This window comes from Colias philodice, chromosome 20, assembly GCF_061535455.1.
Source record: "Colias philodice isolate Cphi_HAF_F1 chromosome 20, ilColPhil1 Martin Lab GWU primary, whole genome shotgun sequence".
In the NCBI taxonomy this organism is placed as follows: Eukaryota; Metazoa; Arthropoda; class Insecta; order Lepidoptera; family Pieridae; genus Colias; species Colias philodice.
This window is the reverse complement of record NC_143105.1, coordinates 9,603,174-9,675,262: the sequence shown is the minus strand read 5'-3', so window position 1 is coordinate 9,675,262 and position 72,089 is coordinate 9,603,174. Positions and strand designations below refer to the sequence as shown.

The 72,089-nt window shown below is 32.7% G+C and overlaps 1 protein-coding gene across 1 annotated transcript; it reads left to right on the top strand.

Annotated features, from left to right (window-relative positions):
* The first annotated feature begins 22,400 nt into the window (after positions 1–22,400).
* On the top strand, positions 22,401–66,977 carry HGTX (HGTX homeodomain transcription factor). Its single transcript, XM_089708115.1, has 3 exons — positions 22,401–22,707; positions 39,222–39,418; positions 66,135–66,977. The coding sequence occupies exons 1-3, from the start codon at positions 22,401–22,403 to the stop codon at positions 66,318–66,320; spliced, it is 690 nt and encodes a 229-aa protein (XP_089564241.1). The 3' UTR covers positions 66,321–66,977.
* Positions 66,978–72,089: the final 5,112 nt, after the last annotated feature.

Genomic DNA, 72,089 nt, shown 5'->3' with positions numbered 1-72,089 from the left:
TTGCTCCCGTTTGAACCAAAATATTGGCAAAAACCGCTCGTTCTATGAGAAAGTCGTATAATAAAGTTGTAGTGCATTTAATTTTCTTTCATTAGAGCATAGAACAAAGTCTGTGAGACAAATAGTTCACTCACAATATCTGAAAAACAAAAAGAAGGTAGAAATAGATTTTTAAAGAATTGAAACTGAGGGCATATAAAATCATAAAAAGGATAATACTTTTTCATTTGCAGGATAGGTAATTAACAAAATTAAATTTTCTACAACTTTATTTTATGACCTTCTCATAGAACGAGCGGTTTTGCCAATATTTTGGTTCAAACGGGAGCAAAACTAAAAATTTGAAAATTTCGGGAAAAACTGACTATCTTTGAAAGGCCACAGCTTAGTTGTTATAAGGTTTAGAGAGCTGCGGTTAGGCTTAAATTGTTGCAAATTTAATTATCTTTGTAATTTTGTTAATTACCTATCCTGCAAATGAAAAAGTATTATCGTTTTTATGATTTTATATGCCCTCAGTTTCAATTCTTTAAAAATCTATTTCTACCTTCTTTTTGTTTTTCAGATATTGTGAGTGAACTATTTGTCTCACAGACTTTGTTCTATGCTCTAATGAAAGAAAATTAAATGCACTACAACTTTATTATACGACTTTCTCATAGAACGAGCGGTTTTTGCCAATATTTTGGTTCAAACGGGAGCAAAACTAAAAATTTCAATATTTCCGGAAAAATGAACCATCTTCGAATGGCCATAGTTTAGTCGTTATAAGGTTTAGAGAGCTGCGGTTAGGCTTAAATTGTTGCAAATTTAATAACCTTAATTTATGTACTGAATCATACTTGTCGGAAACGCATAGTTTATGACTTTTAGAGCAAAAAGTGAAAAAAGTCCAAAATTTTCGCAGTTTATCACGTGGTGCGCAGCGAGCACAACTTTTTCGAAGTTGCAAATTGGGATTTACATCACCCTAACTGATCCAAACAACATACCAAAAATTCAAATCTACATCGTGCTTTGCGAATTTAGGGTTTTTAGTGTCGATTTCTACTGGCCTAGTAGCAATTGTTAAACTTAAGTAGTACAACCTAACCTATTACAGGCGTAAAATATTCTATTTTAATTTTATATCTAAATCAAATAACACCACAACTGAATGTCTCGTTGAATGAATATTTAAACTATTATAATATGATAACTAAACAAGATGAAACATAATATTATTGTTACAATGGCCATTGTCCACCCTTCATGTCGTAATAAAGGAGCGCGCCAAAAACTATAGGGCAGGATATCGCAAAACCAGCGTCAGATAAATAAATATAAAAACAATAAAACTCTTGTCTATGGGCGGGAAAATGGCTGCGCTGTGCTGGGGCTAGATAGGGCGACCATACTTTACGAATAATATAAAATATAGTTTTAAGCATTATTTCAACTTTTCAAGTACGTGTATTAATTATTTTTTTAACTATTAGTTTTCAGTTAGGTCACAGAATACATAATAGTAACTAACGTTAGGTGGAAAATGGAATGCCTAAAAATAATGAGTAAGAGTAAACATCTGTAAAATATAAATTTATTTAAATCGCTAATTTAATATAAAAAAAAAACTATGAAATTAAACACAGTAAATTAATTTAAACAGGTTGCCACACGTTGCTGTCAAAATCCTATTCTACTTGAGAAAACAAAGTATGTAATCAAAATTAAATTTGTAATAATCATTTAAAAACACACAAAGTCTACATTAAAATCAATTCAAATCCGATCCAATCAATTCCGTATGTAGTGATTCAACTCTTTAATTTTGAACTTTAGACCAATGAAAAAAAAAGCATGGCCACCATAGTTGGCCAGTGTAGGTGGTCGAGGGGGGAGGGGGGGGGGGGTGTTTTCAAATTCAATTGCGCTGTCCCGCGGCGATCTTTCCGAGCGCGTTCGAATTTCCAATTGAATATCAATCCAACGATTGGCCGATATGTGGATATGACTTGTCATTTTTGCGACGAATAATTGAATTTTTTTTAACGTGTTTATGCAATTTTTGTGAGAGATGTTTCGTTTATATTATTAGGTGTAATTTGTTTACGTTGCTAGTGTAGGTATTCGATTATAATTTTTAACAATGCAGATTGTAGCCTAGAGGTTTGATTTTAACCAGTTTCCTCTAAATAAAAAAAAAACAGAAGGAAAGTAAACTCGGGAACAATTGAATTAATATGTAGAGACTAGCGGGAACAAAACAATTTTATCTGTGCTTGATGGAATTAAAACGTACCTAATAAATTTAAATAATTAGCTATAAAAAAATATATTTTAATTTATAAAAACAATGTACCTACTGTGTACCTACACTCTTACTTTAGTTTAGTTCTAAGTTCGAGTTCAGAGCCTTATAAAACCAAGCATTTTATTTATAAAAGTCCAATAACATAGCGAATACAAAACGTTCGTAACCCCATCCACTACAAAGTTATTTTTAAAGTTCAGATCAAAGCAAATAATATGTGAGGAAGAAGTGTTGAACTTTAACCAGTTTGCGTAGAAATTGTTACGCGTCTCGCGGGAATGTGCTCGATATTCTAAACGCTTTCAGCTTTGGGGTTTTGTTTGTTACATGACTAGGTTGTAGCCCGCGGTTTTGCATGCATCATCTATACTAATATTATTAAGCTGAAGAGTTTGTTTGTTTGAACGCGCTCATATCAGGAACTACTGGTACGATTTGAAAAATTCTTTCAGTGATAAATAGCCCATTTATCGAGGAAGGCTATAGGCACAATAATATTGTAATACTGTGCTATAGGTATATCATTACGCAGACCAACAAGAGCGGAGCCTGCGTGCCTACATGCGTGTAGAATGTAGATTTTACTTCATGTTATGGCCGAAAGACCGAAAATATGTATTTCTGTTTAGGAGGACGGATTGAAAGAAGTTTCATTAGTTTTCCATACATGTTATAACGCTTGATTGAATCTGGAAGAAAATTGCATACATTATAATATTCTGGATTAGCTACTTTTATACGCATTTAAACCAGAGAAAAGACTATGATTTGTATCTTTTTCACCTTCTTGTATCTCGATGCCTTCTTGAGGGTTTGATGCTCGATAAATTACGGTGCGATAATATTTGGTGAGAAATTTTATTACTTAATGTGATTATTTATTGTTAGATTTTGTTGCTGATAATCGTGTGTTTTACATTGCTAAGCCAATAAAGAACTATATATCATTAGCTCATGACACTGCAAACATACCTAATAACAACATTTAGAGGGCAAACCTAAATGTTGTTATTATATTTGCAGTGGGTACACTTAATAGACGAGCGGTCTCACACTTTTCGATAACTCGATAACGAGGCATTAATTTGTGGACATCGATCAAAAGTAATCCTCCGCATATTGCGACTGGTCGCGCGACAGTCGCGTGCGAGTCGCGTGTGAGTCGCGTGCGGGTCGCGTGCGCGGTTAATAAAGGGTTAAATTACATGTTTACGTTGCTAATGCCTGTGTTTACATGGAATTACACAGTTTTCGATTTAGATTGTGGGTGTAAACGGTAGGGGTAAGAGGGAGTGTAATTCGATTTTATTAATTGTATTTTGTTTGTTATAATGTCGTTTATCTTTTGTACAACTACAATGGATTGTCTGTTGTATTATCCATACAAATATTATTAGACCGGGAGATACTGACACAAAATTTCGAGTCATTTGTAACAGGATGGCGGTTCTACAGGGGTCTTAGTACGCAATGACAAAAAGAAAAATGATGGTGTGAACGCTGGTACCGGTGGGTTAGTCGCGTGGGCGTTAGTCGAACTCGTCGGAAAAATAGCGAAAGTCAAACGATTTGTAACACAAAAATTTTAGAATTTACCGATAGCCCATAAAAAAGAAGTAGGCGGTAGTGTCATGCCATACTTTTCCGGTATGACTTACAGCCCGCCATACCGACGCGAATGTGTTGATTTAAAAAAAACAATTATTCAACCATTTGTACCAAGCTAACTTTTGCACAGGTAACCATCGTCGTGCAGCCATTTACGAAAATCGCCATGCCATACTTTTCGGACGATTCCAAATGGTCGCCATACCGCCGAAAATCTGCAAAATTTTTTTATTTCGCCTATCTTTTTGTACCAGTATTGCATTTGGCTTTTTGGAGAGTATTTGATAAAATGTGACCATTATTATATTTGCCATACTTCTAGTAGGGGGAAAAAGTGCTGTCATTCTTGAAAAATAAATTTATTATTAATTTATATAAGTGAAGATTTCCAACACCTAGATCTTTGAAATTTTGTATTTATATTCGTTGATCCTCAAACTTACAGGAAAAATAAGTGCCATACTGTTACAAATCGTTTGACTTTCGCTATTTTCCGATGAGTTCGACTAACGCCCACGCGACTAAGCCGCCGGTACCAGCGTTCACACCATCATTTTTCTTTTTGTCATTGCGTACTAAGAACCCTGTAGAACCGCCATCCTGTTACAAATGACTCGAAATTTTGTGTCAGTATCTCCCGGTCTATATAGTCTATAGACCATATTATCTTTCGATAGGAGTTAGGACGTTAATCTATACAATCAATATACAATATTATAAAGCTGAAGAGTATGTTTGTTTGAACGCGCTAATCTCGGGAACTACTGGTCCGATTTGAAAAATTATTTCAGGGTTAGATAGCCCATTTATCGAAGAAGGCTATAGGCTCTATCTCATCACGCTTAGACCAACAGGAGCGGAGCAATGCTGGTGAAACCGCGGGAAACAGCTAGTATTAAATACCTAATATGTGAATGCGTAAGTTTGAACGTGTTCGCAATGGACACGTCATAATAAAACACCCTGCTGACTGCATATATGTATTGTCTTTCTAATTCATCTGGTGCGACCTGATTGAGGAAGTACCTAAACAAATCGTTAAGATTTTCTTCAGATTTACAATGCATGATATGTCTGGATATGAACACACTACCTAAATGATTAACATAATTGCGTGCGCATATATATTCCATAGTAGATACAAATTATTGATCATCTAAATCTTAAGCAAACTTAAGAGGCAAGTTGATGCCATAAAACACTCACTTGTTATAACTAAACTAAGTAATTTTGTGCGAGCTTATTAGTTTTAAAGGCCTCTAAGTATTACACATCGTTATTCTCTTGTTTGTATCAAAATACAGTTGCGACGAAAATTTGTAAGAAAATTTATCATAATTATTTCACTACTAGGTATATTTTACTAATCTTGATGAGCAAAATGAATGTTTCTATTCGTTTTGCTCATCAAGTTAAGCTGCAATTCAAAAACAGGTACAGATAATCAGCCTGAATTTAAAATCTGTTTAATTGTAAGTATGTACTAGGTGTAGAGTGTAGACTAGTTACATTACTGACAAATTAACTTTACTCTATTGAGTTTCTTGCCCATCGGTGATTGTAGTCCGGGATACATCGCCCATTTTTGCAAGTGATTACTATCAAGCTAATTTTTCGTGAGTAGCTTTATTTTGATGAGATGCCCAATAATTTCATGTACAAAACTATCGATTGTGGTAGCTACCAGAGGAAACAAGGATAAAATATTTTGATTTGATGGTTCTCAAATATTAATTACTAACTGAATGTTTTTTTTTGTTCAATCTCAAGATAATTATCTAAATTATTCGAAAAAATACTTGTCCTACAAAATCTATGGTTTGATCAAAGAGTCCCCCTTTCCAATGTGTATCGATAACGAAGTCATCATAAATGATTACTAACCAGCTGATTTTTTTATTTTCACTTATTTAATACTTATATAATTCAACAGACATATTGTCCTACAAATTGCGTGATAAATATTTGAGAACCGTCAAATCAAAAATTTTTATCCTTATTACCTCTGTAAGCTACCACAATCGAGAGTTTCGTACATGAAATTATTGGGCATCTCATCAAAATAAAGCTACTCACGAAAAATTAGCTTGATAGTAGGTAATCACTTGCAAAAATGGGCGATGTATCCCGATTCCCGGACTATTGACTATTTAATCTATCTTTCTTATATATAAAAATGAATCGCAAAATGTGTTGGTAAGCGCATAACTCGAGAACGGCTGAACCGATTTCGATAATTCTTTTTTTATTATATTCCTTGAAGTACGAGGGTGGTTTTTATGTAGAGAAAACGTAAATATGTACCACGGGCGAAGCCGGGGCGGACCGCTAGTAATACCTATAAAAATGAATCCCAAAATGTGCTGGTAAGCGTATAACTTGAGAACGGCTGAACCGATTTCGACAATTCTTTTTTTATTATATTCCTTGAAGTACGAGGATGGTTCTTATGTAGAGAAAACGTAAATATGTACCACGGGCGAAGCCGGGGCGGACCGCTAGTAGAAGATAAAAATATAGACAAAAATACCTAATATTGGAATTATGACATTTCAATGTTGCTAGGAAATCCTTCACATTACCCTTAGGTACCTCCATGTACCTAACAGAAACCTGAAAAAGTAGTTAATAATAGCGAAAACTAAATAAATTATTAAAATAAGCGCCTGACTGTACACAAATATTAAGATTCCACACAATAGTGAGGGTGTGCGTCTCGAAAAGTTGACAACTAACAACTTGCAACAACTTTGAGAGCATTACATATCACGCTTGTCTTAAATTTATGGTTACATACATATCTATTTTACATATATCTCTCTCTCTATTTTACATAAATATATATTTTATACGGCTGTGATTAGGTTGTTTTTGTTTAAAGCTAGGTAGAGCAATTAATGGGTAAACAGAACTCTCTACCTAAATAAACAATTTAAATTTTTAAACGTAATACAATATATATGCAATACATAATATTATAGCTCTGTCAATTTTTCTCTCTGGAATTAACACTGCTTTAATACATCATGGTAGTCTCCTAGATAGTGACCATTATTACATTGTATTCTTACAATACCAGGGCTACCTATAACTGTAGTTAAATGAATACATACAATATAATACCGCCACAGTTCTACATAATGTCAACTCGTAGGTAGTAATAAAGATGACTTGCTTGGACAATGACAGAAACAAACACTGTAAATGTTCAAAAGCTTCTAAAAGCCTAGTGTTATAAAATATAAATAAATGAGTTTCTTACACCGCAACAATGTTAAAATAGCGTCTAATAGTAATGTAGCAATACACAAAAAGGGCAGGCGATGGCGCGGGATGTTGTCGAAATAAAATCGAGCACAAATAAGCTCAGGTGCAGAATTAACCCCGTTGCGGGTTACGATTAAACGTTACCTTTGTGTTATGGTTTGTATTATAACTCTTGCCACGGATGTATAGGATGCTGGAAGCGGCATTGAATACGTATACTGTGATTTGTGTGGCAACTTATTACCCGCTAAATAGTTATTAGGTAATACGTGTCATTTCATGTGGTAAATGGAGCTTTTAGCTAAAGCTCTGTGAAGTCGTCATCAATGAATATTGTTCTGTCTCTGCGTGATGCATGTACGAATATCCTGACAGACAGGCAGATAATCTGATATCTCAAAGATGATATTATAATATGAACATCAATTTTTTTTGAATTTGTAATTAAATAGGCTATTTTAAATTTTAAATTCCCCTTTTGCTATTTGTAAATCCCTGTTAAATCGACCAAATAAAAAAAATATTTTTATAATAGTTTGCTGATATAGGTAAGTACTTACAACAAAAGATAAAGTTCACTACTTTACATAAATGTCTAGAAAAGGGTTTACAGATTATTTTGTGATAAAAATAATCTGCTAAGTACATGGATTACAGCAGCAATAGGTGAAAATCAATTATTCACCGGTTGCCGCTTCCACGTTCTCTATCACAAGCTAAAGGTTATAAGTTAGAGAGGTCTGATATTTATTCGTTCGGTTGGATTGTAGTTTTATGGTTGGCCGTAAATGCTCTGTTATTGGTCCACATTTGAATAATACGAGCCCGCCGAATGTTTGTAACGCGCAAAAATATTTACCTTAACATGCATATACTGAGCAATTACGTGTTCTGTAAAGCCGCGTTTCTGAACGCTACAGATAAAAAAACACAATAAGGTCTGACAGCAGACAGTTTGGAGGGAAACTTGTGTTTTTAATTATGGAAAAATAATGAGAGGGTTTGTATCAAGTTTGTATAATTATTATTGTCATAATTGTAAGGAGCTAAAGGAACTATTTTTATGTTGTTGTTTGAGTAAGCAAAATAAGTAGGTACCTAGGTGTGTTCAGTGTTCCTAACTAAACTGCCTAATTATAAAACTAGAGTTTTGTAAATTGCAAAGCAGTTTATTTGCTTTTTACATAATATTACCTACAATGAATTTATGTACAGTTGATGAATTTATTTATTTATATAAATTACCTACCCCGCCTATAGATTAATTTTTATACATAAAATAGCAATACAATAAAACAATACTACCTACTGATCTACAGCTTTTTATATTTTGATTGCTCCATAAAAATAGATTATTCAATATTCAATTTTATTTCTATTTATTTTTATATTATCCTATTCTTTTATAGCGTACGCCGATGTTGCCATATTTAAATTTTATATGCCTTAATGTCGCCACACACACGACGGTTGCAATATCATACCTATAATGATACCAGCATAGAAAATAATTTCTCCCCACCTTAGCGCAAAGAGAGTTGCTATTTCGAAAAATGTGTGTTTTTATAAATTTGTGTTTCATATAATGTTGGATAAATACAACTATTTGGAAGCAATGTTTTTATTTAGAAGCGATTCAGAACAAGGGTATTTGATGTCACCTGTGTTTTTATACGATTACGCCGATCTGAGGATTATAAGAAAGTTATTTTAAGCGATTTAGAAATCAAAGGAATGGAGATGTTCATGAATTATTGATGAGGCTTTGATCTGAGATTATATTTAATGAAATTAGAGTGGATATTGCTTTTCTTTCTTTGTTTTATTGGTTTAGTTTTGATTAATGTTAACATGGGGTGGGCCGTGGGGTACAACATAACATATTGACTAACTTTTTCTTATTGATATCATTGTAAAATTCAATCCATTTTTTATACAGTTGCGAAGAGGATCATTAATAATTATCAATCTATTCAAAGATTCACTTTGGTCTTCGGTAATACCTAATATTAGATACCTACGAAACAAAAGAAGCTTTAAATTATAAGGAACTCGTATGTAGGTAAGTACCTATAATTAGGGTAAGGTTGCTCAAGTCGTACCACGGCGTTAGTCGTACCCCACCAATATCTCGTCTGATACCATTGAATTGGGCCATCTAGTGTTGTTAACGTGAACTATTTAGTCGCGCGAGCAAGCGTAAACAAGTGGTCAGGCGTTCGGCTTCGTGCAGCGAAAATAATTCAAAAATTAAGTTTTTTATCACTTTTCATGTAAAATTAACGACTCATTCATAAGCTTTTTACGGCAGGAATGTTATCTTTATATTTTGTCTTTGTTTACAACGATTTTTAATGCTTATCTGTCAATTGTTTGGGCATACTCAAACAGGAGAAAATTTTTAGGTTGTGTTAGTAATTTTATTTTTCAACCTCAAAGATAAGTATGCTTAAGTCGTACCTGTTAAAAATTCTTTAGTCGTACTTCTATTTAGGTCTAAGATTTTGTTATTCACTAAAATAATTACCAAATAATATGCTTAAGTTAATCTCAGACTGAATTATTTGTAATTTTAACTTACTTAAAATTGATCTCTTATTATTAAGAATTTTTCTATATAGTTTATTATATCTTCACTAAAGTAAAAAGTTCTAAGTAAAGTTCTAAGTACGACTTAGGCTGTATGTGGTACGAATTAGGCAACTAGGCGCCTTAATCGTACCGAAGGTATGTTTTTGAAAAACGTTAAAATATATATTTTAATATTAACATTGTAAGTTTCTGTGATTTTTTAATAATAGACAACTAAATAAAGATTCAGTAAATGTGGATTATTTTGTATTATTTCAATTGTCGTGAATATTATAGCATAATTTCCTTAGGGGGTACGACTTGAGCAACCTTACCCTACATATATATTTTACACTGAAAGCAAACATAGCCAACAAAAGAAAATGTTTGACACCCCATCAAAGAATAATGAATGCGTTTAATTCGAGTATAAAATATATAACCTTCGTACCTCCATTTTAATAAAGGAAAGAAATCCACATCGTTCGCAAGTTGCGACATCTCAAAAGGTGTAGTGAAAATTTTTCTCAAGTCTAATTAGGCGCCGCGTGCGGATGGCGGCAAGGCGTAAATCATCCTCTTATTAAAACAAACGTTACGAATCGAAATCTTTAAGAAACATACTTCTTTTTTCTTAATCCAAACAGAAATCAACCCTAAAACAATCTAGTAGAGCTCACTTTAGTTCTACGGGTCCAGTTTTAACTGTTTGTAGCCAAAGGTTATACGATGTAATATAAATGTGAATGATTTTTCGCTAATGCACCTAAATTGTTCGCTTTATTGATCAGACGGTTTTTAATAAATTATTGGAATGGCTGAATGTTGTGATGGAGATTTTAATTTTTAAATAAGGGATGAATGGTGATGGCAGGCCTTGTTATGTTGGATTTAGAAAATGATGAAGTTTGAAGACAGATGATTCAGATGAATGTCGGTTCAGATGTATGATTGTCCTGACAAAATTTAACAGCTCTGTGATGGTGTCCTATATTTTTGTATTTTATGAATATTGCTCCTTGGAAAATCAACAGTCTGATATTCATCAGTTAAAATCCCTTGAAATTATTTCAGAAGAGCATGACAGGAGTTTAACTACATTGTCATTACGTATGTATCTAGGCATTATTAACGTATCTTCGATGTGTGACTACCTACTGGTTTTAGCATCACTAATGATTTAACACTCATCCTTACTTCAATTTAATGTAACTAAAGTCCTCGTATATCACAACGAATTAGCCTCAAATCTCAATCGCGATCCGTAAGATCGAAAGAATCTAATAATACGAGAGTGCTACCTAATTGAACAGCGTGATTGCATTACACTTGTTACGAGGGGGTGCAAGGGGGTGGGGGGAGGGGTAAGGGGACATTATTAGCCCCGCTGATCCTGTATAAATTACACCCTGATCGGAAATGATTGTGTGTGTACAGGGTGCTCTTTTGCATGCAGTTTAATTGAGAAAATTTTAAATGAGATTTTTATTATTATTACAGGTTCTTTAACTGTAAGAGGTAGGTAACCTATATATTATTATAACAGTGGAATGATAAAAAATCACTTCAAGATAACACCACACAAACATCTTATTTGATGTATCTCTACTATTTAAATAAAGTAAAGTAAAGAAGCATACAACAGTACTCTAACTATACTCGGATTTTTAATTAGATAAAGTAAACTGACGTTTTCTGTGTTGTCAGTTTTTGATGAAATAAAAATAGCGTTGTCACAAAGTGAATGATTGAAAATCGGGAATGAATGAAATTGAATCGATCGTCTAGTGAATATTTAGTTTGTAACAATATAACATCAAATAAACACAACAATGACAACAAACACAACGTAATTAGTTACAATTAACGAAAAAATTACAAAAACAATAACGTAAACAGCGTAACAATAAAAATAAAAAAATGATTATAATTACACTCTACTAGTAACTTATATCTTATGTAGCTTTATATATTATAATTAGAAATAATTTGGAAAATCCAAAAGTGCACGCCTCATAATTTTTTTTAATAAATATTTATTAATTATTATTTTTGTTTATTTAATAACAATTAAACCACATCGAATCAGACCCTGAAAAATGAAAGGGTTCTATTCCTGAGCATACTCAAGCGTAAGAGAAAAAAAAAGACTCGATTAGTAAAGTATTTCGGTCGCTATCGTGTTAACAAGAAAAAGGATCCGCACATACAGACACACGGACGTCCAAGACAGAACTTTTTTAAACTGTTTTTTAACTAGTTTAAATAACAAAAATGACATCAAAAATATCATGAACGTTAAAAATAGTGTTTTTTCTTAATATGTGTGTATATGTATTATCTTACAAGTGCAATGTATGATACATAAAGACATTTTAAGTTTGAAAAATCAGATGTTTTGCGCGAAGTGACAGTAGTACCCACCTCAACGCTTCGCTTATGAGGCGTGCAATAATGTTATTTTATAGTTTGAAATGATGAACTATTCACAGTCATTGTTCATTCATCTGATTGAATGAGAACTGAATTCCTCACTATTACTTTAAATGTGGCAACATTATTTTACAAAGTGACATTAGCTGCTGTCAGTTTACTTTATCTAATTAAAAATCCGAGTATACATTAATGTACTTTAACGGATGACAGAGATTTCTATAAGGTATTTGTTGATTAAAAAGTTCAGTCTAAATATAGCTAGTAAAGTATTTCATTTGTTAGAACTCGCATAGCTTTTAAACATGTTACACCAAAAGCTTCAAAAAGCTTGAACCTAAATTTTTAAACTAAACAATAATTGGAATATATTATAGGTGTTTATACAATATTATACATATATAGAATTAGATATGTATCATGACTATCATGAAATAAATGCAGACGATAAAACATTTGGACAGTTACAGCAGCCTGTACGCGATCGCCTCTCGGCCCCTTTCATTCAAGCATATTTTCATAAATGCAAACATTCACAAAGAATTTCCTTCGAAAGCTCATAAATATTTTCCATTCTACGTTTTTACGAATGAATTTCTTATTTTTATTGCACTAGAGTTGAAATTAAAGATTAATCCAGTGTTCAATAAATATTGGGATTCGAAATGAATTCGGATCGGAATCGGAGTAAGAATTGTAACTTATTCGGCATCCATTTTGTAGATGAAGTGTGTTGGCCGTGAGTTATGGCGGGAGTCGGGTAAAAAACTAGCTTTTACGGTTAATTGCGTGGAGCAATTAGGAATTGGGCTTTAATTTTGTTAATGTTCGACGTTTTGAAAGAGGTTGAATTGTGAGCTCATTTGCAAGTTTTAGCACAGGTTTTCGTGCCAATGCATGATATATTTATATGTATGTAACTTAGGTAATGTTGTTTTATGGTCTGGTTTAATCATATGGATACATTTGTTTAATTTCAATGTACATAAGCTACACAAAATTATATTATGAACTCTTATCTGCACAATTACAAACTGCACAATTATGAATCTGAAAAGGAAAATTGCATCTTTTTATGTAGCAATGTATAGATACTACCTACCTAGATAATGTGTATACCTATGTATTTGCTTACTGAACAAATTATACCACAGAATTATACATTAAAAGGTGTAGCAATAACTAATAAGTAATTTCTTTTACATAGGTTGATATTTATTCCTATGTATTTTGTTCTGGCACATTTTATAACTTAACTAGCTTTCCGCCCGCGGCTTCGCCCGCTTTGTCTAAAACATAATAAATTTTATACTAAACCTTCCTCTTGAATCACTCTATCTATTAAAAAAAACCGCATCAAAATCCGTTACGTAGTTTTAAAGATTTAAGCATAGGTACATAGGGTTACTTAATGATCTAAGACATAGGGACATAGGGACAGAGAAAGCGACTTTGTTTTATACTATGTAGTGATAATAGCATTAAGTTAAAACTGAAAAACTGTAACTAAAAAAAACTTAATCCAGCCAATATCTGTATAAGGTTAGAACACTTGCACGTAAACAAACGATATGTCAAAATAACTAATAACGAATATGCGGTGTGTTCCATTTTGTTAATCTGTTTAGAGCGAGTGGTATTCGACAAGGAAAGCTCTGAAACCGCTAATTAAGAAATATTTCGCCTGCGAGGAGTTAAAAAGTCACTTAACAGTGGAATGGAAGCCTTCCAAGGGAACCACTTAGAGGAGCCACTAAGTTAGAGGTTTGTACGCTTTGCGGAAATATAAATATAAGTGCTATAGACAGATCAGATGGGTCGACACCTCATCATCGATCTTTTGACTACAGTCTAGGCACAGGTAATATCTATAAAGTTGAAGAGTATGTTGGTTTGTTTATATGAACGCGCTAATCTCAGGAACTACTGGTCCGATTTGAAAAATTCTTTCGGTGTTAGATAGCCCATTTATAGAGGAAGGCTTTAGGCTATATATCATCAACTAAGACTATATAATATCATCGCTAAGACCAACAGGAGCGGAACAATGCGGGTGCAACCGCGGGACACAGCTATTAATAATTAATAATACTGTCAAGATGTTCACTACTAGTGCATCAGTTATACATTGATAAATATTTTATTTTGTAAGTTTACGATTGACTAATGACTTGGTTAGTTGTACCTAAGTTTGAAATTAGGTTACTAATATTTTGATGGGTTCTCTTCGAGGGACTCTCTTAAACCATGCAAATTAAAATTTATAAGTTCGTTTTCTTTATATGTGAGAATAAAAGTATAATAATTTATTTATTATAACAGTACATAGTACACAACATATAGTTGCATATCTAATGGCCCACAAGACATATGCTTATTATGCCGTGCGACAAAACCGCTGGCGCCGACCGGTCGCGCGACCGGACGCACCGTAAATCGTCATTTGTACAAAAAGCCTAACGTCGAACATCTTTCGGTGTGATTTTAGCATGTGAGGAAATACCTATATATTATAAAAGAGGAAATGGCTTTAGAACTCGATTATATAATGTTAGGAAAATTGGTATTTTTTAACCCGCCTTGTAACTTGTATGCTAGCTGAGGAAATAGAAAAAGCAGTAGGTACCTAAGCACTAAGCAGTAAGTAGGTAATAAGAAAATGTATGAAAGCTTAGCATAAATAGTGCTTTACGTAGGTAAATGCTTCATTACCAATTATTATGACTCAATCAATTTCAAACTCAAACTCAAACATTATTTATTTATTCAATTATATTTCTTCTAGAAGCACTTTTGAATCGACACAACATTTTTTAACATTTACCTACCACCTTACATTTTATTACATTTATGTTTGCAAGTTGCAACATACATAATCGACATTTGTAGAGTTGGTAAAATTATATTATGTAAATATTTGGCTACTACGATAAGAACATGTAAAAAAATCTATCTAATTGTAACTTACTTTTGGAAAAGCTAACCATTCTTCTACTGTTTTCTTTTTATCATATGAATTGGCATTTTTATCGGATATTTCTATTGTACTTTAACTCTGGCATACAAACCTACAATATGCGTCTATCCACTATCATACATTTAGTAGAGTGCTAATAATTCTCCGCTTTTTAACCTTTATCTACAACCGCGAGTGAGATGTGGTTCAAGTGCCAGCTTTTAAACGTAACGTATGAAATATGGAAGTAAAATGGTTTAATATGTTTTAATGCAATAATTTTATTTATTTCGTACCATTAAATGAAGCCTAAGGGCCATGACTGCTTCCGTATTAACTGCTAGCATATTAGTTACATCATATTATTTCATCCTTGTAATGTTGTAATGTTACTCTTAGTTGCTTTCAATAAATAAATATTTTATTAACAATACGCTAGGAAAAAGTGTTAGAAATTATAAGATTATTATACCTTAAAAAATAGCTACTGTACTATTATTTTTTTAATTTTTTTTAACACAGATTACTAAATAGTTACTTGCTTTTACCACAGATTACATAATATTTACTTTATAAGGAATAGGTACATCTTGAATAAATAAAGTCACAGGGATCACAGTAATCGTATGAAAATCACAAACCCTTCATCACAAAATTATCTCATGACTCAAGTGGACAAACCGTTTGAACATCGATTACCGGCAAGTTGCGAGCCGGGCGCTAATGCTTGTTTTGTTGTTTTGTTTATGGAGCCACGAGTAATCACTGGGTAATTAGGCTAGATATGCTTGTAAATTGTAATGCTAGTAATTTCAGAACTATGGAAATTGTGGGTACATTTGTATGACATTTTTTTAAATGGTATTTTAATTTATTATTTGAATCGATTTGTTTAAGAATTATAATGCTATAGCTTGGACCCGTGGTTTTACTTGAGTGTTCAAATGAATTTGAAACAGGAGATCAAACAGAATGTAAGTGAGTTTTCATGCATGTCATATTTTTAAAATAGCACCATCATAATAATCCTCTCAAGGGGATGAAATATTTTTCCAGAGTAAAATAAAGACTACACAGATATTTTCAAGCACCACCTATCGCCGGATACAAGAAAAATATACCATAAAATCGCTCTTTCGTAAAAGACAAACAAACAAACACACGCATTTACTAATTAGGCAATGCCTTTTTTTCAGAGTGTCGCTTATCAATGTAAACTCTACCATCACTCTTAAAAAATGATCAAATACAAGATAAAGAAAGCATTATTGAAATAAAACTACGAAATAATAATATGAGTAGGCTCAGCTAGAGCTGACCAGCCAAGCTCGATCCGCTGAATTTCAGTGTTACGCTGGCTCTGGCCGCTTTGCTTGTATTATTTATTTAATAAGTTTTTCTTTTCACAATATAAAGCATTATCCGATTAGTCGTAATTTCGAAGTTATTTGATTTATGAATCTTCTTAAATTCAACGCTTTACGACGTTATTAGTCAATAAATAATAAACAGTTAAAGTTTTTTAATCGCAACTCGAGGGGAGGGAATTTATTGTTTTTAATTCGCCGATACCGATACCTGGCTGCGATCATTCGATACTATGATATAAATATTGTTCGCTTTCAACGCTCTAGGGATGTGCCTACAGCGTGTTATCGATAAAATTATATTTTTTGAAGCTGTGTTTATGTACTTATTATAAACACAAAAGATTTGAAATCTCCTTTAAAAATGTTGGTAGGTATTTAAAATAATATAAGATATTATAAGAAGAGAATTTATCTCGAGGGTTTTCGGGACAGCTAAACGTCCAAACATTTGCTTCAAACTGCCTACCTATTCGTACCTATTATACGTACTAGAAAAGCAATGAATTTTTATATCGACAAGTTGTGAATTATATGTAAGTTTCTATATGCAGTGTGTTGTGTATTATTTGCATGCATGTACAACAACAACGAAAAATTGCATATAGGTAAGTATGTTTTCAGTTGCATAGTTTCACAATAACGCGGTTAATAATGATAAGTTTAGATGATTTTGTGTGAGGTACCTACACAGGATCTCTTATTGTAACCTTATTCATTTAACACAAGAAAACAACATTCAATTAATGATAACATCAACATTGAATAACAAATTTCTTCAATTGTTTACCACACATGACATAACATCCAATCATGATTTCAATCCTAAATATTTATAATTAAAACAAATCCATCAATTCAAGGTACGTAGCATATAATCGTATCCGGAATAGTTTTTGGAATAGGAAAATGAGAGGTTATAAATCCATATTATATTATATGCTACGTATTAGGTAGTACCTATAAATTAAAAAAAATAACAATTTATCGATATCAGCACATCCCTCAACAAGTTTCACAGCACCTGCGACCGCCCTGTTTATTGTACGGCGGTTCCGGACCACCTCCTTCATTCCGCTCAACTAATATTGTTGCTGTTCGCTAATTATCCCAACGATTTATTTCATTAAACAACTTATTGAATGAGAAGTGTGGTAGGAAAACAATTTTTTATTTGTTTTCTTAATTTTGTTATTTTTTTGGTTTTGTATGTTGTAGGTATGTTAATAGGATAGGTGTGGAATGTGGATAAACACAATTTGAAGGGATATCATTTAGCACAAATACCTACTGTAAAATTAATATTTCATTACCTATAGAAAAAATATTGAAAAGATTGTGAAAAAACAATTTATAGACAAATATTTAGCGACATGTCTAAGAACATATCTAATAATTAATAATCATATCATTTTCTATCATTTTAATATTTATTACAATAGAACGCCAGAACGCGTCAAACGTCTCTCCTAAATCTATACTAATATAATAAAGCTGAAGCATTTGTTTGTTTGAACGCGCTAATCTCGGGAACTACGGGTCCGATTTGAAAAATTCTTTCGGTGTTAGATAGCCCATTTATCGAGGCAGGCTTTAGGTTATATATTATCATCACGTTGACCAACAGGAGCGGAGCCACGCGTGTGAAACCGCGCGGCACAGCTAGTGCAAAATATGCAGCAAGCTTTTTATTGTACGTTATAGGTACAACCGGAAATGAATTGCAATTGTTATATGTTCTTATAATAATATGTAGGGTATAAAGTATGTACTTAATTGAAAAATAATTCGTTAAACTCAAATGTTTATGTAATCTTATTTTCGACACAATCTCGCTTCTTTAATTTAGTAAATTAAAAAAGAGCTCTATTATCACCCGTTGATCCCAGTATATTATTGAATGTACAAACAAACAAAAATCTATTATATTTATCTGTTCGTCCATTAAAATAATGTTAATGTTAAATCGAGTGTAACAATTAAATTTAACGATAAACTTAATAAACACGACGGAACCCCAAATAATGTGATTACAGAACCCTTCTGAGGGTCACGCTCACTTTGCTCAAATGTTACTGATTCTATGATTTAGTGATCATTTTGCGTGATTAGAATGGGGTGTTTCATGTTTACAGTTTAAAAGTATCATCATTCGATTTATAAGACTTTCTTAAAAATAGTTATGTGAAAATTAGATAAGAAAATGTCTTAGAATTATTAAGATAAGAAACTATTTACTAAAATATTAATGTCAATATTCCTAAAATGGTAAATAAAAGTACGTAGGTACATGTAAAAAGTCGCAGCTTTGTTTGTTCGATTCACAAAAAATAAAGTTTTGTGTATTAACTACCTTAGTTTAGTAGTTTTAAAATGTGTTTATGTGAGTTTTTGTTATGATTATTAAGATATTCTATGTATTTCCTAGATATGAATGAATTTATTATGTATCTACCTTACTAACAATAACAATAAAGAAATAAACTAATATAATCCTTCATATCATAGATACTATTTATCGAAAAATAAGAATAAAATCGCGCATTCAGTAGCGTAAATTCATGAACTTTTATCAATTCAGCTACACCGCCACTCGGCTTCATGTCTGAAAATAGTCTGACTGCAACAAAAAGTTTCACTGCATGAAGTGGGAGGGGCCTACACCCAACAGCCAATCAGATCGCAAGGATCTATCGCTGTCTCACTTGCTCGATGAATTCTCACTCCAACAAGTGCGATCGTCGATTCTTCATATCGAGATTGTGATTTTTTTATTGTCTTCAAAGTGGCTGTAGCTCGAACGAATAATATTAAAATATATTTGAGATCTTTCTGAGTGTTCTATTAACTTTTTAAATTGTTCGTTTGAAATAAAATTATATTGGATCTTACTATGAGTACACTTTTAAGTAATCTATATGAATATGTTTTTTTTTAATGTTGTGATGGTTTTTACTTTAAGTACCTACCTATATTTTTTAAATGATTGAAAGTTAATGTGATAAAAATGGAATTAAATAATAATTCAATATTATAAAACGGTTACTGTAATATTGTTATAGAATTATAATTGATATTAACCGCTTAAAGCACGTATCAAAGGGCTAAAGTACAAAAGTGTCGTACTAATTGATTTTAATGAATGGCCGACCCCTGCGGTGACGGAGCGTGGCGGCAGTGACAGCGGCTTGAAGAAAATAAAAATCGCTATTTGTGAAATTCATAAAATTGAAAACTTTACTCTTTGTCTTGTGGTAGATATTGAGTTATGATAAAAAAAAAATCTTGTGGTGACTACGCATTAAATTTTTATAAACGCCTAACTAATATGATGAAATAATAATTAAATAATATTTAAAATGTCAATGGTTATTAAAGTTTACTGAATATTCCTAGATTAATCCAATAAATATATGTCATTAGATCTATGACTTAACTACTTATATTTCTACCTCTAAGAAGGTACCTACCTAATTTTATAAGTAATTTTATTTAATCGTCCAACATAATAATGCATTTATGGTAATTAATAATTATCATTTTTAATAACCATGTGATCAATAAACAGTAGGTAGATATGTAGGATATCAATCAAAACCACTAGAGTATGAAATTAATTAAATTTTAATCAGTTACAAACCCTGTTACATAAATATTACCATATTTACTGATTTTAATATGATCAAACCGGTGAAATAAATTCAAATTTTCTGAGTTTCATTCCTCCTTTAATTTTAATGTGTAATGATCGCATCTCTTGTATTTCCTCATGGTTGATTTTACGCGAGTAGGTATTACCATGATCATTCCATTCAAATTCAATAAATCGCTTTTCTGTCTTTAATTTCTAGATAACATATTATCAATTTTAATGTTAATATTGAGCATTAAATTTTGTTTGTTACAATTTTTTAGCTTTTTAGCACAATAAGTAAGCGATTTTAATTTATTTCCCGCTATAACTATCACCACACTGATATTTGCGCGTCCGGTCCGCCGACAATGCGCTCCCTTTGTTATCTCTACCAATACTATTTTATACTTTGACTTCGCCATAGATCCGATTATAAAGGAAGCGAGATTTCCTGTGCTTTTATTTGCGTTCTGTTAATAGTCTAAATATTAACAATACACTGCGTTGTGGAATGGTTTAATAATTTTCTAGAAACAGGAATGTATGTGGTATTTTTAAGTGTGTGGTATTCTTGCTCTATATTTTTTTATACCTACAGTGAAAAAAAAAAATATATTATGATGCAATTTTTATCTCTATTCTCTACCCACATGCAATCGATGAAATAACTAGAACAGCTGATGTGAGCTTTTACGCTTGAAAACTGGAAGGTAAAATAAATCATATCTGTCTTGTTAATTCCAAGTACCTACATCGTCATACTATTATGTGTACCTTCCTACTACGTTAGAGAAATAAACTCAAATTTCAGATTTGTAAATTATACACGTAGGTACCTAGGTAAGGAAGCTGCTGGAGCTTTTGAACATTACATTAGAATGCCTAGCATTTTCTATAGCTATAATTCAATAACAATAAGTATTACCTGCTCTAAAACATTATAAAGTTAATAATTAGGTAAACTTCTTACTACAATAACAACATACCTACCTACGACAGAATTGCATACACTAATGATCCAATAGGTAATGGACAAATGACCCCAACCATACACTATTAAAACTCATAAAAAACTAAATATCCTACTAATAGGTACCACCTTCCAATTAAAATCTATAACTATATCCGGCCAATCCACCAATGAGTTAAAAGGTAACAACCACAAGCGTCCAGAAGGCTACTACGTAATTTTTTCACCCCTCATAATCCGACATGGCGGCATTGAGCACATTAAAAGCTCTCCCTACGTTTGTAGCTCGATATCATTATAGGAATAAACTATTTATTAATTTATTTTGATATCTTTTGTGTTGTAAATAAGCTATATTATTGGTAAGTATCTAAATAGTAAGAATTTATCTTGAAAACTTATACCTATGTTAATTGAAAACTTAATTTTGTAATATTTTTAGGTTAAATTGTTATTAAAATGATGTAATTTTCTGTTTCTCGTGTTTACAGTATTCAATATACCAACAATATATGTAGGTGTTGCATTTAAAACATTAAATATTTATTTCTCATACAGGTAGAGTACCTAGGTACCTACTTAGCTGTAAAAATACTTTGGGATAATAAATGTCCTTCTTTTTCGTAACCTACTTAGAACATCGTGCTTAAGTTACTTTAAAATTTAAATATACCTGTATATTATACCGTGAAACAGTTTAAAACTACATTCAACGAGATTCGACCAACAAAGGGTAAGCAGATGCGAGTTAATTCTCTGGGTGTTTTATTTCCACACATCGAGTGGCTGTCAATTAATAAAATATTTGTCACATAAATTATCCAACGACATCCTTCCGGTGTTTAGAGGGCATCATAAAACTATTCAGTCGCCCGTATTATTGGGCACAATAGAGCGCCGCGCGGGAGAGCGGGCGCACCGCAAAAACTGCACCCGACTTAATTATAAAGAGACAAGAAGCGCCATTAAATAGCGATTCGTTAAATCTACGCTCTCGTGTTAACACTGGCATGCTCTATCCCTCTCACCCTCCAAGCGAAGTAAGAGAGACGACGATAGAAGCAGAGCTACGCCGCCGAATGGGCGGCAACTCGGATATAAGGTTTAGATTGACTGGGCGTTCTCTATTCACCTTTTTTTGTTTGCTTCGCGCGACGGTGAGCTTTTCATTTGGTGTCGGACTCCGCGCGAGTGCGCTCGGTGACACGTGTGCGAACTGTAATCGATGGACATAGCCGAGTGTGTGTCTCGTAGCTCGTATGAAATGTTTTGAGGTTGTTGCTCGGAAGTGAACTGTCAGAATGTCTGAGTTGCGTGGTTCGCCGCCGATGTCGCGAGCTTTGGAGGGCGGTTTCGGGGCTCCGCTGGCCGCGCTGAGCTCGCTGGCGGAGGCGGCTCCTCCTGCACCGAATCCTCACGGGATCGACCACATTCTGTCGCGGCCGACGGTGGGCTCCAACGTCGGGGCTGGTCTGCTGGCCCCGCGGCTCTCGCTGGCGGCGGCGGCGGCGGGCATGGCACACTACCTACAACACAAGCCGCTGTACTGGCCCGGCTTCCAGGGGCTCGTCTCCAACCCCATGGCCTGGAGGGAGAGGCTCCAAACAAGTAAGTGTTTATTAGCGGTTAATTTATGTAGAGCGTGTGGAAAAGACTTCAACGTACACGCAGTACGCGTTAAGTAATTGATTTAAATTATGAATTGGAATATTTATTAGAACGTGATAGGTGTTTATTAAAACGTTTTAAATAATAAAATCTATAGGTACTTAGGCATATCAATCTAATAATGTTTAAAAAAATATAGTTACATATTTATTTTTAAATGACTTCTTATAATATTTATTATTATGAGAGAGTAAAATCTTATTTATAGTTTGTTAGGTACCTATAACTACTCGTATTCGTATAATATTTTTGGGTATAGGTATATCAAACAAATTTATGCATCAATTTCATGCCGTGTAAAAATATTAATCGTTATTAATAATTGAAAATAGATGAAATCAATAATAAAAAATATTTACTAAATAGGTATAATGTAGAGTTTAGTTTTATCGAATCATACATTTTGTCATATAACTTCGTAGTTTCTATGAGCATTTATTAGATAGATACTAAATACAAATTAAATTTAATGCCTGCATCGTATAATGTAAATAAAATAGAAATAGTCAATCATTGCGATTATAATACTAATTTTAGCAAATATGTTTTAGTAGAATATGACAGAATATTATACATATCACATCTGCATGTTATGATTACCTATTCCGACGGCCGACGCGCGAATCTAGAGGTATGGAAAATGGCAATGATAGTCCGACGGAGAGATTTAGGGCTAATAAATATGATGCTAAATGCTATTAATCCATCAGTCCTCGGAATCACAGACACAATAGAAAATCTATTGTGTCGCGCCCCGATCGGGGCTTACGGTGGTCAATGGGTTAAATATAAGAAAGAAAATATTATGATCCTATAAACATTTTAAATAACTTTGATAGGTACCTATGATTCAAAAATAAGTTATGATTCTGTATTAAATTAATAATTCATACTTTTTAAACAATGAAATTATCTAAATACTCAAAATGAATAAATAGGTAATTATTTTAATATTTACATGCAATTAAATACATATTTACCTATATATTATGTACTAGGTAAGCAGGTACTTACCTACCTACTATCGTTTTATAATAATATTTCTTACCTAAAGTAAAATTAATATTATGAATATGTGTAATTTCTATCTTATTTCATAGAAATTTTTGGGAATTTTATCACCAACGTGTCAAAAAAAATTTAAACATTGAATGCAATTGTTCAAAACAATATTTAGGTAATGTTTTTATACCTACCTTTTGTAACTACCTACCTTTTTTTTTATTGAAACAAATATGTTATGTAAATATTACCTACATTAGGTAGTTGAAGTAGAGATTATAGTATTCTTATAAAAATTGTAGGTAGGTACATAATATACCTGTAAACATAATTATAAGAAATAATTCTTAAACATAGTTTTTGTATAGGTATAGAATATAGATATTATCAAGACTTAAAAATGTCGTGTGTCGGTGTACAATACATATTCTTTCGTTGAAATAATAGGTATAGGCACATAAACATTGAAGAATATGATTGAAATTAGATTTAATTAAACATGAAATTAGATTTAATTATGTTCTTATGTGTTAATTTTGTCTTAAGTGTACTCTACCTTCGCGACTTGACATAAAATGTATTCTCATAGGTATCTATTTGTTTAAAAAATAATATATCTCTTGATACGTTAACCATAGAAAAAAGGAGGATGTAAGCAATTTGGAGCACTAGTACCTACCTAGTAAAAAGCAAATTTGAGCGCTTTATATTAATTATACGAAAACTTTATTTTTAATAGAACAAAATGTTCGAAACGTTCTCAATAATGACGGAGGCTCTACATTCGTATTTTTTTATTCCTAATATTAGGCCCATCTCTAAAGAATATCATCAAAACGTATTATTTCATAACAAGTTATCAATTCTGATAGTTTGGTTCAATATCTATACTAATATAGGTACCTACTAATCTATACTATATAATATTATAAAGCTGAAGAGTTTGTTTGTTTGTTTGAACGCGCTAATCTCAGAAACTACTGGTCCAGTTTGAAAAATTATTTCGGTGTTAGATAGCCCATTCATCGAGGAAGGCTATAGGCTAAGACCAACAGGAGCGGAGCCACGCGGGTGAAACTGCGGAGCGCAGCTAGTTAAAACTATTAGTAAATGAATATTTGCATCCTAACGTTGCAATATCTGCCATCTTTATTTCAAAATTCAACATATCATATTAATATCTAGTTTATAATCAAAACTTATCACGTTTATAAGTACGAATAGCTAGGTACCTAATATATTAATATCTGAAAGCTCAAAAAATATATTAATAACCGACAAAATATAATCAAATGATGCGTTAATATAATTTAATTAATATTGTTCTCTTATCAGTAGATGATAATATGTGTAATATGTGTAAGCTGATAATCTATACTTGGTGATAACAGCGCTAATTACTAGTGATGTGCTACGAGATGTGCTAGTGATGTACCTACCTGAATAAGGATATTGAAATCTATCGATAGTTTCAAGTTGCAATAAACTAATTTCATTTGTCTGTTGAAATTATAGTTTGTATGTTTGTAATGTCATTAAGAATATCAGGCAGGCTATATTATTTATCTTTATATTTAGTATAATATTTCAGTAGGTAAAAGCTTTTTAAAATAAAGCCAAGCATCACTCAGAGCTTTTATGCGATCAAATTGTGTTTTACTCTATTCTGGCTAAGAGCAAATAAGTTTTGCATTTAGCTGTGATTTTATAATAGCTAGAGTACAATATTGCATAGATATTTATCGACCTGTACCTCTACCATGAGTTGACATAGTTAAATCGTCTGACGTAACTACAATAGTAAACGTGAATAGTTCTTAATTTTCACGAGATTATTTACCGTGAATGACGTATCTATCGTCGAATAGTTATAAACTATGACATATGTCAAAATTAGAACTCATGGTGCAAAAATTGTATGTTTAAGGACCGATTTTTCAATGCTTGGATAAAACTTATTCGTCGAATAATGTATAAAACTACCATTATAAAAACGTATTCTAATTGCCCGTATATTTGACAGTTTACGTGACATTTTAATATTATCGTGTAATATTTTATTGGACGGATAAATTTTATCCAAGCATTGAAAAATAGGCCCTAAGTGAACTTAGCAGATCATTTTTAGCAGATCAAAAAAAAAATGTGAGAGCTTATCGCGTGCAGTTGAGTTCTACAGTTCCTGATACTTTTTAGAAATAGTTCGGGCGTTTTTACCTTAAAAAACGACATTTGAAAAAATGATCTGCCAACTTCCCGTAGTAGATAATTTTTAGCAGATCAAAAAAAATGTGAGTTCTTATCGCGTGCAGTTGAGTTCTACAGTTCCTGATACTTTTTAGAAATAGTTCTGGCGTTTTTACCTTAAAAAACGACATTTGAAAAAATAATCTGCCAACTTCCCGTAGCAGATCATTTTTAGCAGATCAAAAAAAAATGTGAGTTCTTATCGCGTGCAGTTGAGTTCTACAGTTCCTGATACTTTTTAGAAATACTCGCGTAAAATGAAACACTAGAAAATTTGTCATATTTCATCACGCGGTAGCACCATGCCGTAGCATCATGCCGTAGCATCACGCCGTAGTATCATGCCGTAGCATCATGCCATAGCTTCATGCCGTAGCATCATGCCGTAGCATCATGCCGTAGCATCATGCCGTAGCATCGCGCCGTAGCATTACGCCGTAGCATCACGCCGTAGCATCACGCCGTAGCATCATGCCGTAGCATCACGCCGTAGCATCATGCCGTAGCATCACGCCGTAGCATCATGCCGTAGCATCACACCGTAGCATCACACCGTAGCATCACGCCGTAGCATCACGCCGTAACACATGCCGTAGCATTACGCCGTAGCATCACGCTGTAGCATCACGCTGTAGCATCACGCCGTAGCATCACGTCGTAGCATCACGTCGTAGCATCACGTCGTAGCATCACGTCGTAGCATTACGTCTTAGCATCACGTTAAGCCGGGTCCAGGTCGGGTTTTTTCAAATGTCGTTTGTTAAGTTAAAAACGCCAGAACTATTTCTAAAAAGTATCAGGAACTGTAGAACTCAACTGCACGCGATAAGAACACTAGGGGCGCTGTACGAAAGTCGAAATTTTATACAAACCGCTTACTACAATCCCTAGCGAGTATAGTATGCGTAAACTCATGGTAGAGCTACTGTTAACACTTACGGACTACGGTATTAGTAGGAAGCTATATTATAGAATACATAATAAAATTTTATACTAATGCTAAAACCGTTTAACACTTGAGATGCCTTTGTTTCTCTATACATATAAAGAAAAACTAACTTTCACCAGGATATTAAAGGTCCAATGGAATGATAATTTACTTGCCCATCATAACTGCTACATAGAATAGAAGTATATTAATCAGTGTAACAGATGTGAATTGCATCTGCCCCAAACCCCACAAGGGGCACGGATGTCACATTATCTTTATACCATTTACCTACCTATTTAATAATTACAATTTTTTAAGATATTATGAGATCAAATTAATTCATTTTGTTGCGATTTTACTGACTTTATCATGTTTACAATGACATAATCGTATTTCTACAACCAATAGGTACACATCAAACGAGCGAATGCTCATTCTAACCCCATAATATGAAATTCTTTTAGTGTAATCAAGCATAGGCCTTAGAGCACTTTTACGTTGTTCTTAGTGCGCTCGAAAAGATTTCATGTACCTACCTTATATTCTAATAGAATCTAAATCTAAATCACGAAAAAATGCTCTTGCTCTGCATTGAGATACATGTACCTCTGTGTTCGTTTTATCACAGACTAATAATAATATACTACGTATACAAGTTTTATGTAGTTGCACCTTTAGACTTCGTTAAAATAACGAAGGTACCTACCTACATAATGTGACATAGCAATAATGTAAAATACTTATAGGAGACAAAAAACTAACTTAACTAATAATATGTTACTATAAGATATAAGATTTAAGAGTGTAAGTTAGTATTTATGAAAAAAAAAATCAGTTAATAATGTTATTTTTCGTATTATAAGGAAATGTTTTTAGACTGTTTTCAGTCTTGTGTTGACATTCATACAATAGAATACTTTGCGATAAATTGCTAACCAAGCGGCGTCGCGTGCACAAACTAGTGTTATATAATTATTAGTGTTATCAGCGTGTTAACCGGTATCAGCACGGAGATCAAGCTATACAGTATTAGACAGGATTAGCGCGTTATTGCATTATTATATATTATCTAATAGTTCAGAGATATGTGGGAATTTCATTAAATTGACCACTTAAGATAACACTTTTATATTGTTTTTATGTTTATATAGACATTAAAGATGATACCACGGGTATAATATTATAATTATTAGTTATTATTTTAAGTATTCAATATTGTATTGCTAAAACGGAAATTCCTATCAAAACAATATTTAGGTATATCTTATATAAAGTAAGTAGGTACCAGGTACCTACTTAACTACTTAATACAACATTTTTACTGTCCTTCGTACACGATTGTATGTTATATTTTACCTACATTTTTATCATGTCAAAATTTTTAAAGGAAAGCATGAAATGAATGTCCGATTGCGCTTGGCGAAAGCTCTGAAAATTTAAGAGATGAAAATACAGATAATGAAAACTGAAAACAAGGAATTGTTTCATAAATAATTATTTTTAACAAGAACCAGCCTTCAAATTTTCAGAAATAAACCAATGAACCTTCAAAATCGCTTGACTCACTCGAAAGCTTTGAGGTAAATATCCATTAAAAATACAATAGAATTGAGAACCTACTCCGTTTTTTTTGAAGTAGGCTAATTATAAGAATAACTATTAAACGTTCTAGTAATAATACTCCATGTATTAGTTAAATATAGTCTCTTTCTATAAAAAAATGGACAGAGAAATGAATCGCACACAGTAATAAAAACAAAATTGGTAAAATAGTCAGCTTGCAATGGAATAATTGTAATGAAACCGGTTTATCCGCAATTAACCGCCTCTGACGCGCTTTGTTTATTAAAATCACAATACCTTCGCACCGTCGCGTGGTCGGTGTACATGGGGAGATTTCATTATTAGTTATTACATTTATATGGCTATATATTTATTTATATAGGTAGGTAGGTTTATATAGGTACTCCAGTAATAACATAGTTATACTATGGTAATAACGTATAGAGATAGGTTAATATTCTATGTATGACTTAAACCGAAGTACCTATATATAAGCCCATGAGAAATAAAATTTTCACTTTTATCAAAATTCCTGGAATGTAGAGATAGTTTTTTATTAGATACGTTACGATTAATTGCCTTATTTCATATTCTTATTTTTTTTTGTAATCCAGAGTACATATAATTTACTAAATTTAAAATAAGACGTCGTGCGAATATCCTAGAACACTGATAAATTACAAAACCTACCAAATAGCAAATATCGACACTTCAACAAAAAAAAATCATAATTATTTAACAAACAACAACGCCTCCATAGATTCGCAGTCCGTAATATTAATTACTGGAGGATGCGGTCACGCTGGCCGCTCCAATGAAGTGGGACACATTTTTTAAATTGCTCCCCCCCACCTCACCCACCCCCACCCTCTCAGCATATGTCGACGGAATTAAAACTGGACTGCGAAATGAATGTGTGTCCACTCATATGAGACAAAATGAATTCATTGTTATAGGTGTTTGATACAGATAGTTTTTAAATAATGTTGGAATGAAAATTATGATGAAACGCGGCTTTAAAATTGAATAATACAAAGTAACAAGTAGGTAGGTGGGAATATGGAGGAAAAGCTACTTCTACAAGTACCTATTATGAAACATAGAGACACAATAGAAATAAAAAATCAAGAGATAAACTAATAACATGTTATTGAAAAGTAACCTGAATTAAAAATATTTTGTTACTTTCATCTGTAAAATCCATTAATTTATCGATTTTCTGTAAACGAATGTAGGAAAAAAGTTATAAATTACTCTACTAATGCAGAATCTTGTTAATGTTTCTAACGCGTTATCATACAGGGTGTACCAAAAAGTAGTGATGAACGGAAGCTGAGAGGTAGAGGACCTAGAGGGCTATCCGAATCACCCCCATGTATGTTATGCGATTTTTCGTATTTTCGGAGTTATGACGATTTTTTCAATTTTTCACCTATCGCCGAGTACGATGATATTTTCACTCATGCTGACGTCAATGATTGCGGAAGATGCTTGATTTTTTTTGTGTGCTAAGCTGAAAGATAGGCCAATTCAGTATGGTAACATTTACTATCGTTAGATCTTTGAATGGAATAAAAAAAAGAATTAAATGGCAAGAAAGATAAAATTACCCAGTATGTTCACCAATTCAAGGGCCCGTAAAAAAATTAAATCACATAAAAAAAGTTTTCCGTTTGACTTTTAAAAACTTGCTCTATCTATCAGATAGCTACCCTGAAAATTTCATTTTATTATTCAGACGGCTTCAATCGAAAAATTTAAATCCAAATGTGGTAAGTGCAAAAATTGAATTAACATGATGATCATTAAAACCAATAAATAGGTGTTTAAATTACCAGAAATTTTTAAAATAACCCCGATGTTGCTCAATGCAAGTGCGACATCACCGTAAAAAGTTGTCTTTTAAATGTCTGAATGCCCTTTTATCATTTTTAATGGTTTCTTCTGCTACTATGAATTTCCGGGTTATTTCGTTCAAATTGTGGCAGTCTCTCGTCTTTGTAGTATCCCCACGGAAAAAAATCAATAGGGTTTATGTCCGGGGACCGTGCAGGCCAGGCTAAAGGGCAAAGATACCCTGAAAGATGGATTGGTCGTTGCAGCCTGCGCATGCGCCGATGAAGCCTGCCTTAAAGCCTGGCCTCCACGGTCCCTCTACCTAAACCCCATTGATTTGTTTCAATGGGAATATTAAAAAGACTTCGGCTACTTGAGAGAATGCCACAATTTAGACGAAATAACCCGGAAATTCATAGTAGCAGAAGAAACCATTAAAAATGATAAAAGGGCATTCAGACATTTAAAAGACAACTTTTTACGGTGATGTCGCACTTGCATTGAGCAACAGCGGGGTTATTTTAAAAATTTCTGGTAATTAAACACCTATTTATTGGTTTTAATGATCATCATGTTAATTCAATTTGTGCACTTACCACATTTAGATTTAATATTCCGATTGAAGCCTTCTGAATAATAAAATGAAATTTTCAGGGTAGCTATCTGATAGATAGAGCAAGTTTTTAAAAGTCAAACGGAAAACTTTTTTTATGTGATTTTATTTTTTTACGGGCCCTTGAAGTGGTGAACATACTGGGTAATTTTATCTTTCTTGCCATTTAATTCTTTTTTTATTCCATTCAAAGATCTAACGATAGTAAATGTTACCATACTGAATTGGCCTATCTTTCAGCTTAGCACACAAAAAAAATCAAGCATCTTCCGCAATCATTGACGTCAGCATGAGTGAAAATATCATCGTACCTACTCGGCGATAGGTGAAAAATTGAAAAAATCGTCATAACTCCGAAAATACGAAAAATCGCATAACATACATGGGGGTGATTCGGATAGCCCTCTAGGTCCTCTACCTCTCAGCTTCCGTTCATCACTACTTTTTGGTACACCCTGTATATATTTAAGAAGCGGACACAATTTACTCATTCAATCATAAAAATAATAACTAAAATAATACACAAAAACCACGCCTATAGTAACTAGACGTTCATTAAACGTCCAAGCAATTAAAGCCGGCCGACATAAAACAAACAATCTCTGCGCAATGAAATTAAATGAAGAAATAACAGAATCCCCGCTCGACCACATTTCCCCGTTTCCCCGTTACCCGCCGCGTGTTTTTCCCCGTTTCCCCGTGTCCTTAATGAGGTGACGGTGTTCGGTGCGTCATAAAACGTTTTCATGGCTTCTAATATTATATTTTGCGAAATTAGTAGCTGTATGTGTTTGTTATTTTGTGGAACAAAAGCCAGTGGTCTGATTTTGTAGAATGGATAGGTAGGTACATAATATTATATTTAAGGTTAGGCAACCCGAGATATAACTAATAAAAAAGTAGGCTATGTCATTCAGTAATACCACAGAATATATTATATAATAGTATATACCTTTTACCTATATGGAATAAGTATTACCAATATGCAAGATTAACAGCTAATATCTTAAAATGAATCTTAGATATCCTCGCAAATTATCCTATACGCCTATTATAGGAATATATTTTTCATTTTTTTCAGAACTTTTTTAATGGGCGCAAAGAAATAGAATTTTACGTTCTTCAAACTTCTATATTTTTTTTGTACGTACATATAACATGACGCTTAAAAATGAATTATTTTTTTAAGCGCCATGTTATATGTATCTACGTACCTACACGAACTCAAAGTAGTTCCAAAGACCTTTGACTAGATTATAGCATAGATACCTAACATTTAAAACCAAAGAACAAATAGGTACATCAAAACGTTCCCCAAACATAATCATTGCAACAGCATGCAATATTGCATACTATTATCAAAGTCGCACGCAAATACGGTACAATACACAATAGCGTTGTTCAAACAATATTGTTCGTAGATGTTCCGTTATCAGCTGACAGGTGTAGCGCTTGTCGCGACAGGCGGCGGCTTCATTACACCCATGAATATCGAGCGATATGAGAATATACATTATACATGTGGATTATATGCTATGATTTGGTTGAAATAGATGTGAAATAGTAAAGCTTATTGTAGGATACGAGTTTTTGCCTCTCTACTTGCAGGAAATTTTAGATGTTTTGTCTTTTTTACTGAATTTACACAAGAAATAACTAGTTACCTACGAAACTGAAATTCAGAACTCTTTCATCAGTAGAAATCTATATATAATCTATACTATTCCTACGTGACAAATACATTATTTTTTGTTTATTAATAAACTGGATGCCGTTGCCTCGAAGGAAATAGGAAAAACATCACCTTTTGATGAAACGCTGCGAAGACCCTTCGAGACATGTTTCTTTTGGGATAATATTCATTCAAATCCAATTGTTCATCATTCATTATTATTAAACAACATAACTATTATCTGTGCTATCAATTGAAGATAGTAAGGAAAATCCTAAACATGTCCACTCTATGACAATTGTTTTGCGAACCGTATGGAATCACGCACACATTTATTAACGGAAAATTAATAACCACATTCATCTCTGTCTAACTTTAAACTAGCCCATATACGAGTGAGACGGCAGGTTGTCTCTCGACTCCTAAGTTTTATCAGACATTTGGATTGTATGGACAGACGCCAAGAATGTTTATATTGTCGTTATGACAAATAACATAACTATTCACTGTCTATGTGATGTTATTGTGTAAGTTTTATAATAAACTATTGTGTGTATTACTGTACAAGACTTGAATTATTTTTTATTTGTCACTAAGAAACTCTTAAGAATAGTAAGAGCTATTAGTAATTCGTTGATAGTTATCTTGCTAAATTGCTCAAAATTGCTCAAAATAGGAAGAAATGGATTGAGGGAAGAGAGGCCTTTGCTCAGCAGTGGGACAGCCATGGCTCATAATAATAATAATAATATATCTTGCTAAGAGGTTTAATGGAATCAAAACAAATAAAGTTTATGTAAAGCCAAGATACATTGCTTATGACGGTAATAGATATACCTTCCTACCATCCTACTTACATAATTAATGAAAGGAGCAGATAATTCAAAATTCTAAAATTCAAAATTGTTTATTTGGAACAATAAAAATTAGAATTACTTGGCCTCCTGTTTACAAATAATATTTCACAAATAACTTTAACCGAGAGCTTTTCCTTTATTTATTTTTTCTTTTTTTGTCTATACAGACCACGCACTACTACCACCTACTACTACAAAATAAAATTTTGCGTACATAATTAACTTTATCACAAGACTGAAGACACTACATTATAGTAAAATTAAAAGTACCTAGCTAATATTAAATAAAGTCACAAACAGTTTCAAAAACTGCCCCCTACCCCACAAAAGAGGCAAGGGGCAGTTTTTAGCAACACGTTGCACGCAACCTGACCGTCATGCATTATGCAACCTTAATAATGTCTGCCTACAGACGACACCATATTGTTTAATGCAAAATAAACTGTTAAAATAGGTTTAGAAACTGTTTTAGTTGAATGTTCAGAAAAAATAACAGTCATACATTTTTACTATATTATCATTAGTTAAGTTTTGGTAAGCATGACATTATTATAGACTTTCTACGAGTTTTCTTTTCCTAATGTTAAAACTTGAAAGTATTGGAGCACGAAAATCTAAAGCTTTTAGAGTAGATAAATGAAAAGTAAGTATTTGAAACATCTTTGTTTCTCTAGATCTGTACTTTATTTTCATGAAACAATCATTTTACGCTTAAAAGTTAAAACTGACTTTTGCATTTGCATGTTTTATTACAGTATTTCCATGAGTTTTATCTACTTACAACACGAACATGTTTCCAAAACCAATAAACCAATGCACTCACACTTCATTCCGAAAACATCGTGGCAATAAACATTTAAAGCCTATCCTTATCTCGAGAGGTAGCAGGCTATAACAATTATAACCCGGCACAATTACGGAGGCTAAATCTGTGGACCGCACCCTTCAGGGGCCTCCCTAACGAGGAGAGAACTACGGGACGTTAGCGCGAGGTTCATTATGTACCGTGTCGATATGTGCCTATTTTTTAGGTATTTGTGAAGCTTTTCAGTTGTTTTCAATGTATATAAAGACACTTTTTTGTAAAGAGTACTATATTTATTTTAGTTATTTACGTCACGGTGTGTATAGCAGTCAGGATTTTTACGTAAAAAACGCATGGTTTTATGGAAATTCCATGACATGATATCACAATAATAATTAACTTTTAAATTGTTTCATCTTTAGTGGTTTATAGTTATGAATTATGATATTACGACGTAAAAGTTAATAAATACGTATAAATTTTGATATTACAAAATACAAACAAAGTATCAAATCCTTTACAACAATATAAACTTTCTAATTTCATTAGCTACACCCACATCCCCCTATGTGTCTAAATACTTCGCGCAATAAATTCAAATATTATAAATTCGTGTTACTTCCAAGTTTACAGTGGTTCACTGAAGGAACCGCAAAACTCGAACCCTTTAAGTAAACCGCACCCCCCCTCCCCCCAGTCCTGTGACACCCTCCCCCTTGTTTCAGTAATGATGTTCGGAATATGTTTGCTCGACATGTGTAATGTTGTTTCACGTAAGTCAGTGCGTGTTTCGCTTTTTGGTATATCTCTTCATCTACATTATTATTATAAAAGGTACAGAGATATTATAGTAAAATATCAATAATAATATTATAAATGCGAAAGTGTGTTTGTTTGTTGTTCTTCTTTCACGTCGCAAAGGAGCTATTCTATGATATGATTTTTAGGTCTAGGGATAGTTAGGAGGCTAGAGAATGACCGTGGTGAAACATCTAATTCCCATGGGAAATTCCTTTGACCACTCGAGCGAAGACGTGAGCAAAAAGCTAGTATACTAATATTATGATTGGATGGTAATAGAAAATCTTATGAATCGAATTTGAAAATTCTGTCATCAGCAGAAGCTTCCTTTTTCTTCGGTACATTTTGTTTCAGCAGGACCGAAGTTTTGCCAAAGAAATGTGTTTATTAATATCTTTTAATTGACCATTTTATAAAGCACTGGACAGAAATCAAAGCTGAAGCGTGAATATTTGGCATACATATTTGAATTTCATCCCCTTGTGGGGTATGGGGCAGATGCATTTCACATCTGTTTCACTGATCGATTTTCTTCACAAGTTCATGATCTCTGTGCCTTGTTACGAGACAATTTTTTTATAATCTCCACCAGAAATCGAACCCAGGACCCTTCGGTTTTTAACATTAACTATTGTAGTACAAGAATGAGTGATTATAATTATATTCATAGTAATAATTATTACTACAATCATGATATGCTATCTATATAATATTCGTATACTTACCTAAGTATATACATATTTTTCAGGGCGGTCGTAAAATATATGTAATTTTGACCTATGTATCATGTAGAAAAAATACTGGCCTCTTTATATAAAAGAATTAACATCAAAACTAGGGATGTAACGATACCGATACCGATACCGATATATCGGCCGATATATCGGCAAGCCGATATATCGGTATCGCCGATAATAAAACAACCGATACCGATATCAAACAATTCAAAAAACCGCGCCCAATGAACGATGCGGGAGGCCGCCCGCGCGTGCGCACTTTGTTTTCTGAAAAAACTACCAATAGTAAACTTTTATTAGGTACTGATTGTATGTGTATTACTTAAAGTTTAACTGACTTTGTAAAATAATAATACTAAAATAAATGGTTTTGTTGTTTTTTGATTTGGCATTTTTATTTAAAAGAATCCGATTAACAGTTGAGTCTCTGTTAAATGTTGGTAACTTTTTATGCATAATTCACTATTTATTTTTCTACCAAGCCATCGATATCGGTATCGGTATCGGTATCGCCGATACATTACTACAAATATCGGTATCGGTATCGTATCGGCAAAATCATGTATCGTTACATCCCTAATCAAAACCTTTGATAAACAGTCATAAATAATACATAAGTAAATGTTATAATACAAAATGTTTTACTTAACTACCTTTATGTATAACCTTCATTAATATTAATATCCATTAACCGAATTGAATTTACAAGCTTTTGATATTCTTTATGAGTAAAAGGCATAAAAGGGTTGGGTATATTACTACCTATACATCGCGGGTTTGTCCGCTCGCCTCGGTGTGAAAAACACGTTGTAGATGTAGAGATTATTACAAAAACACTGTTATTGTAATGATTGATATCTTTACAAATTTCGCTAAGAAGGAGAATTACTATCGTTTTTATTTGTGCTCAAACTCAAACATTTCTCAACTCTCACTCAACTCAAACTCAATATATCAACGACGACGCGGTTGGCGCAGTGGTAAAGTAACTGCCTACTGAGCCGACGGTCCCGGGTTCGATCCCCGATCAGAGCAAATATTTGTGTGATGAACTCAAAATGTCCTATAATATTTATTTATTTATTTATATTTTGTCCTATAATATTTATTTATTTATTTATTTATATTTTATTCAATTAGACTTCTTCGAGAAGCACTTTTGAAACGTCATTACCTACATATATTTTTAACATTTACCACCGATTCGAAAAGCAGTTTCTACGGAGAAGAAAAAAAAAAAGTAAAATTTGTATTATTATTAGTTCCTATTGTAAGTAAATGAAACTTTGATTTACATACTATTCAAAAACCTACAAAGAAATCTGTTTCGTTGGCAACTGAATAAACTAAATTCAAATAAAGAAGCTGGTAAAATCTAGTATTTTAACTAGTGTATATAAACTATTTATTCAATCTACGCAAATTTAACTGAATGCATATTTAATTATATTTCAGTGACAATTTGTTACGAAATTACAAATTAATTGTTTATTGTCGATTGATAACTTGATTCTCGGCTGATTATAATTAACACGCTCTATTTTCAGTTTTGTTTTGTTCATAATATGTATAATATCTATAACAATAAATGTGATAATCAATCTTCTAAAAAAACATAATTATGTAATTTTGATTTTTAATGTCTCTACCCTCTACAATGTAGTTAATTATAGAGATAAATAACACGGCCAAAATCAAATTAGAGATTGAAAATTAATGAGGAAAATTTTAGTATTTCGTTCTTATGTTTATTTAAAAAAAAACATACCATTTATTATAACACTTAACAAATAATGAAAAGGCTCTTTCTATGAAACGTAAAAAATTAAAATGAACGTCATTTTAAACGAAAATCCATACTAATATTATGTATAAATGCGAAAGTAACTCTGTCTGTCTGTCTGTCTGTTACTCAATCACGCCTTAACTACTGAACCAATTGGCATGAAATTTGGTATAGCGATATTTTGATACCCGAGAAAGGACATAGGATAGGTTTTATCCCGGAAATCCTACGGGAACGGGTTTTTCTTTAAAACGCGGGTGAAGCCGCGAGCGGAAAGCTAGTACATTATAAGCCAAAAAACATAACTTTATTTGATTTAGTGTAGTTTAGTGTAGTTATGTCGACTCAATATATTTCGACTTAAATCCTCAACAATCAATACGTTGATTGAACTTTCACAAAATAGCTCATGAATATTTTCATAACACAATTATCCGCGGCAATTCCACGGATAAAAAACAAAGGCTCGCGTTAGGATCGCGGCTCGCCCTCGCGCCATTATTTTATTTCATTTTCCCCCGTCCCTCGGGGGTGTCGCTTCATCAAAACATTTATACGCGATGAAAAATATCACAATTGAATACGATGGCTTTTTTGTTTTTGCCACGACGTTTTTATTGTGGTTTTATGGTGCTTCGGCATTATTCTGCGAATGTTTTGACAGTCGCGTTGAGTTATGTGCTCTTGAGTTTAGATCGCGTCAGGTCTTTGTGTTTTGAGGTTATGTTGTAAGATATCGAGACGATTTGGAAAGTTGCGCGGTTTAGCTTTTATTGCTGTAGATATGGCTGTTTTTTACGCTGAATTAGTCATAAATTAGAGGTTAAGATGTGCTCGATGTGAGGGGAAATAACAAGGATTTATATGAGATATTTAAGAATGATATCAATTCTAACTTAGCAGAAAAATAAAGTGCTCAGAGTCAAAATGGCAATTTATTTTGCACATTGAAATATTAAATACTTCACACAATTTGAATGCTCATAAATCGTAATATATTGTCATTAACCTTATAGATTATGGCCATAATATAATAAACTTTTCAAATGGTAAATGAAATAATTCAAACGTGCAATAGTTCTACATAATTATGGCTCTTTCCCCTTATAATCCTCGTACTTAATGCCATAAATCCTAAAGTTTGTATGGCCTATAGACAGATGGGAATGTGTTTGTTGCTATTTCTAGTGAAAACTACTAAACCGATATGGCTGAAATTCACTGTAGACTATGAAGCGATACAATTTATATAAAAAAAATCTCTTCAAAAGTTCAGAAATTAATTGAAGTTAAATTTTGAACTAATTCATAAATCATATTTGATTAAGCAACCATAATATGACACAAGAAAGCTCATATGTAGTATTAGTATCTAAGTATGCTAAATTTTAAGATATTTGGATATGTCGTATATTCATCAATAATTAGAACAATGAACGTACAGAATGTGCAGATACCTAAGCGGGAAAATAATCATAGTCATAAATTATTGCAAACTTTTGTAGCCTCCAATATCTAATTTTCAAATCAAGTCACAAGCCTTGACAACTTACCCTTAACTGCCTTTAGACCTATGTAATCATAAAAACATAATATTGTTGTAGTGAGCAACGGAGCACTAAGCGCATGCGCGGCGCAAAGCGGCATGGACAAAGATGGCAAGAAGAAGCACACGAGGCCAACATTCAGTGGGCAGCAGATCTTCGCGCTGGAGAAAACCTTCGAGCAGACCAAGTACCTGGCTGGTCCGGAGCGGGCCAAGCTTGCGTACGCGCTTGGCATGACGGAGTCACAAGTAAAGGTGAGCTTTTTGAAGTTTTATCGATAACTATAGCTGTGTCCCGCGGTTTCACCCGCATTGCTTCACTCCTGTTGGTCTTAGCGTGATGATATGTAGCCATTATCCTTCCTCGATAAATGGGCTATCTAACACCGAAAGAATTTTTCAAATCTGACCAGTAGTTGCTGAGATTAGCGCGTTCAAACAAACAAACAAACTTTTCAGCTGATATTAGTATAGAAGATAAATAATATGAAATGAGGGGGGATTGGTACCCGCGTCTTATCGCGATACGTAAAAAAAAATACGAACGTAAGGCATAGATCAAATTGGATTTCAAATTTTTTACTTCAATCTATGTTCAATAATTGCATAAAAAGATAAAAAGAAATTAATAAAATGAACACAGGTAACTTCTATGTAGCATTTCCAATATTAATTTTCTAAAGTAATTGAATAATAATTTATGTTTTTCTCTACATCCTCTACTACTCTACATTTGTCTTTCTATGATTTTAAATTGATTGGTTTTTGTCTAATAATTATGAGCTAAACTCTTAACCGTACATATAAGAAAGAAATAGCTTTGCTGGTTACGTTCAACATATATTTAACGAGTATCACAGAAGCGAAACAGGCAATATCCGTTTTATTAAGCGCATACAATCTTTAACAACTGACTATTAACTAACATCTCCATTTACAACACTATAGTTCGAGTACAGAGTAACGGCTACTCAAACAGGGTAAACGCACGAATGTGCGACACTCGCGCCGCTCTATTCGAATGGCCATACCATACCATATGTCAGGGGAATAGTCCATTATGCGCTTAATAGCCGCTAGATAAGGATCAGATTGGTTTGCGCACATGTATCGTATAATCAACCATGTTGTCCGTCGGTAATCGGATTACGGAGATTGAAAAGTCAATCACTTAGTCGCGGCGTAATCAAACGATTTGCTCTATTGCTGTGGATTAACTGGAATGACATGTGGACGCGTTGCTTTGTGCGCCGGCTTGGAATCTATTTTATTTAATTATTTAGTTATACTTTAAATTGGTTTACGTTACTATAAGAGAAACAAAACAAAAGATAATTCTTAATAGATAACTGGAAGATGAAATTAGGCATTGTGTTTATTGAATCATGAACTTCTTATTCTCAATTTTTAATGTAAGATGTATATCAATATTATATAGAATTAATTTGATGGCTATGTCAGCTTTACGCACGTACTACTTAAACAAGAAAGACACTATTAGCTGTACTTCTTCACAGCTCTAGAAACAAAAATGAAGTCGTAAAGTTAAAAAATATAAGTAAAAGATAATTACATAAACCAGAAATAACTACTTCTACAGATGTGGTATGTAAACACGAGCTGTATTCAAATTACTTCGTCTCTCTGGTAGCATCGCTGTATCCTTAAACAGTATTAATGATAAGATATATTTTGTATGACAATATCGATGACATAAAAGTTCCCCTCACGTCTAAACTGTCTCAACTCGTAGATCATTGCGCCTAGTTAGCGTTTAATTCCGAGGGTCCAAATTGTATTATACTAAGTGATATATTCCATTTGGGGGCAACGCTTTGCTTTGAGGGCCGGAATGTGCACACACGAATTTGTTTGCATTCTTTTCGTATTCTTCTCATTGTTGGTTGTACTTGTTTTGTGTAATATTGATGATTTTGCCGTTGTATGAGTTTAATTTAAGAATATAAAGTAATGAACAATGAGGATATACACATATAATATTAAATATACCTATACAAGATACACATATTTAATTACATTCTCATTATTATCGTTAAATCTCTATATATACTCATAAAAAAAATCCATATTTCCCTTGGTCACAGCATCACCCGTGAACGGGTGGACCGATTTCGATTATTCGTTTTTTATTAAATTCCTTGAAGTGAGATGGTTCTTATGGAGAAAAAACGTTAACATGTACAATGGGTGAAGCCGGGGCAGACTGCTAGTAAATAATAGATTCAATCCTGAAGCGTCTTCCTGTAAATTTTTCTTTCTCTCTCATTTCAAATTATTCAATTTAAATTTGACATTATATTTATTGTTTTCAAATAGCAAAAGCAAACTTAATAAAGTGCACGTATTATTGAAATCGCATCTGAATCGAGAAGGGTGTAGTAAGAAGTCAAGTGTACATAATAAGATTAATGTAAGTAATGTATCGTTTTCGTCGAGTGTTCACTGATTTTGTTGTGTCATTCCCTTAATATTTGTTTCGTGTTACGAAATAGGGAATAGTAATGGCTCATTCATGTGTAGAATTACATTATTTATACAGCAAGCTATGATATACATGAAAGTATTATAATACAGACGGTATAACATGTTTGAGATTGCATAAGAATGGAATAATTTTACTGTATCATGAAGCCGCACCTTTTAGAGTTACTGTAGCGCTTTCTAACTTCACAATATTTCAATTGTCTTTTAATAGATTCAACATAAATCCAATAGAAATAATCAGGAACAAATACCTTGCTTATTCTTAAAATGAATATTTGTAACCTTAAAATAAATATGGAGTTGTACCTATTGGTTGACACAAACAAGATTATGCTCCCAAGATTCCGATACCAAATCTGACCCGTCACACTACAATACATCATGCGTCCTCACACGTAATCCTTCACACCGCCACGTCCAACAAATGAGACCTCTCATTCGCTAATTGTGCTCAAAAGCCAACCACCGAAGGGTGCATTTACCCTACTTAAACCACACAAGCGAATTTACACCTAAGAACTTTTGTATTAGGGCGCAATTTCGCGCGCATATTTTTTATATCTTTTTTCGTCATGGGTGTCATAGCTCATTTGACATTCAATAAAGTTAATCCGTATGGAATTAAAGAGGGCTCGTATTTACACATGTGTTGCTCAATGCTCAGGCGGTGCATAATATAATTAATTTTGCTGTTTATTTTGCTGCAAACGATCTAAATTGGTTTTAATGCTACAATGGGCTTAATAAAATTAATTGTCCGTATATATTACTTATACACAATTGCCACACTTTATGTAGGTATTTTACTTCTTCGTATTTTAATTTTCCGCTTTAGGTACCTAAGCAAATTATAACTGTTGAAGTAGGTAATTAATTTAAAATAAATAATATCGATGGTGAGAAACCTTACCATATTATCAAATATTCCGTTGTTAACTAAATATAGTGCAAGTGAATTAAGAATATATTTTGTCCTAGCGTGAAAGTCTTTCTTATGTCTATTACATCCCCTTCTATTTTATATACACATTTTTTGAGAATAGCTTCTTAAAAACTTTTCTGCCTAATAAAAAGCTTGGTAAAATGGACCAGATAAAGACTCCAGAAATCAAAGTATTAATCTCAGTCTGAAGCATAATATCACATTTTTCAATATAATCAATAAACTTACACTATGAAAAGTATACAACATACATCGACGCATCAGTTCTAATTCCGTATCTATTTACGAGTGTTGTAAAAGGAATGACGGCAATGTATGTGATTTGCATTTTACATTACGTTCCATAGAATATCGCGTATGATCATAATACTCGTTGTAAAGCATGTCGTATAATGTTATGATACTGTATTAGTTTATAGAGTTACGATAATATAGACATAGAAATAATATGACTAACCAAGTTTGTTAATACTAGCTGTCCCGGTAAACGTTGTTCTGCTTCTCTTATCACTTAGGGGATTGAAAAATAGATGTTAACAAATTTTCAGATCTACAGAATAAGCACCATGAGAATTGGTCCAGCCGTTTCGGAGGAGTATGGTAACTAACATTTTGACAGGAGAATTTTAAGAATGAAGATAATAGGAAGAATAGTTTTCGGTATATTACATATTATAAAGTATAGTAATTTGTAAAAATGAAGATCCAATATCGCTTAACATTTAAGACACTTAAAAATGATTTAATTTACTGTGCGCAGGCCGCATGCAACCAAAAAAATATGGTATAAAACATTACAATAGAAATCGGATTCTGATGAAAATGCTATAACCGGCTAACTTAGGTTATCTTACCCGATCATAATCGTTAATGAGCGATTGAATTAAAACATTTTAATTTCATGCACAAAAAAAAATCATGCTAAATATAAAAACTAGACGCTTATATATTTAGCTCATGATGATCATGATTATCTTTAAAACATAACAAACAATCAAAAACATCTTTCCTCTTTGTAATATTAGTAAAGTATAGAAGAATTGATCGCGCCGTGTGTGAAATTTGTCCTGAAATATTTATTGATATTTTTTTTATTGATATTCACAAAGATTATTATTAAGTTATACCAACCATTTTAAAGTCGCATAACAAGATTCCTTCTATTAAAAATATAGCATTTTTTATTCGATCGTTATCAAATTTCGTGTCAATTCAATTTTGAATAATATGATTCAAAATATTATCTTATGAACGCCTATTAGTAACAACAGAGCAGTTAAAATGTAGATAAGATTGAATGCAATACACCCTATATTAATAGGGTTGACACTTCTGTTAAATAAAAGAAAATTTTTGATGACTTCTTAAAATCAAACAATTGTTTGAAACAGGCCACAATTCAAAAATGAAAATATGTGTATAGAAATATTATTACCGAGTAAAACTAAACAAAAAGCTATAAAAACAATGCAGATGTTGTGCTAATGCCTTTGATTGCTCTTATAAATTTCACCTTTAAAAATAAAATATCGGTTATTAATTATTATTATTTGTTAACTAATAACCTGGTTTATACATAATTTCCTTTACCAAATTTAATACCCAATCTCTTACTAATGTTTAAAAAAGCAGCGGTTGACAGCCCTAGCGCTAGGGGAGCAGCGAGGGGTGATATTAAATTATTCTGATGGATCACACTATAATTTAATTTTAATGTGTTTTGATAAAACGACCGTGAATGCATAATCGGTTGCACTTTAGACTATAAACTCGATCGTGAAATAATTGCTCTTTTTTAATTTTTTTCTATGACGTAGCCATTTATTTGATTGATGGTACAGTGGTTGTTTATCATTAGAGAGCGTTTAGCGAATGTTGTTTAATGTTAAATAGTTTTTAGAATCTAATGGCTTTTGGTGTTTTTAAATATTGAACGTTTTTAATTGACGTTCCCATCAACGATAGAGTTTGTCAATGAGTTTCACAATTCGGAGGATTTTCATCATATTCATATATTTATATCATATATTTATATCATACATGTCCGATACTTATATACGTCTTCATACAAAATGTAATAAACCTTCATACACAATATTCTTTGTATACAGTACCTAATCTCTATGTGTGGCCAGTAGGTAAATTATAAAGAATCTTGTTTAATATCTATTTATTAGTTTCCAAGTATGCCTAACCTAAATAAATCTAACGGTTTCTAATAAATTATTACATATATAAATAAGTTCATTGCATAAGAAAGATGTAGAGCTTGGTACAGCATCATCATCTCCATTTATCACGATCTTTTAAACTTTCAAAAACATTCCAAAAGACAAATGCCTACTAATTAACAACCTCTTACATCTAAATACTATTTGTATGAATAAAAGCAAACGTTTTTTCTAATCATTATCTGAAACAAACGACCGTACTGGCCAGTCATTAGGGATTCTCAATCAAATGCTATATATTACAAACCTAATACTCGATGACATATCGATTCGCAGTTGAATACATTCCAATGACCGGCCATTTGAAATAGCACTTTATATCAAAGGAATAGGGATGAGATCAGGTTAGTTAGCATTTGATTGTCCTGATGACAGCAGTGGAGCGCTAATCGATGATCATTAATCGAATGCGACTGAATCGATTCTGGCGCATATGTTTTTTGATGCGAATGATGTAAGCGTGAAATAATGTTCCCGGCATGGACGTATAAAAAAAGACGGACGGTATATCGCCTAAACATTGAGTGAAGCCTAGTAATGGCGGCGAAACATCCATGTGTGTGTGCCATGTTGCCATGGCAACAGCTGTGTTGATGTCAATGGCGGCTGTATTTTTTTCTATAAATTTTGCCGTAATAATTTTGTCATTAAAACATAAAAGGAATAACTTGCTTCCCTGTGGAATGTAATCCCTTGTATTTTGTTATTTAAAATTGTACTGTTGCGACACCATTTACCACGCAAGACGGCATTTTAAATATTTTTTGTGAAACAGTGACGCAGTTAATCAGTCGGTAGTTCACGACGTAATGGCGGCCGACTAGCTTACTATGGTGAGAGTGTGTGCGTGTTTATTGTCTTAACACGATCGCTAGCTTACTATGGTGGCTTCACGTTGTTTGTTCGTAATACGGTGTCCGTCTTTTTTTATACGTCCATGGTTCCCGGCTAATGTCTTTAGCTTTGCTTTATCGTGTTCGTTTAAATGTGGATATAGATTTGAATATGAATATTACTTTTATCGGACGTGTGTAGAACTAGAATGCACCCGCAGTTTCGCTCCTATTCCTTTAACGTTTTCACAAAACAGTTATTAAACAAATGAAATTTTATTGCATTTTAAAAAAAGAAGAATCGCGATGTAAATAGATGCATCATATATCTAGGTTTTGTTTATTTCATCAAAATTTGTCTTATTCTTTCAGCAGTGTGCGTAACGGACAGACATACTTTGCATTTATTCTATATAAAGGTAAATTATAATATCATGAATAAAACTTGTATCTACTTAACTTGCAATTTGCTTGCGCTCTTACAAAAGTGAGTTTAAATACAATTCAATTCAATGTAAGCAGAATGAAATAGTTTAAATAAAAATAAGTCAACATAAAATTAGGAACAGCTTTTCAAGCACACATCAAATTAATTATTTGTAACAAAAAATTGTGATCCGAATTGAAAACCTTTCAGTTCTTTATAAGGCTACATAAATATAGAGCAGGCTCCAAGGAGATGTTCGTTTGCAAAAATAGCGGACCTAAATCTGACTTCTGATATATATTGTATAGGTCCCAGACATCCTATAGACAGATGTTGCCAACCAGTTTTGTGGTCCCCCTGCCCGCACCCCGGTAATTAAATATGGCATACAAAGAAAAAAAATAAAAATTTCCAAAACATGCCGTGTGGGGTATCAAATGAAAGAACTTATTGAGTAGATCACGAATATATAGCATACTATATACATTTCTTACACTTTCTCTAAGATTTTTTAGAAAATTTACGAAAATGGTCCATTTTTGAGTTAACTTTAAACCACTATAGATTGAAAACTCATGAATATATTTTTTAAATTATTATTTTAAATAATTAACAATAGTCCATTGTTTATGATTCAATAGTTCGTAATATAATATAAGTGAGCTATGTGGTGGATTTGATGAAAATAACTATATACTATATGAACTTGAAAATATACTCGCCATCTTTGAATGCTCCCCCCACTCCCCCATGCAACTATTTCACTGTACGAAATATTGAATCGTAAACAATGGACTATTGTTAATTATTTAAAATAATAATTTAAAAAATATATTCATGAGTTTTCAATCTATAGTGGTTTAAAGTTAACTCAAAAATGGACCATTTTCGTAAATTTTCTAAAAAATCTTAGAGAAAGTGTAAGAAATGTATATAGTATGCTATATATTCGTGATCTACTCAATAAGTTCTTTCATTTGATACCCCACACGGCATGTTTTGGAAATTTTTATTTTTTTCTTTGTATGCCATATTTAATTACCGGGGTGCGGGCAGGGGGACCACAAAACTGGTTGGCAACATCTGTCTATAGGATGTCTGGGATCTATACAATATATATCAGAAGTCAGATTTAGGTCCGCGATTTTTGCAAACGAAACTCCACTGAGAGTCCGGTCTAATATACAACATACGCAAATAAAACAAAAAATAACCTCATATCATCTGTCATTCATTGAAAAAGCATGTTTTTCAACCGCGGGGGCTACAAAGTGTAGGCGTATGTCTTGCTGCACTGTTACAGCCGAACTGTCAAGTAGCGCTGTCAAGTAAAACTGTCAAGCAAACTGTCAAGCACGCTGTCAAGCCGAACTGTCAAGCTCATTAGCATGTCAATACCACCCTCTGTACCACAGATGCTTTTCTAATCGCAGATTTACGCCTCTATTGTTGTTTGATTGATTGTTTAATGGGTAATAACGTTTTGTACGGATTTAGGATTGGTTTTTAGTTGTGCGGTGTGTGGTTTATTGTTGTATAATGTGTCTTATTAAAGTTAATAACTTAATATATTTGTATAGAATGAACATACACTTTCTGTTTTCAAAAAGATAATTTACTTATTGTCTACGTAAACCGTACCTACCTATTTAGGTACGGTTTACTCTTACTAAAATGAATAGGTAGTAAGTAAAAAGAAAACATTCATTATAATTATCATAATTCAATTTCAAGTTCACTTAAACCAATATTATTTAATATTTATATTTAAATATTAAAGCAATTAACAAACTGAAGAAGTAGGTAAAATACTTATTGTTAGGTACCTAAACATGTTTGAAAAGAACTGTTTTATTAAGTACAATATATGTATATCTACCACCTCACAACATTTAGCACACCGATGTTATACACATAGCTACAACACAACAATAACCCGGCTTTACCGAATTTATTCAATTCGTAACGTATTCATCAAAACAACAAATCCTGTAAGTCGTCGCCCGCTATCTCCGCAAACAATAAACGGTGGAATCCAAGGAAATCCCGCAATAATAAGGCTAGGTGTGATTGATACAAGTGAAATCCCCACTCGACACCGCCATTTGCATTTTTATGGGCGCCGCCCTCCCGCCCTAGCGGCCCTGGCCCTAGCCGCCCTGGCCTTAGGTGTCACTCCCTGTATGATGTTTAGTCTCTTGTTAAGTTTCAATTTATGAGCAGCACTCACTATATTACTACTTTAAAACTGGAATATGTAGGAAGGTTGTTATAAATTGAGAAATTATTTACTTTTATCGTATGCATTGAAATTTGTGATTTCGTATTTCGAAAGACCATACGCACGTTGTTATTTCTTCAAAAGTTAAATAAAACATAAAGAATAGTTTCCAATAATTTGATCTACTTTTGATTAAATAAAACAATTGTTTTTAATGCTACTTTGAATAGTAGTAAGACGAAAAAGTAAATCTTTAAGTCTACGCTTCAATCTTTATAATCTCCATAAAATAATCAAATTAAATCTAATTTCTACGATATCATAGAGGAGTATCGAATCAATTCGAGTAGAAATAATAAATAAATATAAATCCACCATTAAATGTCATATACATAATCGAGTGATCTCCCACGCGGTTCGATACAATTTAACGGTAGCCCAAATCGATTCCAGTGAATCGATGATAACTCGATTAAACATCGATTTCAATATCTCGGCGTTAAAACAGGAAATGTCACTCGATCCGACATAAGTTAATTAAAAACTCTATTTAAGTAATCTCGTAATATTAAAATGGATTATATTATGTTGATAGATACAGGTGAATAGAAAATTTGATTCAATATAATTAATGCGAAGAAATCAATATTTGAAAGTGCTTAATTGAAAATTTGTTTTAATTACGATTCGTAAATTTATAGTCGTAAAGTTGTATCTTCATAGTCTTAATAATTATTGTTGGAATGTTCGAAATAAAAATAATCAAATACTTAGGTAAATGTTGATTGAAAATACTAATAAAAACTCGTGTTTCAATTATCTATTATTTATTTGTGTTACTTTGCTATATTGAAGATAAAATCCGTGATATTATTTACCCGAAGTTTAATTACTTAAAAGCAAAATTAATTGAAGCGAAACCGGAATACGCCAAAACAGAGCAATTTTTCAAGCAATATTTAAGTCGACGAGAGAAATTCGCATATTTATCAAGAAATCCGTCTCAACCTGCGCTTGTTATCCCGGATTACCTCTACGATGACACCAGCTCGTTACAACACTCAACTTTAACGATTTTATTTATTGCAAAACAAATTTCGACTAATTCTAAGTACAGGGACAAACCTACAAACCGAGTGGCGACGGGCGAATTCGAACTCTAACATTCAAAGTTAGGGTTATGAATCGCGTCGCAACGTCGCGAACAAGATTAATAGGGCATAAAACGTAAGATAATACAATATACAAGAAGACACGTTGTTAACCGTTCCATTTGACGGCGAGGTTGAGTGGGGTGCGCCGTCTCTGTCGCGCGTACGGGCCCGCAGCGCTCCCTCTCGCTCCTGCAGTTTCAATTATCTGCGTAATCCCTCAATTACGTCGACAGATGTCGCCCGCGTCTTCGAGCTTATGTGCCGTTTTAAAGTAGCGTCCGCAGAAGCAATTACTGTTGATCGATGAGAGAGATACCTATTTGTAAATGTTTTAGAATCGTATTTTTCAATTCGGTATATGTATTTATAGCGGGACTTGGCAATGTGTATTAGGTATGGCAACTAGGATGGATACAAATATTGCGAGAATGTACGTATAAATAACATACATGCATATACAGTCATGTTGCGAGTTGGCAGGTAGAGTACAATAGGTTCATTGAAAAATTAAATACCTACTTACAGGTTAACAAAAAATGAAATGGAAGAAAATTAGGTAGTGTTCACAAATTTTACCGAATATTGCTTACAAATGTATCAAAATGAAATCATTGTAGGGTACAAGACTATGCGACACGTATTTCGTTCTAGTTCTTAAAAAACAACTATTCTCCAAACTCATCAATAATTAACTATTTCTTAAATCACAAAAAAACCTCAAATTTTATAAACACCAATTATAAATAAACTGTTTTGCCACCAGTACCATCACGTCCCTAAAGGGCGCAAGGGACACGAGTTAGCTAATAATTAATATTATAATTAATGTTGCTATAACGAAAACCGCGCCATTAATCCAACATTGCTACAACCTTTTAAACGATAGGTACAATCTTTCATTAACTTTGCTATTTCCTAATTATGTTTTATTGTAGCTTTTACATAATTAATAGCGGTGATTGTTGTGACACTAATTTCCTTTGCTGGTTGAGGAAAACGCGAAATGAAAATTAACTTGTTTTAATTTTTTTGGTAAGGTGTAATTGTAAATGTTGAGTTTGGTAATTCTATAGCGTTACACATAAATTAAATGAATTTCTTGTATTTTAATTATGTTCGTAATTACTTGGGCTTGAGTTCATAGTGGCCGGGTACCTACTTATGCGACTAAAATGAAAATTCGTCTTCGTTCAAGCTTTTCAATTGTATTGTGATGTAAATATAACGTTTTGTCATATTTTTTTATATCGTTGCTAATCATACCTTACTGCTGTAATAAAAATGAATCTAAAGCGCATGGTAGGTAATATTATGCACGCATAATATGTACAAAATACTAAATACATAGTATTAAAATTATAACAAAATATTTTGAAAAAAAATCTCAAAAATCTAGTTTTAATAACCAGCCATCTTAGAAGCTTACATCTACATTAACCAACATTAACTAAAGCAAATCAATGACAAGCAGAACAAACTGCCACAAATCTGGACGTCACGACATGAGCTCTCTCACGTTTTCCAATCGCTTCAAAAACTCATTAGTGTAGCTAATGACATTAATGAAATCGTCGGCCGCTACCGTGCCGCCGCCGCTGTAATAATAGTCATTATGACACGACAATCGACGATCCTTCGAAGGACCACTTACAGCCGAAATCCCCTCCACACATAAGCTAAACTCAACCTTAAATCCGTCTAGCTAAGATTTAAATACGAACGCTAGATCTCATGACTTACGCCCATTACGTCCGAGACGCGTTATTAAGATTTGACGATACAATAACGATCCGCGACGATATAACGCCACAACTTTATTAATTATGCATGTTGAAAATTGAACCTTTTTATTACGTGCTTAGAATTTAAATTGCTAATGTCCATTTTTTATATAGATAATTATCGGCTGTATTTAATTTCTCCGCGGCGGCTGTCGCTTTCATTTGTCAAGCGGATAGACGGACCGACAGATTACCGATGTTATGCCTACGAGTGATATATTAAACCTAGATGGTATTAAGATAAAAAGGCATTTTATTCGGCGGCAGTTAATTTCATAGTTTGGAAGCACGGGGCAAGCTTAATTGATATTTCAAGTGTATCAACTCACGATATTTTAATTGGAGCTTATCTGTGACATCTACATGACTCAGGCTTCGGAATGTTGGAGCTTTGTCGCAGGTTGCACCATCGGCCTTGGTTTTCTTAGATTATATATGTTACATATTGTTAGATGTGTGGTATTTACCGTTTTGAAATACTGGTTCATTGAGGATTTGGTAAATGTCAAGTGTAATGTTTAATTTGGTTTAAAGATCATCTAATAGTGTATTGCAATTGGAGCTTTTGTATATTATTATCATTGTATTGACGTGACTCTCCATGTATTGTATAGTAATAAAGACTGGCTTTGATTCGCTGTATAACTTCAAAGTTCACTACCCGAATAACTTCCGAATAACGTGTGTATGTGCAGTAGATATTACGCAAAAAAAAATTGTATTGAATTTAAAAGTAGGTATTGTGAAATCTTTAATGCTGATTTTTGTGGAGGTGGATTTTAATTCTGAATGGAAATTTTTAATAATATGCTTATTTATTACAACTATCTACTACCTAGTATATTATGTTAATCATATAATATAACATCCTAGGTAATAATATCTGTGCAGCTTAGGCTTAAGTTCATACACAAAAGCTATATTCCACAATTAGACTAGAGTAGATAATTTTTGAAACAAAAAAAAAATCGCAGTCGGATGAAACTCATTAGAAAAGGAGGGCAATATGATAAAAATGTAAGGAAAAATAAATTACGGTCAATCCGAGTTCGGGAAGCGGGAGGGGGGAGCTTTTAAGAGAAAGAATTGTGCCTGATTTAGTAAAAGCTCATTATCACACTGTTTGTATGCATTTCCTGAGAACATTTACTATGGTGGTGTTTATTTTTTTTTACACCATATGAAAGTAGAGATTTCAATGAATAAAAGGCATCCCAAGTTTTTGAAAAAAGCTGATATTTTGACGGGTGACTTTTCGATTGAAAATTAGGTAGTTTTTTTGGTATTAATTCAAAATAAGGCAAAAAAATAAATATTTTCAATCAAATAAATAACAGTGTATTTGGGACATAATAAAGTAAGTTTCCACCAAATTTCGTAGAAAAAAAATAAATTTTGAAGTAGATAAAAATAAAAGACCAAAAACTTGGTTTTTTGAATTTTTCACCTAAATTTTGAGGTTATGTGAAAAAATTGTGAATACAAAAGTTGTAGAACTTTTAATTACCTACAACTTTGCCATTGAACTTTTTTCTATAGGACTTGTAGTTTTGTCGGAAATCGAGAGAAACCATTTTTTTCTCTTAAAAGCTCCCCCTCCCGCTTCCCGAACTCGGATTGACCGTAATTTATTTTTCCTTTTATTTTCATCATATTCCCCTCCTTTTCTAATGGGTTTCATCCGACTGCGATTTTTTTTATCTTTTCATTATTTTTAAAGGCTTCTACCCCAGTCTAAATACATAATACCCACATATTAAACAACATATAATTAAATTTAATCCCATGTTCAGCAAATTGACGTCCAGTAAAATATAATATGCAGTGGTCAGTTTTATTCAAATAAAAGATTTCCAATTCGTTCGCAATGTGTGGCCCTGTGTGGCCGTACCGGCACCGCATTGCAAAGAGATATACCTAAAATTGTTATTCGTGTTATTTAAACGTTAATGCAAATGTAGCTTTTCGATTTATTTATAGAATTAGCTTTTTTTATTAACTTAAGTTTTAAAAAAATTTAGTAGGGATGCTATATAAAGTAGAGATGAAAGCAGCAAATCAAATATCATTTCATCGATTCAGATGTTCTTGAGTTGTTAGTCTAACTAAATATTAATTACATACCTACGTGTGTCAAGTAGTGAAATTGAACAAGTTTTCAGCATTTCAGTTTATCACTTATAATATTAATACACACAAGAGCTTCAAAATTATCGGGTATTTTCCGATAGGTTCGTTGCAAACAAATGAAGGAGTCAAGTTTTTAGTCAAGGTTAAAAAATCACGAGCGCGAAGCGCGGGTGATTTTTCCTGAAAAACTTGACGACTTTATTTGTTTGCAGGGAACCTTGAGGGAAATGCCAGATAATTTTGAAGCTCGTGTGGTATTCGGGAGATTATTTTTTCGTCCCAAATGTCGGCCAATAATTTCACAATTGAATTGAACCTGTCAGTTTGACGTCAACGACCAGAGAAAATTTTCAAATTGGTCGATATTTGGGTCGGAAAAATAATCGTATAAAATAAAACAGCGCAAATACATCCCATATCTTTATCAATTTTGTAGTCTCTATCCTACACTACTGACATAGAATAAGGAACACTTTTATAATATTTTTATCACATAATAAATGACTCAGAGCAGTGTTCTATTTCTCCTAGACATCTAAGTTATGACATAGAACGTAGAACCTTTGCAATTCATCAAAATCGGAATTAAGGACTAAGATTATTAAGAAGAATATAAAGAACATTAAGAATATAAAAAATGATGCGTTTTCATCCTTGACATTTTGTATAATTACTACATATTATAATGCATACCCGATTCATAGCTAATATATAGAGCTAATAAAGCCCATCAATTATCATTCGACAAATCAATATAAACGTCATATACTAAGAATCGCAATGCAACAGGACACAACATCACCTCATCGAAATAAAAGCAGATCACATAATATAAACACTATCCAAGCGAAAGCATTAAACTCGAATTACATGTAAAGTTAGGTGTAATCCGTCGGCGCGCAAACGAGCAGCCAATCCTAAACGCATTACGTTATCGATTCGACCGCTACATGTGTCTACGCGACTACATCTTACCCCTCCCCCCTACCCCTACCCGTCCCACCACACCACCCAATAGACAACGCAAAGTCAATATGTGGAAATAATAATAAAGGATCGCGCGGGCCGCATACGTATCGTAGCATTATCGTAGCATCGGTAACGAGTCGAGTATCCCTACTACATTCAGTTATTGCTTACTTGCTACAGGATTTATTATGAGTTCTGTTTTCAGTTTACTCGTTTATGAGGGTTTTGATTGAAGCAGCTTTGCGTAGCGGCTACGATGCACTACGTAACTACGCGTAGCCGATAGACGTGTAATTTTACTACAGCTACGTGTTATAAGCTACGAGGTGCTACGAGTAAGTTTCATCACAGTATTACAATATTATTTACATTGTAATACTGTGGTTTCATGCATTACAATGCAATTATTTAATAGAGAAAATTTAAAGAGCGGAGACTTTATCACATTTATTTATTTATTTATTTATTATACTTTATTGCATTGAAAATACATAAATACACATAACAAAGACAATACTACAGAAACAGCAAAGGGCGGCCTTATCACTAGGTAGCGATATGTAATATAATAGCCTTATTTTGTCGTATTGGATGTTCCTTAATAATTTAAACTACATCGACGTAGCATCAGTTACACAGTCCACCAATCACTACTAGCAAATAACTACTGACTTAATATCTATACAAAAATAAATAAGTTATTTAGATAACAACATACCATCGGATGATGGGAAGAACATAACAGTTTATGAAGTCAATGTTAGTTCAATTCAGAAGATTTGTATACGTATAATGAAATCAAGTATTAGCAAAGCACTTACATAAAGATACAGTTGGATTCATCGAAAAAATATAATCACGATAAAAGAATTCATTATTCGCATGGCAGCTAGCGAGCAATATATATTCATGAATCGATTCGGGCGGAATCGAATGGAATCGAGACGGACGCTCGTAATATCGTTATGATGGCACATCAAATTTCATGTCGGTGCGATCTCATACTGAGGTTTTATGGACTTTGTTCTAATGTAAGTGTTTTTGCAATTGTTTCAGTCGGATATTAAATTATTGATGGTGGAATTGAATTTGATTACGGCGGTACGGGCATTTGTTTACATAGGTGGATATAGAGTGCTTTAAAGTGTATCTATTATGATTTATGTTGTGAGCTTGAATAAGAAACAATGAAACTACGAGCTACTTGTTTACAGTTTTGATTATTCATTGCTCATTCTATAATTTATGTTAAACAGAAGAAACACCAATAATATGAATGCGTGTTCCGCATAACATGCTTCCATAATACAATAATAAAAATTCGTAACAACTTATAATATTATGTCGGCAATATTATGAGACGAAATAGCGGATAGAAAAGAGTTCTAAAACTCCTGTAAGCCGCAAGTTGTCCAATAAACTGGTAGATAGCTACGTACAGTGCGAGCCACGGAAACTTACACATTTACCACACTCGAACAATATTACAGGACAATTTCGTGAGAGCGCAGTGTAATATTGTGTCGTGATAGGTTTTGTTGCCTTTTTATAAAAGTGTACACTTCTTTTTGCACTTTTGCTGGGAGGATATTGTTTTTGCGCTCTTTCGTTCTGTCTATACTTTGTGTTATTATTTCACAACTGCAATGAAAATTGTAATTAAATACAGTGTTTGTTATATAACTTAAAGTTTACATTTGCAATTTATAAGACCAACTAGTATTTATTTACAAAATGTTTCATAAAAATAGGTTGTATAGAGGCCAGTTACCGTTTTCGTACACAACCCCATGTTCCAGTAACATGCTCAAGTCAGCTGTCGGTTTACGATCCATTCCTTTGTCCCTACATCATCCTCTGACTTCGCACTTTTGTTACGATCATATTTATTGCGCAGTATTAAGACTATAACACAATAACGACAATTTTATGTTATTATTACAATTACGGTGGCGTCAATAACAAATAACAAATCATCCTAAATTAAGTGTTTAAATAAAAACAATATCTTAATAATCCATTTCGTGTTACACTTGACAATGTTTAAAAAACGGCAACCCCAACCCGCTCCGTCATAAATAACCATTTGACACATCGGCACAGGCCACAGACTAAACATAAACAAATTTACCGAAAAAAACATTGCACATCCATTTATTATCCGTTCTGTCGTGTGTATCTCGTGTCCATTAATAACCTGGACTTATCCGGGCCTAATCTGCCGCTCATTGCCGCTTTCCGCGGCCGATTCTTTTTGGCGCGAAAAAAGTGCCGCCATGTTGGCTCCCTGTCCGCACAGATTTATAACGTTGGCGGATTACGCTTGATAAATAATAAAACAGTGCGCGTATCCGATCGCATCGCGATGTGGCGGTTACATGGGTGCTTTCAATTTGTTCGAGCGAGGGATTGCGTCCCTTGGATATTGATAGCCGATTGTTGGAGTCGGACGCAGATAGCGCGGAAATGTTTGTTGTGATGTGGTCGCAGTTGCTTTCTATTGCGATGCTATTTTTTATTAATCTTTGGTCGGTCGATTTTTTATGAATTATGGTGATGTAGAATTGAGAAGGGATTTGTTCAATAATATTTATTTAAATGAAAATTAAAGGATTAGCTATAGAATATAGTTTAGTGATTTCTGAAAGGCCTAAAAAAGGAATTACCTAATCGACTTACTAATGTGACTTCAATTGGAAAGAGCACATTATTTGCGAAACATTTATATTATACCTACAGTAGGTACCTACAAACTAGAACAACTTAATAACCTTGTTGAATAGGTTCTACATAGTAATATCAGAGCCGCTTACAACACGTGCCAGCTGCCGCAATTGCTACAATTAAAATTAATACTTACTAACGATGTACCTAGAAATTCGATAATCATCTGCTTTTTCATGTCACATTATACTCCAATAATTAAAGTCAATTTTAACATTCTTCAGAAGCAAAATGACTAAGTGGAATTAAATGCCACGGTCGTCCTAGAGTCTAGAATGAATCTCTACAAATTTGGATCTACGATTAAGCAACACGTTATAACACGATAAAGAATTTATTGTATTTCTTCATGAGACTATACTCTTGTGTCATTATAGGTTTATACAATAATAGCTTAACTAGCGAACCCGCGGCTTCACCCGCTTTGTCTAATACCTAATAAATTATATACTAAAACCTTCTTGAATCACTCCATCTATTAAAAAACCGCATCAAAATCCGTTGCGTAGTTTTAAAGATTTTCATACATAGAGCCATAGATAGGGACAGAGAAAGCTTTGTTTTATACTATGTAGTGACAAGCAGCCGCCCCGAATTAGCCAAAACATAATGTTTTAAAGCATTGTAAAGTCATTTAACAGTAAAGCCCTCGCCACACGCACCCCACGCGGCGATAAGACAAACGAATGCATGTGCATTTACAGCGAACGCCGCTCGAACGAGTAATACCTTAATTTAAATTTAAATGACAGTTAAGCCAGCGATTGTATCGACAGCGTAGCTCTAATGTTCTTTTGAGAATGTATTTATAAATTTTAATCATATTTACTGTTATGGTTTGCGGTGTGTGGGATGGTTTTTATATTTTTGAGTTCGCGATGCGTTGTGTTTTGTAAAATTGTCAAGTGTGAAGATGCTTTAGGAAGGTGTAATGTTTATATTTATATGTAGGTATGTATTTAATGGTCAGGTGTTAGATTTTTTTTCTGCTTTTTTACAATAACCTTGATGCTTTGCAATAAATACTAAAAGTTCGACAGCTAACTCTAATAGACTATAAAATTCAAATGAATTACACAACATAAAATATAATATTTAGCCTTTTCCCTAACAAATAACTAATATAAAATCACACATCTCACCTATCTGCAAAAAATATCTAATCTATTCATTCACCTAAAACTTTTGAGTTGCCATTTCAAAATACAAAAATTGACAACATACCACAGACTAAACCAAAGAACGGAAAACATGAGCAATACAAGTTAATCACTTGATGACTGATAAGGGATTTAAAGCCAATACACAAGATTAGAGCCGTTTTGTAATTTTAAATGGCGTGTGACGGTGTGTACCACGCCTTCGATACGGTCTTATCTGCTAGGGGGTACAAATGACTGCGGTTTAGTATTGTTCGCACTTTTGTTTTGAAATATTAGCAGTAGGAATGAAAATGAAAAGAAAAATCAAATTTTTAAGTGTATTTTTGTAAGTAACTAAGTTAGTTTGTTTATTTTATGTCTCAATATTTTTTGCTAGGCGTAGTTAAGTATACGAAAGTACAAAAAACTTTGCTGTGCTTATGAAAAAACTCGAAAAAAGTTTTATTTAATTCAATAATCAGATCACAGATAAATCAGCGGCACGAGAATTAATAAAAACTTGACTATCAAAAATCTCGGCTCCATTAAGTTAAGAGAAAAAATGTCGCCAAAAAACAGAGCAGAGATTAAATTTTAGAGGTACAAAATTAATTAATAAGGGTGAGGTGACGTTCAAAAAAAATTAAATGTCAAAATTACAACAAGATTCCCTTTAATTATGTCCGTGGGGGTGGAGGGGGGAGGGGGAGGCGGTAATTACATTTTCTTAATTTGCAAAGTTCCATGTTGCCAGCTTTGTCCGGTTTGTTCCAACCGACTTATAATTATTGTTAACGTTTTTATGTAATTTCGTTACAAGCCTATGATATTGCGAAATTTATTTTTAATATTTTAGCTTATAGTTGTTCGTTTATAACTAATACCTACTTTTATGTCTAATTTGACCGAGCTATTTACATTAACGGCAACTGAGAGTTGATCTCTATTTTATTATTAATGAATATTTTCAATGATAAATCATAATTCTATTTAGTTAGGTGCTTTTTATTTGTTAGGAACTGTATATTCAGCTGTGAATTTCATTAATTGAAACATGAACATGTAAAATAAAGCCTGAATTATTGCTCGAATAAAAATAAACCAAAGTGAAAAAATACAACTTAATATCTCTATCAAAACATAATATGTAATCGTGCAGATCAACACACTCATTTGATATTTGATATTTGATATTACATAATATGATTCATTTGATATTTCCCTATCAAATGAAAAACAACAAACACTCAGCTTATATTTGGCTACACTTCACTCCTGTCCCCGAATTATTTAAAAAATTCAGTCAAGACATTAACATTTTTACGTCTGCAGAGAGGGTTGTTGTCCGGAGGGATAATTAAGTTTATCTTTTTAATATCTTCTTCCTTTAGAAATTTGCAAATGAGTTTTTTTAATAATGGCAAATTTGTAGCCTCCACTCTAATCCTTTTATGATTTATCGTTGTTAAATTTGAATGGACGTTTTTTCAAGCTCCCTTTTAATCAATTAACCTAACTTCATTTGCGCAAAAAAATGCGATTTGTTTTAATGTAATTAAATCAAGCTTGATTCTTGTGCTTTTTTGTGTAGGTTTTTAGGAAGAATCTTATTGAATTAATGATGATGCACGACCTCTATAATATTCATAAAATAATGTAATAAACGTTATAACAATACAATGTTTTTATTTGAGGAAAAGTTGGAATAAAATTGACGAAAAGAAATTGTTTTTTCCAAGAACGAGATGGTGTAGCCGCAAAATAATAAAACTCTGTAAGAGGCCGATAAATAATATGCGAATTGACATATAATGAAGATGAAGAAACCAGACAAATCGTTACTAATAATATTTAAAAACTTCCAATATAAAAGAGGCAATTATCCACCATTAATTACGAACATTAACAGACATACATCATTGAATACTACAGTTGCAATCGATAAATGATTAGGGACAATCTCTGAAGCTTTGACCTCCATTTGGATACAAGCCGGATTATTGTTACTACATTTTAAGTAGTAAATAATTACAGCAACGTAATAATTTAAAATCTTTCATTGGCAGTATATTAATTTCTATGAGAATCAGCTATATTCTTAAATCTGCTTCTTCTCGGTGATTATAGAGTTTGTTTTGTTTGTATACCTACCTATTGGAATTTTTGGAGAATTGCACCTAAATATAGGTTCAAAACCTTATGGGAATTGGTATTCTCTACAGACTTTAGTTTTTATAGTAGTCTATACTCTACTGTTTACACTAATCGCTAGAAAGCTATGAACTACAAATTGACCCTATCACAAAACAAAGGTTAGCATTTTAGGAGATACAATAATTGTTAAGCAAGAAGATAATTTTTGTTCAGTTGCCCGACAAATACTTAATATTTACTAACGTAACTAAGAGAAACAATATCTTGACCATTTTTTAAATTGGAAGAATCATACAATCACAATAACAGTTTATACCAACCCGTTCAATTTTCCGAACTGCAATCGAGCTAAAATAAAAACCGCCATTGAGCCATTCATCAATAAAACATTGAAACAGTAACGTTAAATAATATGTTATCAGAGCAGTTTTGAAGAATTTGTGGCTGCAGGTAAATTGGAATTGTGTTTTTGATCGATGGCCCTTGCTAATGGACGAAAATAAAAACGAGTGCATTCGCTAGGCCCGCCATGATGGATGGGCTGTGTGTTTGTCTCTGAACTACGTTTCAGTAACTGCAGTGCGGAATGACTGCAAAACTGAATTGTTTGTGGATAGTGATAACTTATTTTCTTATAGTGGATAACCAAATGATTTTATTTTAAGTAGTCTGTGGAATTCAATGATCGGTGAATCATCGGATAGATGACTGGTGTGGCATTCGTTAAAAATCTTGTGCTATTGTTCTATTATCGATAACTATTAATAATTAATAAATCAATAATTACTTCTGGAAAATTTTGAACTTCGAATTATCAAATAGTATCTATTGTTTCGTTTAACCTAGCAAAAGAAAATTAATTTATAATTGCCTGTAAAAAATTTTGTCATTTTCTTCATCACCATTGTATCTTCAATACTTATTATTTTTACCAAGTTTATCTGTTTACTACCATTTACCTTATAAAATCTGTTCATTCTTATATTATAATATTTCTCTACTGTCAAATCATTTCCAAGATTTTCTCAAAAGAAGAGACAAGTAAAAAATAGCTTGGAATCAAACTATTATATCTTTATCAAATTCTACAACATCATAATATACAACTTCTATAAATATGTACTTTATTTACTAATATTCTAAAACACTTTCCCAACATAGTTTTATTCCAAGTTCGTTGATATCTCGTAAGCCAGCATCATTAGCCGCTACATTTGTCACTCTTATCAGTAACCCTTCTGCTCTATGTTAATAGACGGCGTTTGTAGTATTCTGTGCGTTTTACCAAATGATTGATGTTCGGAGATCATTTATACTGTGGCTTGGTTTGCATTTATTTTGTGTTATTTACAGAGTAATGTGAAGATTTTTGTATGAACAAGTGACTGGGCTGGTTTGAGAATATATTTTACATTCTCAAGTTATAATGCTTTAAATGTTGTTTTCGAAATAATTTCTAGTTTATCAACTAGAAATTATTCATCACCGTACTCTAAGGTCGTATAGTACCTACATTGATTGATAACTTGCGGGCTGGCTTATAATTGGAGTCAATTTAAAATACAAAGAGAGTTGTATTATGAAACCTATGATTTTTATTCACATCATAATTTCGAAAGATGAAAGTGACCAATTAATTATTATTATCAGAGCACAAAATACGTAACTACAACACTTTTGTTAGCTGATACGTCATTATTTTTTATCAACAATCTGACTTTCCAACGCTAATCCCTATACTGAGCATCAACCATCTTAACCCGTTCGTTGTATCATTGAAATTAATTACCTTCAAACCAAGATGGAGGATCCGTTTTTATTCGGTCAGAGCGAGAGCCATTACAAGCTACAGCTATCAAAATAATAGATAGTCACATAATTATTCTTAGAATGCGATAGAGTCATTATTTTCATAGCGGGGAAAGAGACGGACATATTTCTCGCGGTTCCTCGAAGCACTTAGGTAATTGAATAGGGGTAAGGCGAATAAAGGAACGGTGGAAAATAATAATATAAATAATAATGGAGGGATGTACTCGAAGTTTGCTCGTAAATATCGCAGTATGGTAAGTTTTGGTGATGTTTGTACTGTGCAACGAACAATGCTTTTATTCTATGGTAATATGTAAATAACGAATAGGTATGGAACTTTTTATAAAAGCCCATATTATATTATTATCAATTACAGCCCTTTTAAAATATTTAATAATAAATATTCCTGATCTTTCCACAAAGAGCTGTCTTTCAGCTTCCGAATGATTGATAGAAATGATAATGACGAATTAACCTTGATATTTATGTGGGAATACCAACACTGACCACATCCTATATAGCTAACGCTAAGTTTATAATTATTATATTGCTTCTTATTGTTATTTTTTTGTTATTTTCTGGCTCTACTTGCTCACAATCCTTTAACTGTCAATGCTTTGAGTCTTCTATGGTTCCAGTTGTAGGATACTTTTATTATATACTATCCATAAGAACCATCCTCGTACTTCAAGGAATATTATAAAAAAAGAATTATCGAAATCGGTCCACCCGTTCACGCGTGATGCCGTGACCAAGGAAAACAGGTTGCATTCTTATATATAGGGATTCTAATTTAAATACGAATAAAAGACAGGAACAAAATATGTATAGAATATACCTAAAGTAGAAGCAACACTTCGATTTCGTGAAAGTCAGAAAAAATAAGAAGTCCGCCCTCGTTCCGGCCAAATATATTTTTAAGTTTTTAAATTTTCCCTTTTCCAGTGAAACAAAAATTTAATAGCAGTGAAAAAACAACTTTTTAATCTACCTAGACTGTCTATTTTATGACATCTATACATTTAATAAAAAATATTCCTACTAAAGTCATAGGTAATACAGATTTCAGACACCAAAATAACAATCCTGTAATAACTTCCCAAACCAAGAATGAGACAGGCATAATACATATTTTTCGCGCTTCGGCACAGCGAATAAAAGGGAATAGGGCTATAATAATCTGCCATATTACTTACAAGTTACGATGCCTTGTTTTGTTGTCTATGTTTTTTATAGCTCTGCTTTGACAGACGTATTTTGGGATATATAATAATTGTATGTTTATTTTCAGAGAAATATCATCGCATGGTGTAAAAAGTTCAAATGTAAAAAAAAATATAAATTTTAATTATTTGAAATATTAACACTTCCATATCTATACTAATATGTATTATAAAGAGGAAAGGTTTGTATATATGGTTTTCACGCATAAACTACTGGACCGATTTTGATGAAATTTGGCACAGATAATCTTTAGACACTGAGAAAGAACATAGGCCACCTTTTATTGCGAAATATGTACCACGGGCGAAGCCGGGGCGGACCGCTAGTATTTCACAAGTTAAAATACATGCATTATGATAATTACAAAGATAAGACCAAACACATGCCACTAACCATTAACATTGCGTTATTATAAAGATTCACAAAAATATCTTATATATAAAAATGAATCGCAAAATGTGTTGGTAAGCGCATAACTCGAGAACGGCTGAACCGATTTCGATAATTCTTTTTTTATTATATTCCTTGAAGTACGAGGATGGTTTTTATGTAGAGAAAACGTAAATATGTACCACGGGCGAAGCCGGGGCGGACCGCTAGTATTATAATAAAAATAATGTTTTAAATTATATTCATATTTACGATTGATATTCTACAGACATCAATTAGGAGAAATCATTAGTTTAACCATCATACGGGTTTAATGCACCCAACAAAGCAATAAACGTTGCAAATATGAACCAATAAAGCTCAAGTGTTAACAACACGAGCAAGGTATTCCCTTCGTTACATATCAATAAACATACCTATCGCATAAAATTTGCCAATTAGCCGTCAATCCGAAACAGTAAACGTACCAAGTAGTAAAGCTTGTATTTATGACGTCACAACCAGTGTTGGGTCTAATTAATAAGCGCCAAGTCGCCATTAAAATATCGTTACAAATGCTCTTACAACACTAATCCTTGCTCAGGGTGTGGTCTAAATGCAAGCGGTAAGCGGTTTAAAGTAATCGGCGGCGCGCGTATTGAGAATTAAATGATTCAGATTTCAGTTTAGACTATTACATATTTTAAAATAAATATTTTCATCAAACATTTTGTTACTTTTGTACAATCTGATATGGTAAAAAAGATAGTTGAAAACCTAAATAGTAAATCTTAAGAAGTAGTAAGTATTTTATTCAAAAACTACTATAAAAGTGGGCAATTTCTCAATACAAGACAAAGTTTTATGACGTTACAATTGTCTTACTGTTCAACAGTGCTTTTAGATGTTAATAAACATCTAAACGAAGTCTACTGTTAATTTTAATAATTATTGTTTATATTATTTTTATCAATCGCTCACCACCAAGACCATACCAGAAAAATTAATAAAGCGATATTCGTCGATCGTTAAACATCTGTGTATTGCCTCAAACGGCGGCAGCGACCTCTACCGATAACTTGCTACCGACTAATTACCACCAAGTTTTGTTATGTTTTGATCAGTCTTCATTTGGTACTTTGATTCATTCTTATGAAGATTTAGAATGTTAAGAAATTGATCTTATGAATTTTTAAATTGAATTAAGTTATAACTGTTAGTAATTTGTTTAAAGTTTCCGAAAGGAGAGATTATTCTCTTTGAGGAGAGCCTTGCTTCATTTTGCCGAAATAATGTCGAATGTAAATAAATCCTCTTGTAAACTGCAGATATACCTACTTTATAAAAAAATACAGAAATCGATAACAATGTTAGAAGAAAAAAATAGCATCTTACTGAAGCAGACTTCTCACGCGAAAACGCCAAATAGATGCCTCTTTATGGAGATAAAACGACGTTAGGTCGAAAAACGAAAGCGATTCTCTTATAATAGCTCCGACATCTGCCCGAACACTCAACATCGACAAACTCCAGGCTCTAATCATGAAAATGTATTTATGACCTAATTAAAGGCCTGTCTACCGTCCGCCGTTGGAGCGAAGAAGACAGCGTCATACGATCCCACTGCGCTAAAAAGGGACGGAACACCAGTGATTAATGAGTGTTATATGGCTGGTTAAGTACCGTGTAATTTGCAAAACGACCCTTAATTACCGTGCTACTATCTCCGTCCCTATCGCTCGTCTGGAGATTTAAGCGGGGTAAAGAGCGCAGAGCTAGGGAATCGTTGCGACTTAAAAGGTGGTATTTAATGAGGTATTATGATGTCGGTCGAGGAGATTAGGTCCACACGGCGGAATGTTGACCCGCTCTTTATATTTGGCTTGCTTCAGAACAAATAGCTTAGTGGTGCTTGCAGGTGGAATGGCTTCGTTGTTTGACTTGGTGCCATTTCAGTTGTTAACGGGTTGAGAAATTTCGGCTCTTTGCTTAGGCATTCTTTGGAAACAAAGTAATTAAGCGGTAGAACAAATAACTAACGCTAAAATATACCTATAGTAACTACGTGTTTAGTTTGCTTTATTGGGTTTATTTGTATTCTCAGAACTATTTATTTTCGCAATCAAATCAGAACATCAACTCAGTCAGATGCCGATGACTTATCTAATTATACAAAACCTTACCCTACTGTAAACATATTTTAATAAATCTTCCGATACATAATAAACCGTTAATAAAACATATTCTTAAAGATATATTCTTGTAATCTTTACTTTTACAAAACTGACGATGATACTCGTTGATGATGACTGACGATGATACTTCAGAACTAATCCCACCTCTCCATTCCAGGTCTGGTTCCAGAACAGAAGAACAAAATGGCGGAAAAAGCACGCCGCTGAAATGGCGACCGCGAAACGCAAACAAGAGGAGCTCGGAGACGAGTGCGATGAGCAAGAATCCCATGACGCTGACCCTTGCAGTGACGACGATGATGCCAAGCGACCACGGCTAGACCTACACTACCATCGTCAGTGATCACAGCCCGGTGCGGACTCCAGCCGCGCCTGCGACCCCATGAACACTGCGAGTGCCAAATATTGTGAATACGAGTACTATACGCATCACGAAGCGCCCTGCGATCTCTCAACTTGGTCTAGAGAGGATAAGAGTGGCGTGGATAGTGAAGTGCAGGACGATCAGCCGATTAACTTCGCGTATTATCACTTTTAACTGACGGTCTAAACATGTAATGATGTTGTTTTTCAATTTATGGTTGTCTTCAATGTTGTTTAAAAAGTTATGATGAACTACTGCTAGATGAAATTTATAAACATGGCCATGGGTGTGCCAAGTTTGAAAAAACTTTACCTAAACGGTCAGAAAACTGTTTTAATTACACGATATGATGAAAACAGTTGGTGTTTCATATTATGTTAATCTATTGATCTCTACAATGAAAACTGTGCTCTACAATTCAGTTCTAGGCATAAATTACTAACTTTATCAAGAGATTAAGGCCAACTGTCACTTGCTTTTCGAAACTTTTTTAACTTGACTCGAATATGGTACTTTAATTATAACAGTATTTTGTTTCAGTAATTAATAATACATATATGAGCTAGTACATCAACAAAGCTTTTATTTCTTTGTCAACAACTTATGTAAATAATAACCGTCAGTGTGATAAATAAATAACGCTTAGTATTATAATAATTGCAATTACATGTAAATAGTTATTTTAGAAACGTGATATGTGTAAGTAATTTATTATTAATGTAGTTTATATATCATAAGATATTGTACATTTTGTAAGTGTCGGTGCCAAGTTTATAATATTCTGTTAAAATGTTTTTAAATATCCATATTACCTATAGTTATGGTGAAAATGCTTGTTCCTAATTAGTTCATGATAAATTTTTGTTATTTTATGATTAACAAGTTTTATGATTATTTTTAATATACTTACCTATGAAGTATGAACCTACGTACCTAATTATTTCTAAAACAGAATCAGTAATCGGTAAAAGTATAGTATCGGTAATTTACATAATTATACATTGAATATCATTCCTTAAATAAAAAAAATATTCAATGAATTGTAAATTGCATTTTATTGAATTACCTAGGTACTACATTCGTAATTATACCAAAGCTCTATGATCATGTCTATTACTTACTTAGATTCAACTTAATGAAAAGTAGGTACTTACTTCCCAAAAAAATATCTAGTTTTTATATAATTGGCCAGTAATAATTAGCAAATGCATTACAAAAGATTACTTACAAGTCAAAGTGTTGAATACTTTCAATGACTTTACCAGCAAGTCGTAAATATGACTCTTAAAGACAAGACACTTATAATATATTGTAAAATTAAAACACACTAATTTCTCATTTTGCACCTGTATATATAATTAAGGTTCCGATGTATTATGCAATATGTTACTAAGGTATTGTAAATAGACTTATAAACGAATTTAAAATAAATTATATTTAGTCGTAACCAAGCCTAAATCTACCTGAGGGTTCACCAAATAATTACTTTATGTCCAAAAATTGGTAACAGAAATTACTTTTAACTGATTTAATTCACGAATTTTAAATTGTTCGAACGTAAATTGTAATAAATCGTGATTTAAATCCGTTAAAAGTAAGTTCTTTCAAGAAATATTAAACTCTTGTAAATATAGGATAAATTAGCATATGTATTAAATATTTTATGGCTTTTCAATATAATATAACGTGTATAATGCAGGATTGTTAAAAGTTATTAAATTAACATTAAAAAATATTGTTTAATTTATTACCTTTTAAACTTTCAGGTAGATTAAAACAATTATAATTTAAATTGCACTTCACTTTCTAATTACGACGAAGAAATATTTGTAAGCTTATTAAAATGACTGATTCTCTTTACTTAAAAACCGCTATGCATATTTTTTTGGTATACCTACCTATATCTAATTCAATTAGGGTTGTCACAATACAGAATCAAAAAACCATATTTGTGTTATAAAATTGTAAAGTATTAAATGTATCTAAGATACGATGTGACAACCCTAATCTTAGTTACATTTTCTTTAATAAAGTGCAATTCACAAGATATTGTTTTAACAAAAGCACATGTAAATGTAAACGCGGATAATCTGCGTTTTATGGTTGAAATAAACGTCTAGAAATCATTTGGGTATTTTATTTTATTACCTTTCGTACAACATCGTGTGTGGTTTCTACGAAATATAATTAATTGAAGCAATTAATAAGAACTCATAAATATAAAAGATGGAGTAGGTAGTTAAAGCTTTTTCCAATATGCATATACAAATTATAGACGAATGAATGAATGTAGGTAATATGTATCTGAATGTTTACTATTACAAAATTAATAATAACAAAGGGGTTAGCAATGCCCGATTTATTTATGAAAATCACAATAGGTTGATTGATGATTTGGATGCCAGTTAAAAGCATAAAATACAATACTTATATTACATTTAATGAGGTAGGTGGATACCTATGTGTCGAAACCTAGGTTGCTTCACAATCTTAAATTACTCTGAATAAAATCTTTGTTTACAATAATGATACTAATGAGTAATGATCTATAGCTGAGCTTTTGTAAAATACAGTTCATTACACATAAGATGAGAGCAATAAATATACCTATTGATAAAAAATACGCTTCGAGACAACCTTACGCCTTTTTTGGTAACATCGTTTTTAAGTACCTCACTATATAATATAATATGTAAATCAAAAAGAAAAACACAATCTATCAATTCCAAGTAGGTAAGTAATTTTATTTTAATAAAGTACCTACTAAGATCAAAACAGCGAGTGTTAGAATGATAGCAATGACGTAACATCCGCTATCGTTGAGAAAAGTGTAGAACATTGTAGCGACGCAATTTGCTCCTACCGCTGTTTGTAGACAACCGATCATTGTTAGGGTTGCCACTGAGCAGTTTTAAGTTAAATAATAAATTTGTAGTGGTGAAATTGTACTAATTTCTGGAGTCTAATCCTTACTCAAGTTAATGTAATGATTTACATAACATGTTGTACATATTGGTCATTTGAAAAGTTTAAGTTTAGTTTAGTTTCCACATAGCAATATTATGTCTTTTCTAATAAAATGCACTACAACTAAAAGTATTTATTGCATTTTATTTTGTACAAATAACACCAAATTTCTCATACCTACTTCCTGACTACAACTTGAATTACTCCCATCCATCCAATCCCATAATTCTATATACATACTAGAATATTCTAATATTCTCATATCTACCAAGTTATTTACTTGAATTATAAACAGTGCTATTTTTTACATGATAATTAAAGAGCCAATTTTAAAATTATACATTTGAAATAGATAACCTGAATTTAATATAAAATAGTGCCAACCCCAGCTGTACATAACAGAGCTACTCTCAGTTGCAGGCGATCAGAAAAACCTTCAAAGCTATCGAAGGAGGCGGCGAGCAAAAATCGCGACGCTCCCCCCGTCGCCATGGCAACCGACACCATACATAACAACCTAAACCCAACCTTATCATATTACTAATACAGCTCAAAATCTATAAACCACTTGCCTCTGAAAGACTTGCGAATGTGGCTTGTACTTATAATGTAATACATCGTTATTTCGAAGTAGGAACGAGAGGGATGATTTTAGTAGTAGATTAGAGAGGGACAGGTGTATCCTCCGTTTGACTCTAAGGGGTTTTCTTTTGTTGTGGCAGAGGCGATAAGGTGCGTTATATTTATGACTCCATTTTAAACTAGGGGTATGTTCGGTAATTTGGTATGTGATTTCTTACTGTTAAGGGATTTCGGAGGGAATATATACGGATTTGAGCGTATTGTGTAATATATGCTTCATGTATTTGAATTACAAGTCATGTATAGGCTTATTGTGTTGAAAAGTTTCAAGTAAGTAGAAGTAATTTCTTTATTCGTTAGTCAACTTACTCTTCCTGTGTATGAATAGTTTATGTAAATAGCAGTTTACGCAATAGTAACGAGAAAAATAACAATTAATATTCTATCTATTAAGTCTATACATAGGAACTATGTATGTATATTATTATTATATATCTGATATAAAACCTCCAAAACCTACAAGCTTCCCCAAAATGTTAAAATAAATAAAGCATATAAACAAATGGATAAAAATTTTGAAGCTTTCAAGTTTCAAAGCTTTGATTTCAATTCAGAGGACTGAACCCAAAAAGTAATGTCAATGGTCATAAAAATTCATCAATCGTATCAATATTTACTTATAAACAGATTTCATGTGTAGACTCGATTTTTTTACCAATGCGTTCTTTTGTATCATTTTAGAGCACAAGGATTTGGGTAAAAGAAAATATGACCTAAACTCAAACTCAAACTCAAACTCAAACATTTATTTATTCAATTAGACTTCTTATAGAAGCACTTTTGAAACGTCATTACATATTTTTTAAAATTTACCACCGATTCGGAAAGCAGTATCTACGGAGAAGAACCGGCAAGAAACTCCATAGTTGCTCTTTTAAATCATGTCAGTTTTACAATTTTACAAAATACATATGTAACATCATAATATATTATAATAACATGCCAATGAACTGTCCTGTGGTTTTTTCGCGACAACCCTCCATGGGTTTATGGGACCTATAGATAAGATATCATTATAATAATCATAAATCCAGCCAAAAATGAAATAAAGTTTAATGTAAGCCAAAGAGTTGATTATTATCATTTATTCGTAACAGATAAAATGATAAAAAGCTCTGGCTCACTGAATCCATACTTTCACAGGTAAACCCGCGGAATAAAACTAGTACCTAGACAATAAAATTTTAAAAAGCTCAATAAAGCCATAACAATAGCTTAACTTCGATAAAACAACAATTGCCTAATACAGACACCAGGAATTGCTCAAGTTTATAATCCAATTTAACGAGCGCGATAGAAACCAATAAATGAAGGAATAAAATTAAAACTGAACCTACTCTCTCACGTAGGTTTAACCACTCCGCCGCGTGACCACACTCTGTGATGGACTTATTCTGTGAAAAATTTATTTTCGTTTATATTTAAATATCTACTTACGTAGTAAATCAATTACCAGTTAGAACAAAGTTACACAAATAATATAAGTCAGTATCTATTAATTTGTACCTACAGATTTTTAGAAAATAATTAAACTTAAGCTTCATATAAAATAATTTGATCTGTGACGATTATGGTGACGATTCAAAAGCAGATCTTAAAGAAGTTTGGTTGAATAAATAAATGTTTGTGAAACAACTTTTGTGTCTTTCACTTGATGATGTTTTAGAATAAATATTTAAGCCAGTCAATAGTGCTTAAAAAATGGCAACTTATCCTTACCTCAAAGTTTGGTAGATAAGAATGTTAAACAGGCATTACAATGTACCCTGTTGAAACAAACCCTAGTTACTTTAAACAAATTACAGCCTACAGAACACAAGACAGATATTCAGTATCATTCACGCACTCTTAAAAAAATCCCGACAGAAAAATAGAAAATTCCAGAATAATCCCGCGGAATGACATGTTAAGTTTAACTGAGGCTTGATCGATGGACGTATATAGATTTACTGCCCGTCTCTATGATTTACATTCCCGTCGCCCACGGCCTAATTAATATCTCCATCTTTATATTATTGTATTGATGATGCTTATGCCGATGGTTTAGTGCTTAGCAAGTTTTAGTTCAAATATTGTTGTTTGACAAATATTGGGCTGATGAAACAACATTGATCTAAGTTCTAAATTGATGAAAAAGAT

What these genes read in the sequence shown, in the direction of transcription:
- HGTX (XM_089708115.1), top strand. Translation starts at nt 22,401, where the DNA reads ATGTCTGAGTTGCGTGGTTCGCCGCCGATGTCGCGAGCTTTGGAGGGC. An exon ending in GAGGGAGAGGCTCCAAACAA is followed by an intron (nt 22,708 to 39,221) that starts GTAAGTGTTTAT and finishes ATATTGTTGTAG; the next exon opens with TGAGCAACGGAGCACTAAGC. An exon ending in TGACGGAGTCACAAGTAAAG is followed by an intron (nt 39,419 to 66,134) that starts GTGAGCTTTTTG and finishes TCTCCATTCCAG; the next exon opens with GTCTGGTTCCAGAACAGAAG.